Raw genomic sequence first — 72,089 nt, 5'->3', positions numbered from 1 at the left:
AAGGCGTAGCTGCCAACACTGACATCCCCATGGAGGGTACTGACCCTGGTGCAGGTGGGTGAGACAGAACAGAATCCCTCCCTGGAACACTCACCAGCGACGGCACGTAGGTCTCATCCGAATCAACACCTGAGTACAGCTCGGGGGAGGTGCAGCCAGAGACACCCCTTGAGAGCACGACCTGCAGCACTTGTGGGTTCTCCCCCACCACCACACCACGTCCCTCACTGGTAGTTGGTCGGCCCTGGGACAACTCCTGGGTCTGCACCATCTCCACAACCCCAGCAGTATCAGGTGCGTCTTCCCCTGCAAAGACATGAAAACAAAGTAATGGAAACAGGCATTAGCACCATGGCACACATTGAGGGCTGAGAAGCAAGAGAACCAGTACTTGATTGACATGTCCCACATGACTAAAACCCTCCCATGCATGCACCCTCACTGCGTATGAAGTGCAGGCAAACGGCACACACTGATGACACCAAGATGGAAGATGAACACATTTTCTGCATGCTGCCTGGCAGTGGCATCACACATTGGCCTGTGATTGGCAGGTGAAACACACATGCCATCACACAGATGGCATGTACCATTGCTATTGAGTGAAGATGGAGAGGAGGGCAGCACCTATTCATTCAGTCCAGTTCCCGCATGTAATAGCTTTTCTGATTCTAACAGGTCAGATTTTTCACCTGGAGCTGCCAGTCTGTAATGGTCAAATTGCACAGGGACATGTGTGTACAAATGATATCCAGGTAACAAAGTCACTCCCCTTTACCATACCCATGTCAGACATGTGACTAGTGGACAGCGACATGCCTAGTGAAAGTGGTGGAATGCAAACAAACTGACTGAATGAACAGTGAAAAATAAGCAAATCTGTTGTGTCAAGGTGACACTTCAAGGGCAACTGGCGTGCAGTTGTGCTAGATGTCTACTGTTGGCAGAAGGGATACTGCTAGTCAAAAGCAGCTGCGCAGGAAGTATTGCATGAAGCACATGGCTGACCCATACGACTGAGGCGCACACACTCTCACCTGGCACCCAAACAGAAGCCCTCACACACACACCATGCACATGTATGACACACACATGCATGTGCACTCACCGGACAATGCCTCGTAATCAGCCAGATCTCCCACGCCTTGGATCTGTTCCTCCGTGACGTAGGTCCCAGCGACTGACTCATGTGGAGTGAGTTCCATGTCTACTACTGGAGACCCACCTCCAGTCACTAGAGTTGCGGCATGACTTGAGGCCAGCTTACTCTTTGCCCTTCGCTTTAGGTCATTCCAGCGCTTATAGCAATCATTGGCTGTGCGCCTCACGATTCCAAGGGCACTTACGATGTCCGCAACAGTCTGCCAGTGTGCCTGGCGTTGTGCAGGTGTGGTCTTGGATCCTGCAACAATGACCATCTCGTTGTCATGTCCGGACACATACTCGACAAGTGCATTCAGTTCGTCATCCGTGAAGCTGGGCTTCCTGGACGGGCCGGACTGTGTAGCCGTGTCTGGGGCATCAGCCTGTGCCGGACGAGCACTCTTCCTCTTCCGCTTAGAAGGTGGTGGTGATCCTGAGTGTCCTGCGCCGCTCTGGACACTAGGGGCAGGAGCCCTGGTGGACTCTGTATCAGGAGTGTGGGATTGCACACTCAGCATGGGAGTTGGTGCAGGCATTGGCTCTAGTGTGATGGTGTCAGGGGGAATGTCAGCAGCATGGACTAGGACCGACACTGTCCTGGCTGGGTGTGTGAGGGCTGGGGTGGATGGAGCCGCAGCTGCCCCTGCAGCCACTCCGCCCTGCCTCCTTGGTGCAGCAGATGACCTTGCTGCCCCAGATCCACGTGGCATGATGGCATCAACGTGCACCAGCGCACGTGTCGTAGCCCTGCTGACCTGGAAGTCAGCCATGGAGTCAGCCAGGTCTGGTGCCACAATGGGCTGGTCCAACAAGGGCTGAGCATGGATGGTGTCAGCCACTTCAGCCTCAACGGGAGGGGGGGAGGGGGGTGAGGGGGGGGGGATGATGGGTGCCCTTGACTGGTCCTCCACACATGGGGGGACAGGCTCACCCTGCAAGTTACGACCACGTCCCCTACCGGATCCACCACGGCCACCACTTGTGGCTCTTCCACCTTTGCCACCCTTACGGAATCCTCGCCTCCCAGCCATGGCACTGATATTAATGTGCGTATGGGAGTGGCTGTAGACAATTGTCCTGGGCAATTGGGGGTCAAAGGGGTTGGGTACCAGATGGTAATTGTACCCTAGTGCTCTAGCACGGCTGATTGTAACCCCTGGGGAAAGATGACGGGTCACGCAACGCACAGGAGGCCCAAAAAAGGGAGATGACGTGCACGCAACCCCTCCTAGACCACGTGTGCAGAAAGAAAAACCTGCACTACGCTGTGGCACCCAGTAACACAAGAATGAACGTATGCGTGTCACACGCAGCCTAGAATGACCTCTGAAGGGGTAGGCTACACACGGGGCAAGCACAGAAGTTGGATACGTGCGTGACTCACCGTCTGCCAGGTAAAAGAGCGTGAAGAATGAGCGCGTTTGGCTGGCTAAACCCCCGCCAAAAGAAGATGTGTACGCTGTCTGAGAAGACAGGACAACAGTAGAAGGGGACACTGTTTGAGGGAACAGGCCCAGGTAAACCAGTAAAAGAGAAAAAAGAGAAAAAGCTGTCAGAGGTAACAGGGAATACGAACTGGAAACGCCGTGAAGTAAATCGCGTGTGAAACGACAAGAAGTACAGATTTCACCCACTCGCTCTCCACGAAAAGCACGTACAAGGAAATGGTGTTCTACATGTACCTTATATACAGGCCCACACGTACAGCGTCACTTACGCGGCGTGTACGTTCACCAATCACACGCTTTGTCACTCCTGCGTGTAGATCCATTTTCACCAATCACATGCTTTGTCACTTCTGCGTGTAGATCCATTTTCACCATTCACATGCTTTGTCACTTCTGCGTGTAGATCCATTTTCACCAATCACACGCTTTGTCACTTCTACGTGTACATCCATTTTCACCAATCACACGCTTTGACACTGGGACGTGTCACGCAACAATTTCCTGCACGTGCAGGTGACTATAGGCGCGCATATGCTGTTGACGGGTTTACGCGCTAAGGGCCTTTGCTGACGTGTGGGATTTCACTACCTATCAGGCTGTCCACGCGTTCACACACGAGAGACCACGCTCCTGGCCAGGAGGCGAAATTACTGCCCCCCAGAGCCCTGAGCACGCTCCCACCTGCCATCTGCTGCTGCCTGACTGCCTGCTGGCCACGTGCCCCACAGTGCTGGTGGGTGGGGGTGTTGGGAGACATGGGTGGGGGCCTGGTGGAGGGTGCCCCTGCACTGGTGGGGGTGGTGGGAGACATGGGTGGGGGCTTGGTGGAGAGTGCCCCTGGTGGCGGGGGGTGGGGGTGGTGGGAGACATGGGTGCGGGCCTGGTGGAGGCTGCCCCTGGTGGCGGGAGGGTGGGGGTGGTGGGAGACATGAGTGGGGGCCTGGTGGAGGCTGCCCCTGCACTGCTGGGGGGGTGGGGGTGCAGGGGGACATGAGCAGGTGTGCAGGGTAGTCCCCTGTTTTGTAGGCTGCCTGCAGGGGCCGTGGAGGGTGTACAGGGAACACCTGTGAGGACCCACCCAGCCTAATCGCGTGTGATGATTCCCACGCACCCCTGTAATACACGTACCCTGGCTAATCGCGTGTTAAACTTCCCGCGTACCCCTGTAATACACGTACCCTGGCTAATCGCGTGTATGACTTCACGTGTACCCCTGTAATACACTTACCCTGGCTAATCGCGTGTTAAACTTCCCGCGTACCCCTGTAATACACGTACCCTGGCTAATCGCGTGTTAAACTTCCCGCGTACCCCTGTAATACACGTACCCTGGCTAATCGCGTGTATGACTTCACGTGTACCCCTGTAATACACTTACCCTGGCTAATCGCGTGTTAAACTTCCCGCGTACCCCTGTAATACACGTACCCTGGCCAATCGCGTGTTAAACTTCCCGCGTACCCCTGTAATACACGTACCCTGGCTAATCGCGTGTATGACTTCACGTGTACCCCTGTAATACACTTACCCTGGCTAATCGCGTGTTAAACTTCCCGCGTACCCCTGTAATACACGTACCCTGGCCAATCGCGTGTTAAACTTCCCGCGTACCCCTGTAATATACGTACCCTGGCTAATCGCGTGTATGACTTCACGTGTACCCCTGATATGCACGTTACCCGCTTTGCGTTCCTTGTTTGGCTGCCCTGTAAACTGGTCCAGGGTTAGCGCAGCCCTTTGCGATGATTTAGCGATTTTGCTGGCTTTTCCTTGCGCGAGGGCGTTCTTGGGGGCGTTACTGGCGCTGCTGCAGGGTCGCTGCGATACTCTGCGCCACGGCTGGTTTGGGAGCATGAAATCCATGAATACGCTGTGCGCGGAAATCGGTTTTAGCGCACGTGCCTGGCGCAGTCAATCGCACGCGGACACTCTGCGCCAGCCGCTTGCGACACTTTTCTGCGAAATTCTATGAATTACCCTGATAGTCAATTATCGATCTAGAGTGGTTTCTTCGCCAAGTTGGTTGGGCGGGAATGTCTCCTGTTGTTTGCCCGTTCAGCATGTGGAGATTCCACGCCTTCATTTCCGACAGCCAGCGCCTAGCGGCTAGTAGGGCATTTATTTCTTTCTTGTCATAGGCAGTTTGGTTTTTGTCAATCATGCAATTTATGTTGAGATCTCCACATATAATGATGTGCGTTTCTTTATCATTTCTTTTGATGTTACAAATGAGTTCTGAGATAGTTTCTAGGAATCGATCAAGATCTATAGCTAAGTGTTGCCAATATATGTTTACCAACATAAGTAGATTTACTTTCTTCGTTGGGCTCGCAGGCAATTGAATTTTGCATACCTGTAGGTACGCAGACACATTGGTTGCAGACAGTATGCAAACTCCGCTTTCAATTTTTGCAAAAATTGCCATTCCTGACATGGGGCGTCCTTTGGTTCCTTTAATGGCCGTGTTGAAGGAGATCTCAAAACCGTCTGCGATGAGATGTTGCATTAGCTGTGTCTCCTGAAGACACAGTAGATCTATATCTTTCAGGTCGTTTGGGATTTCTTCAAACAAATGCGTATGCCCGCGTGTGTTCCATGACGCTATGCATAAGTTGCCATACGCATTTGACTTTTGGCATTAACTGTTTTTTGGATTGTTTATGGTTTTGGCGACCCAAGGCCAGTCAAGATCTTCATATCGTAAAATGGGTTTCCTCCCGCTTGTGGAGTTGAGAGGCCCCATCATTGTTGTAATTGATTCGTCCGGTGTCTTTAGGGTAGCATCATCAGGTAGTCTCCTTAAGATGACAGGTTTAATCTCTGTACAGCGTTCTTCTGCTCGTAATGCGGGAATGCTGCTTGATGTGGTTTTGCCTCCTGATGGCAGTTGTTTATCCGACAGATGTTCTGACTCTTTGGGAGTCTGAATCTCGTTTATGTCGAACCCCATCGAATTCATTGTGGCACCGGTGTTCAGAAGTGAGTCACGAATGATTTTAGACGCTATGTGTAGAATCACACAGTCGTAATTTTTTTCATCTTCAAATTCCACAATTTCAATGTCGTCGGAGGTAACGGTTCGCAGTTGCGGAATGTGATGTAATAATCTCATCACATTTTTCCTGTTTAGGAGAAGACCATCTTGTTCTCGCACTTGATTACCATGAGCTTTCCCACCAGCGACATTGAGTCTTGCGATGGACTGTGTGTTTTCAGTCGCGAATGAGCCCATATCATGGAGGCTCTTTTTGAGTGGTGATGGGTCTTTCAACAGTCGTTGAACAAAGAGATTGTTGTTTTTCCGGATTTCAGTTCCGGGTTTACTCCTGGTAGATAGGCAGATTTCAGATATATCAGCATCCATTGAGGCCATTTTAGCCTCCAGGGCTATAAGGTTTTGCTTGTATTTTAGGAAGTCCATGTTATGAGAGGTGCGAGGCATGTCAAGCGGTTCACATTTCTTTAGGGCTATAATTGAGGCTCTTCTTGCTTCTAGCGTGATGCACTCTGAGGCTCTATATTCTGCACAAATTGGACTGCTTCCATCTTGTCTCAGCACGTCCATCGTGACACATCTCGGTTGGTTTATTGATTTCTTCACAGCTATGCAGCAGGATTTTGAGGCTGATTTGCTTATAGGGTGATCAGGCTGATGGTGTTTTGTGGATGGCAATTTCTCTTTACTCGGTATTGAACTGAGGTCAATGTTTATGGCAACACCTAGTGGTGCACAGTCTTTGTTCCGTACCACCTCGGACACAACGTACTCGTCTTCTGGATCATCCTCGCAGTCCTTGTACATTGAGAGGTCAAGGAGATCCTCTGAGGAACTCTGAGTTTCAGTGGATAGGGATCCGACTGGGTCCTTTGTGATTCCCAAACCTTCGGTTTGTTGTGCTTTGGTTACTTCCTGACTGTTCAGTTTGTCAGTTATTGAGGGAGTCTTCGCATTGCCAGAGATGGGCTTTACTGGGACTCCGACATTTTGCTTGGCAGGTATAGTTGTACAGAATCCTTTTATATTCCTTAGAAAGGAACGCACACTTGATCTTGTTTGGGTTTTTCTTTTCTTCATGTTTTTCGGTTTTTTACCCGTTGTGGGCTCTCTCGCTTTGGTAGTTGCGTTGGAGTCTAATGATTTTGAAAAGATGGAGAACGTTTCTTTTGAGATGACAGCCACATTGTTCATTGGTGCACTTCCGGAGCCGCTCTTATCCTTCTCATTTGGTGGATTCACTGAACTTTGATTCTGGGCGGCCGTACTAAGAACCTCTTGGGAAGCAGGTGTGACAGAACTGGTGCCAGAGCATATGGAGTGCTCAGGTATAGGGCGGTTGGCAGACCCATGATGCTGGTCGTGCAGTTGGGATGTGTTCGTTTCCATGTCACCTTCCAGGTTTCGAGAAGCACAGTCTGATGAGGCAATTCTCTCATTCAACTGATCTTCACCACTTTTACTTTTAGCTTTGTCTTCGTTTAGTCGCTTTAGTTAGTTTTTGTTTGCATTTCATGGGTGCATTTTTTTCGCGACCCTCGTCACTCCTTGTCTCTTTCAGGTTACTCTGTCCGACATTCCCTGTGTCTGGAGATGTATAACAAGTGTCTAGGTTGGGTGCGTTTACAACCTGTATCACCTCCTCAGTCACTACACAGGAGTCTTTGTTCTCTTTTGGAGCTAGCCACATACAGGAGGTGTGAGACTTCTGTAGTTTTAGTAATCCAATAGCTTCACGAGCTACTTCTGCGAATAGTCATTTGTCAGTCACACTGTTCTTAGTGTGCTCCGTTATTATCCTTACATTTGCTTCAGTTCTTAAATGTTCATCTAACTTCACTTGTTTCATTAAATTTAGTTCTTGTTCCACGTTTATCATTTTCGAATTTAGCATAGCCAAGAGCGTGGATTGGTCCTTGATGTTCTCATTCAGTTGTTCATATAGTTTCACATATGGCAGCATCGATATGGTATGTGCGGCCATTATCAGAGTGTTTAACTCTCTTGTGATTTCCCTCGATAGGCGCTCCGCCAAATACTGTGTTGAAGCACTAGCCTTTTCTTGAGTGCTTGCCTTTCATTTATCAGCTTTGTGTTTCCCCCTCTGTAGTTTGCATTTCTTTGAACGCAAACCAACTGGGCGGGAACCAGCTAGGGCTAAAGAAGGGGTACCGTCATGTGTGGCTATGATCTGGAGAGCTGAGTCGCTCTCATCCGCATGCCTTTTTTTTTTATACTGACAGCTGATCGCTGTCATCATCATTCAGGGAGTCAGTTCTTTTGCTTTTCATCAGTGGGTTCGTCCACAGGATACTCTTTTGATTTTTCCCTCGTGTTGTGGTGGAGAGGGAGAAAACATTCTCCTTCACGGGATTGGATGCACATCTCTCCTGTTCATTTAGTTTTAAGGACTCATGAACTTCAGACAATAGAGGTTCAGCTGTGTTCTCAGAGCTCTGTTGACTTCCCAATCTAGTGTTAATTTCAATAAGGTCTTTCAGGACCTTATCCACAACGGCGATCGAGCTCGGCCGGTTAGGACTTGTCCCAGGGCTAGAGACTTGGTCCAAAAGGCTAGCCGAGCTGGGCCGGTCCGTTCTGTTTACGGTGCCGGATTCAGACTCTACTTGCAAGTTCCTTAATAAGTTTGCACTGTTGAGACCGGTTCCACATTGTGAATACAACAGTGCTTTGGTTCCATTACAGTCATGCGCGATTGTGTCATTTTCGTTGGCGTCCGCAGGACTCGCCGTGGGACTGAGCCAGGCAGGGGGCCAAGCTTGCGCTCCCAGGGTGTAGTCATGTAAGGTCACACGCCCCTCCACTGGGTCCATGTTGTGGCCCCCTGCTAGACCCCTTTTGTTATTTACCACTGCTAGACCTGCCAGGGCTTGTAGTGTCTTAACACATGGGGGCTCGCCTACGCCCTCTCGACTGTGGACTGTGGATGTTTGTTGCACATTGTTGTAAAATCGTCTGCCAGCTTCAACATCAATCTCACCTTCTGAAAAGACGTCTGGTACTGTGTACCTATAGTGATCACCCACCGGGATCAGACCATTAGCTGCATGCCTTTGCAATAGTGATGGTGCATTCATTACAATTTTTGGAGAATTTGTTGTGCAGCAGTCAAAGAAAGATTCAGAGCTTATTGATGATATGGAAGGAGTGGAGGCGCTTACCCTTTTGCGGTGTTTGCCGTTGCTTGCCATAGGGGGCGCCCGTGGCTCAGTGGTCCCTCCTCCACCGGCTGCCAGGAAGCGCCTCTGTTGTCTTGTAAGCGGGTGAGCCACGTCGCCTCCTCCTTGAAGGACCGCAACTTCTTCCATGATCAACCCAGAAGGGCCGGGCTCCAGCGTGGTCATAAGGTTTTCCAATTCTGACTACAGTGGGGGTGTGCCCGTGCCAGTCAACAAAGTCCTGGGCAGTGCTCCCCGTGCACCCCATGCACCCCTGGCAACACTGCCAACACTCTGCTTCACTTCGCGTCGCTCCGCGACCGGAACAGTGTATTTAAAGTTGAAAAAGGACTTCCTGGAAAAACGAAGCAGATGGGTCACAAAAGCAGCGTCTCCCACACTGCCAACCCTCTGCTTCACTCCGCGTCGCTCCACGACCGGAGCAGTGTATTTAAAGTTGAAAAAGGACTTCCTTGAAAAACGAAGCAGATGGGTCACAAAAGCAGCGTCTCCCACACTGCCAACACTCTGCTTCACTCCGCACATGCCAGAAGCTTAACTTGGCATGTCGCAGGTGCCATTGCATGTCAGTACATGACATGCCTCTGTGGTGTCGAGGTGATATCCAAGTTAATAAAAAGACCATCAGATGTGTTAAAAAGTATATGACCATCGTTCTTTTAAATGATAAAGTAGATTGCCATCGTTTTTTCAATTATTTAAAAATGTATTGAAAAACCCTCACAAGGTATTCGAAGTATGCCGGGTCTCCTTTACCACTAAGCCTCTGCTTTCTTAAAACCAGCTTCTATTGCGCACTGGCATGTGGATCAATATTATTAATGTTTTCTTTTTTTAATGCAAATCTTAAAACAAACTACTCAATAGATTTCTCTTTTCGGTAAATGTGCTATTCGGAAACGTTACATGAAAGAAATATTTTACTGTATTTGCATGCTAAACTGAGAACTTCAGACCAGGCGTAAATCTTTGTTGAAAATTAAGTATTAAATAATGTCTCTAATAGGAGGACAGATGCCACTAAATATCTCATACTATATTTACTAGTTTGTCTTTCCTCGCATGACAGATAAGGCTTACAGGGCCATGAGGGGATCCATAAATCTTCAAAAGGCTGATTGTTGCTAATAAGGCAAACGTTCCTAGTGTGTTCCTTTTAAGCCCCTTTATATGTGGTTTTGCACAGTCGAAAAGGAAATGCCGGATTGGTATGCCACGTGAATTCAGATTTCAATGTTATACAAATTTTCATTCATAGTAATTATTTTGGTTTGTCATTTAATGCTATTTGAAATCCTATTCAATGAACTTACGCATAACCATGATTTAATGTAATAAATATTGCATGTCATTCACAGCGTAACGGATAAATCAATAAACATTAAGTTTGGATTTTCAAACCAACATGATTTCTTCTTGAACCGCAGTAAAAGCAACATCTGCACATTTTGCAAGAAGAAAATACAAAGTACTGAGAAAACATTGCAAATTAGCAGTCTCTTTACCAATGGTTCAGAAGGCGCATTAGTACTCGGCGAGGGTGCAATCAGAATGAAAGAGCCATTCCCCCCCGGCGGGGGGCGTGGCTGCCCCTTAGCCAATGAAGATGCTCGAAACAGGCCCATCCCAGCTCCGAACCTCCCCATGGCTGAGAGGCTAACTCCGCCCCCGCCGGGCACTGAGGTAAGACTTTTCTTCCCCGCCCCTCCCCTTCCCTTTCCTCCCTCCTCCCTGCCCACCCAACCCCACTTTCCTTCTATCCCTGGGTCCCCGACAGGGGACGATAGCAGCATCCTGCCATGTGGAGACTCAGAGCAGGGCCATCCCCGCTCTGAGCCTCCACACAGCCGGAGGCATCCATCGTCCCCCGTAGGGGACGCAGGTATGTTTTTTTTTCCCTTTTTTTTCCCCCTTCCCCTCCCTTCCGCCCTCCCAACCACACTTACCTTATATTTTTTTCAGGCATGGACACGCTGGAAACGCTTCTGTTTCCAGTGCGTCCGTTCCCGATGGCCGCCATGCAAAGGGAAAACGGACTCTGGTTTCCCTTTCCCAGCGTCCATTTTCTTTGCTGTCTTTTTTTTTCTTTTTTTTCGAAAAGCCGCAGCGTTTCGGGACAAAAAAACGCTTTTAGTGCCCCGGTCACACAGTTTTTGCGGGCCGCGGTACTAATAGCTATATGCCCCTCACAGCGGGGGCATTACCGACTCTGGTAATGTCGGTGATGCCCCCGCCGCTCAGGGCATATTGCTTAAGTATTGCAACACATTAAATGTTTCTAACATTTATTGTGGCTATCTTACATCATCAAACTTTTTTGTCTCGCTCCATATTTCTTTTTAAACTGCTTCTTTTTTAACTTTCCTCTGCTCCTTCCACTCTTCTAACCACCTGCAGAATAAGGGCTGTAGATTCCATACTTGGGCACAGTACGCTATTCTTGAGGCAGCCCTCAGCACTGTTAGACCAATACTTAGGTCATTGTTGTAGTACCAAAACAGTATAAATAACATGACATACTGAGAACTGTATCAAAATGTGTTCTTTATTATTGCTGTTTGCTGATTTTTATAACACAATATGCTCTTCACTACCTCATGAACTTCACTTCTAACTGTAGGGGGGAGTTGTGAGGTGGCAACAGGTGCCAAGTGACCACTCCTGCTATGTGATGCTTAGCATGGAAAAGGAGTTTGGTGGATCCAATGCCCTAAACCACAACTCCCCTGCACTCTTAATAGATTCTTCAAGTATTGGTTTGACAGAAAATATCACAGCACTCACAATAGGCATACCATACACGCAATTGGATGTATTGTTGGGGGTAGGAAATGTGTCAAACTCGAATGGATTTTCGGGGATAGGATGTACTGCACTGAGAAATATTGGTGGGGGTATAAAATGTGTCAGCCTTAGCTGTATTGTCAGGGTACTTATATGGACATTCAGGGATAGGAAATGTGTTGCTATGTAATTTGGGGATAGGAAAAGTGTTGCACTTAACTGCATTTTGGGGGTTGGAAATGTGTTCTTCTTAACTAACCGTACTAAAACTCAATATTCTGCACAAACACCCCAAACTCTGAACTAAACACAACCCTACCTCTGCCTCATCACAGACCGCACAAACTCCAATACACCCAACACGAAACCAAACACAAGTCACACAAAGCCCCCATGCAAATTCATACCTCAACACCACATGACGGCTACAAATCAAAAATGCACCAACGTTCAGTGACAGTTTTTTCAGAGCTAAAGCTGCCAACAGCAAATCAAAGCTCTCTTGTTCTCCCTCTCACTCCCACTAACAGATCCCCCACCAACCCACCTCCCATCGCAAATCCACCAGAGCACCAAGAGACCACACAAGTGGCAGCAGTGTGTGGCACAAAACCACATAACATTACATACAATAATGGGCCACCCAACCCCCACCAAGAGTGTTTTAGGACAGTCATAACTCTAGGCAAGATAGCACTAGACCTGCATTGAAAGACAGGTTTTCCAAGTGTTACCCACACAGGTGGAAGTGCGGTAAACGGACAAACAACTACCACTACAGGGTATTGGGCCGCAATGGCAAGTAGTGTGCACATGCAATACTTGATTTTACTCTTCCACATAAGCAACTGATCAATACTGTGTATGACTGCAGAGTGTGCATCTATGCTCAAGCAATTGCACTCCCAGGGCTTGGGAAACTGAATACTAAGTTTGGGTGTGTCCTTGATCAGGTCTTGGGACATGTTTTATGCACAAGGAAGCATTGAGCTTCACAAGTGGCAGGAATCGCTCAAACCATTACCAGAGAAACAATCAAGTTGGCAGCTCTAAAAAGCTAAACACCTAAATGAGGTTAGGCGTGGGTGGTCCTCTAGGTTAGTTTAAAGTTTGGCTGTTTGGAGGTGAAGAAGGAGTTTAGAAGATAGTTATATGCAAAATCAGAAGAATGGCAGAGTTAAGGTAAAGGATGGAGAATGCACCATTAAGGCAGAGGAGAAAGAATACATGCAGGAGTGAGTTGTAGTAGACATTAAGGGATTAGAGGAGGATAGAGTGATGAAGGGATGGCAGGTGAAGACATTCAGAAGGAGGTTTCGAGGAGACATTAATGAAAGGAGAAGGAAAGAGTTGTTAAGGGAGAAACAAAAGAGTACATTCAGTAGCGGTTTATAGCCAACATAAGAAACAAGAGGAGGATGTTTTAGCAGATACCAAGAGAAGGGACCAGGAGCAGTATATTTTGTTGGAGGTTAGATGTTGCATAGGACAGGCAGATCAGTGTGTAAAGAGGAAGGCAATTGAAGGCAATGCTAGACGAGAGTTTGAGCAGGGTATTAAGGAGGACGTCTGAATAGGATGTAAAGATGAGACGGAGGATACAACCTCAGGGAAATAAGAGAATATTAAACACAAAGTAAGACTGATGAGAACAGAGCTGCAGGTACGGGCAAGTGGGAAATCATTGAAGAGGCAGAGAAGACATAGATAGCAGCAAATACAGGAGATGTCCCATTAGGCTGAAGAATGTTGTGCCTTAGTGATTAGGTAGGTTAGCATACGATTTGGTATTTAAGAACCAGGATCCAAAGACATTGAGTGAGAGAAGGCAAGCAGACCCCTGCTCCGGTACTCGGTCTTCTTGTTGAAGCTCTGGGGCTTAGCTTGATAGCATCCAGTTCTAGCTCTTACCATTTTATGCTTAATGTTATCATGCACTTGGGCCCTGTGACCCAGGCATAGGGTCTTTCTAGGAGTCCATGACAAAAAGCTGTGTAACTGATACTATTGAGCAAAGAAATAAATGCTGCAGCACTTATACACCCAGGCAGTTAGTGAATGAGACGTGTTGATAAACCCTGACATTCTAAGTTATTTCAACCCAAAGAAGAACCATCTTGTCTTACAGAGTTTTGCCTCAAGGGACCAACCTTATGAGGCCCTGTGTTATCTCCTCAGAGGCAGTTTCCTGGAATGGAAAGCTGTTAAGTGGTTGAAAGGATTTTTTGTATTGCGCCCCAACATTATAGCTGCCATTAATACACCTTTGTTTAACCTATCGCTTTCAAGTCATGACAACAATATATCTGATCCTACCATAAACCTCTTGCTCATCTGGCCACAAGATACTAACATATTAGATATCACAATTATCTGCAAGATTGGAATCAACTACCCTGCAATCCATGATATTTACATTAGAGTTACAGTAGATTTATACATGTATGTTATGTAAATAAGTGTTCTTAAATATTATCCACCTGCCAATATTGTTGTCTTCACTGTGCGTGACCCTAAGGAAGGTGGGCTTGGGTGTTAGTTGGATGTTGGGAAAGGCAGATGCATGTTTTTTTTGTGCCAGTATAAAAACTATGTATAATGTACAGAAGGCATGATATCACAAGTATGACACTGATTCAATGGATACAATTTGTAAAACCTCTATTCAAAATGTTGTGGTCGGAGAAACTCCCAATGACCCCTACAACTAAAATGGGAGTAGTCTTGGCCATCAAACGATAAACAAAACAGTCCTAGTGGCATCAGTCAAATCAAAATGGCGCATGCTAACACAACCTAATGCCTGCCCTATCTCTTATACAAAAGGTGTAAAAGAAGAAATGTATGCAAAAGGAAAAATCAGTGTTCAAAAGAATAAAAGTAGTTGAACCAGATCTCCTCCTCACGTTGCACCTCATGGAGTAAGGCTATACCTGTAGGCAGGATGACACAATCTGGCTCAGTTTCTAACACTCAAAGCAGTTCCAAACCGTGAATTGAGGCCTGCCTGGTCTTCCACGTTAAAGTCTTTTTGTTGACTTTCCAAAATAGTATTTCCAATGCAGAGTTCACAAAGGTCCCCCTCTGCCGGGCTCAGACCTCACAGCATGCAGTTCACAAAGGTCCCCCTCTGCTGGGCGCAGACCTCTCACGTCAAAGTTCATGAAGGTCCCCCTCTGCCGAGCTCAGAGCTCTCACATCACAGTTCAACATAAACTTGCAAGGGGAGTTTTCTTTCCCAAGTTTATTGTACTTTGGGTCTTCCTCAATTGGCTAGAACCCCTTTCGAAGACCACTTCTACTCAAAGTTTACAGTTACTTTCACTTAATTTAAATTTGCTGCGTCTGCTTTATAACTTCAAACAATGTACCTTTCACAGAGTCTTTCAAATGGGCTACTTCCTTTTGCCAGACCACTCTGTTACTTGGCATTGCTGATCTCACAGCTGTTTTCTACTTCAAAATTCATTCACAGGTGTTCCTTTCTTTGTGTCTCATCCACACATGTGCAGCCTTCACTTGGGATATAATGTTGCTACTTCATTCGCTTTGACACACACCAGTTCCTCAGGTCGCTTGTGAACTCACCAGCTGTGTGCGCTTTCATTTCACGAGTCAAGGTTAGTACCACAGGCTTGGCCTTGCCTCCCCAACTCTGCCGTTCACCCGGGAGGGTGGCTGGCATCCTTGGACCACAATGCAATCATCACTTATGGGATATTGCCTTCTCCACGTGTCTTGTGGTCTGTCTGAGGCCCCGATCGCCAATAGAGAACCCCTGGGGTTTTTGGCCCGCTGCTCTCGTCCCTTGGTCCATTGCTCTGCTCCAGTAGATGTCCTCTCATCCAGAAGTTCTGCTTGTGTTCCCCCTTGCCCAAAGGTTATCTTTAGGTATTGCCTTTTATATGTGTGAGGAGAGCTAACTATTATCAGGTATACACACTTAGTATAAAGTGCCTGACCCGTTTAACGGGACATGTCCAGTGCAATGTGAGAGAGTTAGTTTGGTTGCTCTCAGTCATCCTCTTCCTCAGCCCAGTGTTTGTGAAAAACAGGGGCAGATGGACTTCAGAAAATCCTATACAATAGGATGGGGTAGATGAACAAAAAATGGCGTAATACCACGCCTTACCATCGGCTGCCTCAACCCCACTCTCTGCAGACGCCTCACTGAGGTGATCCTCCTGCACTGGTCCAACCCCAGGGTCTGGATCCAAAGTCGATGGCCATGCCCTGGCCATCTGAGAGAGTGAGATTGGGTGAGACATTCACTGGTTTCTCACAATACTTTGTCATGGGTATGGACGGGCATTGGTTACCTGTAAGTGCAGCCCCAGGTTTGCAACAAATTGATTGAGAGTGAGGTTGTTGCTACAAAAGGAGTACAGTAGCAGTCTGTTGAATGCATTGCACCTGGTGGGTTGTCTTAATAAGGTGAAAAAAGTGTAAGAATCTTTCCAAAATTGAACTCTATAACATTTACATTCTCAGGATTGTAAATACACAAACAAAACCTTCAGGAAACAAAGAAAACATCAAAACATCATAACCACTATGCATCATAACCCTCCCCCACACTCACAAGCCTATCCATCCCTCCACTCTCTCTCTGGACTTGGAAGGCAACCTAAGTGACCAAATGACAATTAGTTCGAAAATGTCACAGCAAGTTAATCTGTTTACCATACTTATCAAAAAGGGAATCCATCCTGCCTCTATATTTTCCCTAGAACCATCAAGCAAGTGGGTTGGAAATTCCATAGCATGTATGTCTCAGACCTTTAAAAGCCACTCTTATTTGGTTGGTGCTCTTGACCTTTTACCATTGCTATGAGACACAGGCTCTAGCTGCCACCTGTATTGTACATGACATGTGTGTAAACTCCTAACTCCCATCATTTGCATCCTTAACTAATAATAGGGAGTGCTCTCTAACCACCTCCTCCAGCTCCCTTGTCCAGGACAACACATCTTACCAACACTTCTGAATGTCCTCACACACCCCACCACATTTGCCAATAATCAGCATGGGCGAAACCAAAATTCCAGCACCTGTGGTTAACCCCAGGGTACATTTTGGCCAGCTTGTTCAGCGAATAATCCCACCTGTGAAGGACCTTAACCACCAGTCATCTATATTGGAGAGATATTGTTAATTTGAGACACCCCTTGATAGATGGAGTTCAATAGCCGGTATGTCTCTGTCAGAATCCATTTCCCAATGTGTACTTTCCCATACCATATACAGTGGTTTTTCCAAAAGGAATTCTATATACAAGATTGCAATCAACCCTTTCAAGCTTGTCCTCTAGATCAAATTACATTTGAAAGGAGTCAGTTCCCGCTGGAGATTGACCACACCTTTGATAGGTAAACGCATCCTTAAGCTGCAACCAGTGAAACACTTACAATTTTGAGGCATTCCTGAAGCCTCTTTAAAGGTAGGAACTGTCCCTTTCTCACATCTGCTCAGCCTTATCCAGGCCTGCCTCAAACCTCTCATGGAAGCCTCCCATCTCATTAATAATGCCCCTTAAAGGGGTGGGGGGCAGATACAGCTCAGCAGGGAAGGTCACGTCCTGAGCCATCTCATGTTAGGTACCTCCTTCCCCATCGTCCACAGTACCACCAACACTGGGTGATCCCAAACTCACCTTTGTATCTTCTGCTTCGGTACCCATAACCATTTGCCCAATTTGCCCGGTGTCATCAACATATTCTCAATGTGCACCCACTGTTTAAGTGGGTTGGGGGGTCAAGATGGTCAGCCACTACCCTCAACTGGAACGCTTTGATTCAGGCGAAGTTTAATGTTAGATAGCTGTGGCTGCAAATCAGTGGGGTATCTCATGTATTTTAGTCTGAAGAGGTAGTCAGCATTCTAAGAGAATTGTGGTTTGTGCATCAGAGGGAATTTCTGTTGACGTATTTTTATTCAACAGAACACCTATACAAAATAGGCAGTATGTAGCTAGCTGTGCAATCTCCATACTAACAGGAAGAAATTGATTTCCTTCCAACAATAATACATCTTTGTGTGATACGCTGGATGTGTTGTTTATTTTTTTGTCGTGGGGTGATCAGATGCATCACTGTGGGTGGTTGCTGTTTTCTTTCATATCTTTCAAGTATGTTTGATCAAGATCCATGTCTTGACCTGTTTCCTGAACAATCAGTGGTATTTTCTGGAGGAGATGTTTTGGTGGGTTGCTGTAGGATTTTGTGGCCAGAAATTAGAGGGAGGATCCCCACTTATACTTTCTTATTGAGGCTCTGTACTAGGACTAGTGCAACATGGCTTGACCTTAGTGTTTGAGAAGGAGTGCAATGCTGTAACTGCCGTCTGAAGGAGAGTGGGCCCTGTCCATGGTAGGAACAATGTGCAATGCGCATGATTCCGAAATGTATCCTTGTTTTGACATGCAGCCAGTGGAGATCATTTAGGGTTGGTGTGAGATGCTTCCAAGACAAACAAACTTACCCTGAGCTATTCTTCCTACCCCTTACCATAGTGGATGGAAGTGGGAATAGAACCATCACTTCAGGTCAAGAGATTGCAGTGATGCTGTAAGTAGTGGGATTGCAGTGCATCACTTCAGGTTATGTAAGTTTGAGTTTTATCCTGTTTTCTGTCATCCATGCATAAATGTGTTTGCAAGGCATATTTTAATTTCTAGAGTGTTTTTACATGGATTTTTTTCCAGTTTGTAGATTCATTGTGTGTCATCTACATTGTTGTCGCAGGTAATGCCATTGATGACGTCAAACATCCAAAACTGGTCAAGTAATCCAAAACTGGATGGCGATTAGCAGTCTCTGCCTCAACGATGAGAAAACAGAGATACTCATCGTAGGCTCCCCAGCCAAAATCAATGCCCTCCACTCTGACTACTCAGCAATCAACATCGATGCAACCCCCATTCCAGTCCTAAAGCAGGTTAAAACATTAGGTGTCTACTTAGATGCTAACCTAACAATGTCCAACATGTTAATGCAATATCATCAGCCACCTCCTACACAGCCAAACTGATTGCATTAAGTTGTCAATTCCTCACACCACAGAACTGCAACACCCTAGTCCGGGCCCTCCTTGTGTCGAAGTTAGACTGTAATGCTCTACTGCTAGGCACCTCAAACAAAAATCTGGCCAAATTGCAATTTCTGCAAAATAAAGCCCTGCAAGCAGCCCTTGGGCTAAAAAAATCAGACCACATCTCCTTTACCAGGAGGGAAGCCCACTGGCTACCCATAAAAGCCAGAATCATATTTAAATCACTCTGTGTCACCCAAAAATGTCTTGCTAAGAAGGCACCTACATATCAAAACAACACTGTATCTTTTAATAAGACAGCAAGATTACTCAGATCAAACAAACATGCACATCTCTCTGTCCCACGTTACAAATGTTCTAGAGCTGGGGGAAGCAGTTTTCCAGTAATGCCCCCAAAAATGTGGAACACACTCCCATTACTCACCAGAAATTAGCCATGTTTTAAGAAGTCCCTAAAAACCTGCCTATTCAACACATTTTAGGCCGCTGCACCTGTCCCTTATCTGACCGGTATGTACTGTGAACCTGTTGTTGCCATCTTAAAAGTATTGATTCTAAATGTATCCACTGTTGCCATTTATAAATGCATTGATTTTAACTATATCTATTTATGCTAAGATGTCTGTATCTTCGCTGTGACACCCACTGGTTTGGGCATATAATAAATGCAATAAATAAAATAAATAGATCAAAATAAGTAGGGGTGTCATGTAGATATCGTATAGAAGGGGTAATAATGTGAACCCCTAGAGTACTCTGCAGGATAGCTGTGTATATAGGATTTGCAGGTGCTGTGGGGACTTAGAAGGAATCAGACTAAGGGGTGCCATATTAAAGTTGTTTTATTTAAATAAAAAGAAAATGCCTATCAAATCCTTTTCTATGAGGGAGTTCCCTGCCTAACAAACAAAGAAGTAAGGGTGCTCGTCAAAGTCCAAAAGAAATAGGGCTTAATTTTGAGTTGGGTAGTATTCAGGCGGTAAATCAGACGGAATACTGCCCAACAGAATTATCATTACCGCCAATTGGTCTGGCGGATTCACTGCCAGATTACAAGTGGTGGTGGTGATGTCCCCGTGAATTTGGAGTTCATGGGATTCCATTTGGGATGTTGGCAGAATTCTGCTGATTTTGCCGATATTTTCTGAGAAAAGTAGGAGGATTTACCTCCATCATGATGCTGGAGGTAAATCCCCCACTGCAGGGCCAAACTCATAGTATGGTGGAGTGAAAAAAGTAGCAGTAATTCTGTTACCAACACTTTTTTTCTGCACCACTTTTCTCCCCCAATACAAGGCCCTATAGTCCTTAATCCAGATCCTATTAGCTAAGTAGTCCATACTACCTATAAAAAAAAAATAACAAAAAAAGACTCCTGGCGGCCTAATCACTTGGATCTTTTTCTCAGGCTGTGTTCAAATGTTCATCAACTGTCAACCACTTAATTCCATAATGTTCCCTCATTCCAGGAAGAAAGGTTTTCTTAATACAATGCCCCCATTTTGACTTTGTGCTTGAGAATGTTCTGATTTGATACTTAATGACTGGAACCCTCCATATTCTCTCTTTCTCGAGTTCGGTTTCTCAGGGCTCTCGAAAGTACTCTATTCCTCTTATACGCTTGCTTTACCTTGGTTTAGATAGGGTGTCTGCCCATTTGAGTTTATCATGTTACTGGAGCCTTTGTGGCTTTCACAGCCTCACCAGTTAATGTCTCTCGGTTTCGCAGGGCTCTCCAAAGCCCTCTTGCTCACTGATACATTTTCTTTAGTTCAGTTCTAGTAGGGCATCTCCCCACACAGGTTTATCAGGCTATCGTAACCTTGGTGGCCACTTCACCCTTGAGTATCACTGTTCACCCCTCTCAATGGCGCTAACTACTCAGGAGCATTCACTTCCCCTCTGGTGCACAGCTCTGCGGTTTATGCCCTTCTCATGCAGAGCTCAGAGATCTCGTCTATCTGCTGTAGTTTGGTCTCAGTGTCAGTTAACAGGCCCCAGGTCTACAACAGCTTCTGTGTGTTCACACCGCCAGGTGGTCACTTTACCGTCTCTGTCTCTTTTTTGATCTTGGCTTTTTATTCGGTCAGGACCTCAGTCTTCTGGCATCTTGCCAGCGATTTGTTTGCTCTCAATGTTACCGCTGGCTCTGCGGTCTACTGTTGCTCTGCTCTTGCAGGAAGTTTTCCCGTCAGAGGCTTGCCTCTGCGTAGGTCTCACTCTTTTGCATTCAAACTTCCTCATGGTTTTATGTACGTCATCACAAACAAAAGGAATGTGTCATTCTTCTTTGATTGTGGCATTCATCTGGAATCCAGAATTACCTGAAGCCAACGAGACTGAAGAAATGTCTCTATTTGGTCGATCTAAAACAGGGTTAACAATAGTGTTTCTGATTCCCATGGAGGCATATAATGTGTTCTGGACAGGGAGTTCCTTACAGCATTGTGAGTCCTTGTCCCCGAGAGGGTATTCACTGCTAGCGATGTCCCACTTGCCCCGACCCCTAGAGAGGGTCTTGCTGAGTGAGCCCACCTCTCTAGCCTGAGCAGGAGGAGCTCCCTGCTTGTAAAAGTATGTTTTGCATGAATACCGCCTGATAGTAAACGATTGGCCTAAGCACATATGCACTATAAGTTGCATTGAATGAACCTGAAGCAGACTGACGACTATGCCATTTTGAGTTATCTGCCATTCTGATCGCCTCTAGATTTCTGCCCCATGTTTAGAATTGTGTTTTTGGCTCTAGCAGAGCAAAATGGACTTTGTACTGTTTCCATGATGTCAACGTAGATAAGAATGGTGAAGCTGCTAAAGTGGATTGTTTGTCCTACACTGAGAAACCTTGGAGTTAAACAAAAGCCATACTAATCAGTAATTTAGATACCATCTGTTCCAATAGTGCCTTCTCCGTTCAAACAGCAAAGTAGAATGATGAATAGTTGAACGTGCTCTTCCTGCAGAAATCTTTATTTTCGCTCCTTAAAACTAAGCTGACTTTAAACTCAAGAACAAATGATAGACAAATATAAGCGAGCAAAATAAGGAATGTTACCTTTGTGTCTTATATTTGGAAAACATGTGAAATGTTTAAAGGAAAACAACAAATCTATTCAAACATAGTTAAGTATGACTTAGTTACGTGGATAGGCCATGAACCCTAGGTAAATGTATTACATGAAGAGGGGCTGGACGATGTGTCCGGGATTGTGGATAACTTGTATAAATACTTATGTTTTTGTAATGTCCAACTCTCTCTCATCTCACGGTGTCTGCTTGCACACATTGCGGGGTTTTGAGAGACAGACATCTGCCTGTTAATAAATGTACTTTATACTTTGACCTCGTGAGTGGCGTATTTCTATTATGTGGTATTAAGCCTCAATATTCTTTAATCTTTCAGATGGTGCCCGAATAGGGACCCTCAAGATTTATGACACATTGCTAGATGAAGACGAGGCTACCGGACCAGGATCAGAGAGTGACAGGGGCCCCTGCAAAGTGAGACGCGATTACTCGGCAGTACTGCACGCCCGATCCCTGGCTGTTGAGCAGCATTTAGTAGGACATCACGACGAGGGTCCCCGTATCGAAGCCTGTTTGTCAAAAAACAACAGCCACATTGATTTGATGTCCGATCGGACCCTTTGATTGATTGAAATCAGGTGAGTCGTACCCCGATTCCTAAAAAATCCTGATATTTGTTGCAAGTGTTGTCTCTGCAGAAACAAACATAGCCAGGTAAGATCACAATTTAACTATGCCTGGGAAATTGTCATCCTGTTTCAGGGTATTATTCTGCAGGGAAAGGCAATCATTGGCACCACCCGAAGGGTCAACAGATTATTTAATGTATTGTAAGATTGGCCTGTGAGCCATCGTATTTAATGAAATTTGACACAGACAGACCAGACATGTTTCCGAACTTCAGTGCCAGTTTATGTTAGTTTTGAAATTGCCTGCCTGAGCATTTAGAATCTGTATTGTTGAGAAAAAAGGCTAGACCTGCAGCATTTGATACAGTTAAAGATTGGAGAAACGAAGCTATGCAGCAACTCAAAAGTAGAGAAAAGCATGCACGTAGACACATGACGAATGCTGAGAAAGCATTATTGCATGATCAGCAGAAACAGTCAGAATCCATTAGAGGTATGGATAGGGCTTTCCAACTAGATGTGCAAAAAACCCTCTCAGGATTTTCATACATCAGACAAGTTAATTAATATATTATTGAATGGACGTAGAACTGTTTCAACTGCACCACCTCCTTATGTGCCTCCCCGTTGTTGTTCCTCCTACTCCCGTTGTTGTTCCTCTTCTTCCCGTTGTTGTTGCTCCTCCTGCACCTCCACCCATGTCAACAGTTGCTGTCCCCATTTTTCCGTCTGAACCGCCAGTGGTATTGCCTGCGCTACGTATTGTAAAAGATTTGTATGAACTCTCTTTGCCAGGTGGTTATGCTCCACCTGTAGTGGTTGAATGGGAGCGCGCTTATCCAAGAATAGTGACTCGTGGCATTGTGCCTAAAGACAGAAAGAGAGAATTGTATACATGGGCTAAATAGTACATAAAAGAGGGTGATTAATCGGCTGTTTTAGTTGTGATTTCTGATCAAGGGGGTATTCATGAACAGAATATTTTGATACAACGGATGGGAACGTATTTAGTTGATGTATGGAGTGATTTGACGGACATGAATGTCTCACAGGGGTTGAGGGATTTAAATGTTCTTTCCCCTGCTCAAGGGACACTGCAGCAAAACTATATGAGCATGTAGAGAAGGTATTTGAGTTTAAAAGGGAGCTAGATCGGTTACAGAAAGGTGAGATGGATGATAATGGACGGCAGGCTTTATATGTGCAGAAGCGCTTTCTTCCTCCATTGAAACCAATGAGTCAAGAAATGTGCATTGGCACAAGAGACACTCTTAGATGGATTTTGGATGTTTCAATTTCTCCCATTGAAGTCCATGACACATTTAGTCAGTATGCTCCGGCAATGCAAAGGAAAGTGTTATTCGTGATGGTTGAGTATTTACAAGATGAATTTATGAAGAGAAAGGAATGTTGTCCAGCAGATTTGATGGTTATTTATAAGAGAGCATTTTTGCCCTATACTGCATTGAATTCTTTGTCACTTGATTTAGCCTTTTTGCTTAATAGACGTTCAGATTTGCCTTCTTTATAATTGCCGATGAGGGAGGTTCCTCCAACATTTGTTCCGAAAGTAGAAATTCCAGCTAACGCTGCAGCAGGAACACCTGTCACTACTAACTACTATTGAAGCACAATATGTCTCACAGTTTGTTCATGTCCGGTTTTCTAGACAGGAAGTGAATACCATCATGTAATCAATTCCAGATATTAGGAAGAATCCAACAGGATTTAATAAAGAAATTGAATGTGTCTTGCATTTGTCATTTTTCACACTCAGTGATATAGATTTGTTGTTTCCAGTGATCCTTCTTGCTGATTTGTGGAAGCAGATTAGAACTGTAGATGATCAGACAGGGATGGGTGATACATGGGATGCCTTAGTACGAGTAGATGGGGAAAGGAATGCCAGTGATAAACCACCACAGGTGATACTGATGTTGCCAAATAGAATAGTGACTAAATTAAAAAATCTGGTTCCTGAAAAAAGAATCATATGGGATAAGCTTACGGCTTGCATGCAAGGGAAGTCAGAAGGTGCAAAGGAGTTTTTTTTACAGATTTGAGCAAGTATTTTCAGATTTTAGTGGTCAATATTCAAGTACAGAGCCAGGAAAGAGGCTATTTGTTCATAAGTTTGTGCGTGGATTGTTGCCTGAAATCCAATCACAGATCATGACTTCTGAGAGTGCGTGGCAAGTGAAATCACAATCTGAAGTGTTACACATGGCTCAGTATTATGAAAATAGGGTTAATACAGAGAAGGAGAAGGAGAAGGTGGAAAAGAAGAAAGGAGACCTGAAGACTAAAGTGTTATTGCAGTAGCAGATAGCTAGAGGAGCCATAGGTGGGAATATACAGTTGAGAGGCCAAATTACACCACAGGGTGGCGCACAACTGGGTCCCGTACACATAAACCAGTATGCATATTGTAGACGGGAGGGTCATTGGCGAGCACAATGCCCGATCCTTCAGTAGAGATCAAATAGCAAGTATGGCGCCATGAGTAGACAATCCAGAGGCCGTCCTGGGATAGGGTGTCCTAGTAGAAATCAGTTTGCACAGAACCAACAGACACCATCACAAGATAGTCAGCAACAGAGAGTTAATAGTGGGAATATTTTTGATAATCCTTTGAATGTCTACTTTTTTGAAGATTTCTCCTCTGATGATATACTGTTCTGTTAATAGAGCCCAAAGAAGGGTTTGGAACTGGTACCTCTTCCCGCCGATCAGAAAGGGCCCTACATTGAAACGAAGGTGGGGAAAAGGGAGCATCTCTTCTTGATAGATACAGGAGCACAGAAGTGTTCTATTGATCATTCACGGGTTCCAGATATTCCACTGTCAGGGCAGACCAACATTTCTGTAGGGTTCTCTGGTATGCCAGTAGTTAGTCCGGTCTCTCGGTTGGTACCAATTTCACTGGGACCATTCACTGATTCTTGTCCATTTCTATTGATGACAAATTGTGGCGAAAATTTGTTGGGATTTTAAAGAATTTGAATGGTGTGATTTTCTGTTCTCCAGATGGAGTGTACTTAACGATTTTGCCCCAACAAACATCTGTCCCACAATTTTTGTCTATGCATTTACCAACTAAATTGATTACATTTCCGACATGTTTATGGGCAGTTAATGATAATGATGTTGGAATTTTACAAATTGAGCCAGTTAAAATTGGGTTGAAAGCAGGTGTTCAATTGGTGCGTATCCTGCGTATACAATTTCGGTCGAAGGTGAACAGGCTTTGAAAAGTATTATTTCTGATTTCTTACACCGAGGTGTAATTGAAGAAATTGCAGGGAGTGCGTGTAATAGTCTGATTTTTGCGATTCCTTTTCGTTTTATTGTTGATTTGCGCGCCATTAATATGGTTGTTGCTCCACAGTTTCCGATTGTACCTGATGTCACCACAATTCTAACTATGATTTCAGCCACGGCTACACATTTTAGTGTTGTGAATTTGAAAAAAACTTTCTTTAGTATTTCTGTGCATGTTGAAAGCAGATATTTGTTTGCATTCACCCTAGGGGGATGCTCGTTCACATTCACGTGTGTGCCACAAGGGTACACTGAGAGTCCAAGTATCTATAGTAGAGCACTGAAGTAGCAGCTTGATATGCTTGAGTTACCTTCCACTTGCACGTTGTTGCAATTTGTTGATGATCTACTTCTAGCTGCTGATTCTGAAGATGCTTGCAAAGAGGGCACTGTGTTGCTGCTTATTCATTTAGTAGAGCACGGCATAAGGCTTCATTGAAGAAGTTTCAGTATTGTTGACAGGAGGTTGCCTATTTGGGCTATCTCCTGTCGAAGGAGGGAAGAAGACTGACACCTGAATGGATACAAAGCATTTCTGATATGTCTGTTCCAAATACACAGAAGGAGGTCAGAGCAGTAATAGGCATTGCCTCATATTATAGACAGTGGATCCCAAATTTTTCTTTGTTGATAAAACATATGTTGGCATTGACAAAAAAGGACATTTCTTTGCCTTTACCGTGGAACATGGATTGCCAGAACACTTTTGATTTGCTTAAGGCTGCACTGTGTTCAGCACCAGTTTTGGGCACATCAAATTACGAGAAAGGCTTTGTTTTGTATGTGCATGAACATGATGGATGTGCTTTGGCTGTTTTGACACAAGAACATGGGGGCAAGAATAGGCCGTGCGGCTATTTTCCCTCCACGTTAGACCCTGTTGAAGGCGCTTTGCCGAGATGTTTGAGAGTTGTAGCTGCTGCTGCTGTGTCCGTGAAACAAAGTAAGGGTATGGTTTTAGGTCACGCTTTAACCAAGATGGTACCCCACTCCATAGACCTTCTATTAAACAGAAAGCAGACACAACATCTCACATCAGCTCGAGTAACAAGGTACAAGCTGATTCTATTTTTTCCGCATATTCAAATTAAGAGATGTTGTTCATTGAATCCAGCTGAACTATTGCCTTCTCCATAAGAGAAGGATTTATTTTATTTTATTTTATTTATTAAATTTGTTATACACTCAGACCCTGAGGTATCACGGCATAGTTACAGACAGTGGCAAATACACTCTTTGTGTGGAACATAGTAATACAATGCAATAGTACAGTTACAATTATAAACAGATATGTACAGTAGTAGGGGGGTGGGTCTGCTCAGGTTCTATGTTCATTGGATTGCAGTGACGAAATATCACATGATTGCCTAGTTATTACAGAACAAGAAACAAAGGGCAAAATTTATTTAATTGATACACCTTTAAAGAATCCACAAGGCAAGCTATTCTGTGATGCTCCTTTTTTAAACTATTTGCTGGTACATCCACCGCTGCTTATGTAATCACCACATTAAGCACTGTTGTGGAGAGTAAACCAATTTTGCATAATTCTGCACAAGCTGCAGAGATTATTGTACTAAACAGAGATTGTGAAATTTCTGAAGGGCTTAGTGTAAACTTATATACAGATAACCAATACGCATTTGGGGTGGTTCAGAATTTTGGCCGACTATGGGCTGAGAGAGGATTCTTGACCTCACATGGAACAGAAATTCAACATGGCACTCTGATAGTCCGGTTGCTATCAGCACTTGTGCTTCTTACACAACTAGCAATAATGAAGTGTGCTGCACACCAGAAAGTGAAGGACAATGTAGGAAAAGGAAATGCTTTTGCTGACAGAATAGCCAAACAGACTGCTATTGATTTGCACTCAAGAATGTGCATAATCGATTCAGCAAGATGGGTTGAAGCTACTCCAGAAGAAATCAAACAGTGGGCTGAGGCTCCAGCGGGTCTATATGTTGAGGGTTGTTGGGTGGATGAAGAGAAACAAAGATGGATGCTACCCAATGCATATGTCACTGCTATGGTCATCATGGCTCATGGCCCAACACACATATGTGCTAAAAAGATTTGTCAACAATTATATCCCCTCTGGTATAACACTAATATCCAGAAAACTGCTGAATGTTTAGTCCAGAGTTGCATGATATGTTTATGACATAACATTAGGATGGGAACACCGACACAGAAGGGCAGTTCTTGTCCCCCCTCCATGCCTTTTGAGGTGATCCATTTTGATTTCATTTAGATGGAACATTGCCAAAACTATAAATATGTCTAAGTTGTGATTCCTGCCTTTAGCAAATGGGTTAAGGCTTTCCCACTAAAAGATGCCACTGCAATGTCAATGGCAAAGACCATGCTTAGGGAATATTTCCCTAGGTTTGGCTTGCTGAGAGTAATTTGACCCGATAATGGCCCACATTGTATCACTGCTGTCATCCTGCAAGTATGTGTGGTATTACAGATCGATAAACGGTTCCACTCAGCCAGACATGCTCAGAGTGCCGGCCTTGTGGAACGTTATAACGGAATCCTGAAGAATAAAATCGCTAAAGTGTGGAATCTGAAATGGCTGGACACTTTGCCAATAGCCTTACTATCGATGCGGACAACCGCACAGTCAAAGACAGGGCTCTCCCCCTATGAGATTGTCATGGGGAGACCAGCCAACGTATGGAATGCACCAAGGCCCAAACAGTTGAAAGATATTGAGTATCCGCTTTTGTCTGATTATTGTGACCAGTTGACTCAAAACTTGTGTTTGATTCGCCAACAGGTACGAGCAGCCCTCCTTGTAAAATATGAAGGTCTATGTCACCGACTCCGACCTGGTCAGTGGGACTTGGTGAAAAAATTTGAGTGGAGCACTTGCCTTGCACCTCGTTGGAAGGGACCCCATCAGATCCTTTTGGCTACGCAAACTGCAGTACGAGTTACCGGAAAGAAACACTGGATCCACACGACACATGTGACGAGGATTCCTTTTCCTCTGCCCTATGATGAAGGGGAGGAGAAGGAAATTGATGATCCTGATGTTCATAACAAGCCTGTTTTGAGTGACAGCGAGGGTGCCACGAAAATTCTTCCTGAGCCTGTGAGGCCTGGGGCAAATGTTGTTTCTTCTTCAAAAGTTTTTCCTGAGCCCATGGGGCCTGCGGAGATTACTTCTTCTTCTTCAATTTCTTCTTCACCGTTGATCAATCTTGTTTCTGCTTCTTCATCTTCTTCAGGAAACGACAACACTTTTTTCCCTGATCATTCTGTACCTGGAGTTTTAAGGTACAATCTGTGACCACGGAACAAGATTTAGATTTAGGGCCTGCTGACATTACAATAATGTAAATAGAATAGGAAAGTGCAGCTAGGATTCTATACCCACAAGAAACCCACAAGAAACCAATGTTGAGCCAGTCCTTTGTCATTCCTCTGCTGCATACGATAAGAGGCAGGGACAGGCAAACTTAACTTCAATCATGATAGGCCATGTGGTCAAGTGCCACCCACGGATGAACTAAAAAAAGCCTAACAGTGAGGTTTCTTAACGGACGCTGAGAAACTATGCCTATTTTAGGGGCCACTGGTACAAATAAGGATACTGATAGTTTTGCTGATGATGAATCCATCCATCGAGGGCCTTGGTCCCCGAGGACCAAATGAGTATTGAAGTACACATTCCAGTGGGAAACTGGGATATTGGCACATGGTTCTGGGACTTGTTATGATCCTGGGGCTGGAAAACCTTAGCAGTCCTAATGGTGATCGTTGGCAGTGTACTGTTTTACTGTTGTTGCATACAGTGTCTCCCTGTCATCTGTTCCATGATAGGGGAAAGTTGTGCACAAGCAGTTGGTAAACTAAAACCTAGGACACATAGGCCGGGAAAAATTACTAATGCCTTGGTAATGTAGGACATTGCCATAAAGGAATTAATGGCGATCAATCTTTTTGAAGATGGCGATTCAGGATGCTCTGATGATGATACATGGTTTTCGGATGATGCTAATAATGTTTGAGTAATGCTCTTGGCTTAGGCCAAAAGGAGGATTTGTAAAAGTATATTTTGCATGAATACCGCCTGATAGTAAACGATTGGCCTAAGCACATTCGCATCGCACTATAAATTGCATTGAATAAACCTGAAACAGGCTGACTACGCCGCCATTGAAGGGGATCACCTGGAAAAAGGCTGTCACTCAGGGCAATGCCAAGGGTTCACAGTAAATCATAGATTGTAAGCAGTCAACGAGAATTTCAGCCAGACTAAAGTAAATTCAGTGCATAGAGAAACGACTGCTAAAGATTTTGGGAGTATCAAGTCTGGAAGCAATTCATAATGCAAAGCATCATTTAAAAATATAAAGAGGAGACATCATATCAAAATGAGGTATGTTTAAGTCAAAAATTATATCAGAATGGAGTGCATTGGGTCAACTACGAATTCTAGGGGCAGTAATGGTAAATGCCAGAGGTGTCAAGCCATAAGATCTTTAATCAAGTAGTTTCAACAGATTTTTGCATCTAGTCGAAAACGTCTTCTTCTGGATGAACCACTCTAATGAATTTAATGCCACGGAGTGCCAACTCGGTAATGGCTGATGTCAAACATTTGCGGCATGTTCGGAGGTGAATGTTGTTCTCAAGTTTTGCGCCAATTGATATTGAAATGAAAAAACTTTTTTCAATTCTGTAAAACATCAAACAAAAACAAAAAAGACAAGAAAAACAACAATGTGTTAAAAAATGCTCCAGGAGATCAGAACTGAAAGCACGTTCAGAACGAAGTTCAATGAATATATAGTGGAAGGGAGAACAATAAATACCATGCTCTCAACCCAAGTGTGGAGCCTCGTCATGCGATCACTTCACAAAATGAGTGTAACACACAGCAAACAGACATGGATTATTTAGTCTGTGGAGACAAAACAAGAACAAGAAGCCAATTGGGGTGAAGAACCACTAATTCAAAAGAAATGTGAGATAATCGGCCGGGTGCCCAAACAGCGCTAGACAAAAGTGACCTCCCATAAGGATTCAGAATAGGAAGCTCACCTGTTTATATAGGATGAGTCACATTTTTTTGTTTCAGGGAAACTGCATGGTACATAATAAGCTTCATAGAAGGGAAAGAAAATCCTGTTCAATTCATAGAACATGATCGTTCACAGCGTGAATCGCCATGTGTGGAAGCTGCAAAGGAACATAATAGAAACCTCAAATAGATGGTCAAACCATGCGAGTTGTTAGTAATTCGAATAAATTGTGAACCATTGTATTAATCTAAGAGACCTGTTGCAATTCAGACAATTCCAAAACATAGATTGGGCCATATATAGACTAAAGTAAAAAGAATACAGCCTACTGGCAGCCCAAATGCTAGAACTTGCCAAAGCCCTTGAAACGGACGAGTAGAACATCAGCGTGTCCACGCTGAATGTTTAAAACCGTTTGTGAACATAGTGCTCCAAAAAGCCTATGACGCGTACGCGGCGCCGCTACTGACGAGACACCTGACATATAAATGCCTAACATGGTGCAATAATAGCAGAGCTGACACAAAAAGTATAAGGCAAAGTGTGTAATCTCAACTTACTCATTTGCTGTAACCGCAGGACTGGACAGCCAAACATCAGTATGTGGACCGGAGAGTGGAATAAACGGCCCGCGGTAGTGAAAAAAACATAAATGTAGCCAACGTGCAAACATGAACCTCTTGCATGTGACCACTCAAGTCAAATAGAAGGACCTCAAAGGGAGTGGGATTAAATCACCATGCAAACCAAGCACATCTGGCCGTGCAAAACGAGCACCAGTACACCAGCAAAGGTGGCACGACCTGGAACCGTTGCTGCTGCCTTTAAATAAACCATCATTTGAAAGAAACAACATGGCAAGCATCTATGCGAGTGACCAAGTGCATCGCCGTACACTGTCTCCTTAATAATAATGGTAGGGGAGGGCCATGAGTAGCTTCAAATGGTTCCTGGGAAATAAATGGCTCGCAAAGGGAAGGCACCTAACCAAAATGCTTACAGCAAGAAAGTTACTTGAGAATTCATGGCAGACCATTTCATATAGAAATTAAAATAATTTGTATGAAATGTGTTCAAATACATGTGATATCCCAAGAGCAATTGTGCAGGAGGAATAACATAACCTGCTAAAACATTTTTTAGTAATGAAGAATGGTTCGAGAAAGTGTACATGAATGTGACTCAATGGTCAAGTCAATGGCATGACAACCATTCCTCATGGAGATTAAGTCCCGTTTGATAGCTCTGGGTGTTATACATTCACCATTGTTCATGCTGGGATAACCTCTTGGCAATGGAATAAGAGTCTGTGCCCTTAACCAGTTCAAGCACCCACCATCTGAATTCATCACAATTGTGATTCTTTTCGATAAACATGAATAACTCATTTTCTGAATCTTTTAAAAACAAAAAGATATAGAAAATGTCACCCATTGCAATACATGTATCATTAATTTCATATTGAAACAAGAATACAGTGCTTAACAATATATATGTAATATTTAAATATACAGGAACATTTACTATGTTGATTATATAGGCCTAGAAGATAGCTGGTGCCAACAAAGAGCTTGAACATACATCATCCACTGAAATATATATATGGGGGATTGGTATGGTGAGGGCTCCTAAACCAACATTAGTAGAACTAGAGGACATTGTTATAATTTTGAAGATAGACTCAATTGGTCAAGAAGGCTACCAAAATGTATGACACAGGTAAATATAAGATGGTCAAGAACTCAATTTGCACCTGGGAAAGGCTGCTCAGCCAATCCGTTGGCTGGAACAGAGAGCGAGAATACACATTCCCTGCCCGAGGCCCTTGCCCAGTTGATGCTATTTTATAAACATTTGTGTTAATGTGGGGAGGTGCATCGCCAGCAAACCCTCCCTCAAAAATCCCCATTGCCCTTTCCCACCCCATCCCTCCATCCCCACTTACCTGCCGGACTGGAGCTCTGTGCTCTGGTCCCAGCACTTCTCCCGTCTCCCAGCTACCGCCATACACATGGAAAAGGAACGTAATCCCTTTCCCATATGGCGGCGGCCATTTTTCTTTTTTTTTTTGCAAGCGGCGCGAATCTCCCAAGGAAAAATATTGAAAGCCATTTGCACCACAGAATCCCAGGGTGCAAATGGCTTTCATGCCCGCTTAAGGAGGGTGGATATGGCCAATAGTAGCCCACAGCCTGAACTGAGGCCCTTGCTTTTCTCAGGCCTACCATAACTTGGGCTGGCGGGCCATTACTAGCCATGCCTGCACTCCTGAGCGGACATGAATGTTATAGTCATTCACACTGCTTGACAAATAACAATGGAGAATAGAATTTAATACAATGAAAATCCCAAACCATATTCCAGAATTGAGAAACTGTACTAAAGTTACAGTACCCTGGATAGCACTGGGCTTCACAAACATAGTTTAATTCCTCCTTTGGTGCAAATGCACATTTTGGACTCCTGAATAAACTTTGGTAGATACAATGGTGAAATTGCAACTGAATTTCTATTCTGCTGACCACACTCCAGTCAATGATACCCTCAGATAACCTGTCAATATGCAGTATAATAGTATTATTATAATATATAGTATAATATATAGTATAGTAGTAGTATAAAATACATTAAAGGCAGACATGAAAATAATTTCTTCATTACTAGTTCTGTTACATTATGAGGAGTCTAAGGCAACACAAGTGTTTATTAAATGCATGGACATATTATGCCCAGTGGTGGGGATTGTGGATTGATTTAGGAAACCAAGAGAGCAAGGGATACTGGCAATGATTGCTGTAAGGAAGCATGGTATCACAAGTATTACACTGACGCAAGAGATACAATTTCAAAGCCTATATTCAATTTTTGTGTTTGGAAAAACTCCTGCTTTTCCCTATAGCTATGATGGGAGTAGTTTCTACTATCAAATAATAAAGAAATGTCTGTCCTAGTCAGTCTTGGTCAAATTAAAATGGCCTATACTTAGAACACCTGATGCCTGCCCTATCTCTTGTACAAAGGTGTTTAAACGGGAATCTGTATGCAAAGGAAAATCAGTGTTATTATATAAAGGATCAAGTTGGATGAGTGAGTTCTCCTCCCCACAGTTGTACAGTATGGAGTAAGGAGATCCCTGTAGACAGGATGACACATTCTGGCTCAGGTTCTCAAAACAAAAGAAGTTCAGAACGTGTATTGAGGCCTGCCTGGATTTCTATGTTAAAGTCACTTATTCTAGCGTTCCAAAAGTTTTTTCGCAGTTCAACAAAAACTTCACGTAGGTCTCCCTCCGTCAGTCTCAGACCCCTCAAAGCTTTAACAGTTCACATTGGTCTCCCTCAGCCGCACTCGCACCTCTCAATCACAGCACTTGCAGGGGTTCCCTTCCTCAAACTTAATTCACATTTGTTAGGGGTTCCCTTCCCCTAACTTGTCACACTTCCGGTCTCCCTCAGTAGGGCTCGGACCTTTAACTAATGTAGCAGAATATGCAAGGCTTTTACTGTAGACCTCTGCAGGACCACTTCAACTTTCTCTTCAGCTCACACTCTTATGTTGATTTGCCCCAGTGTCTCTTGGTCTCGGTAGATCAACACCATAAGCACTAAAAGACAAAGAAATATTTCTCTTTATTTATTTATTTATTTATAAATTTGTATAGCGCACAAACAGCCCTTGGGCATCGAGGCACTGTTACTTGTGAGGAACTTAGTTACAGGGGAAATGAAAGTACAGGTTAGACATATGCATTTATACATTCTAGATAGACAGGGTAAATATCCTGCCGGCATAGGCCACAGAATTGCAAGTATGTGGCATATGGCAGTGATTAGGTGAAGAGCAGCATTTTTACCGCTTTGTACAATGCCATGTGTGAGTTTTCTGCTCATAGGGGTGGTGTCAGGGCATTCCATTGTAGGGCTGCTAGGTAGGGAAAGCTGGCACCTCCTGCTCAGACTGTCTTAATTTTAGGCACTGTAAGCAGGTTTGTGTAAGGCTTTCTGGTCGGTCTTGTGGATGCAGTCAGATGTATCTTTTGGGAGAGTCAAGGGGGGGCAGTTTGGTAGATACATTTGTGGGTCAGGGAAAGGACTTTGAAGAGTACTCGCACTTTGATTGGAAGCCAGTGCTCCTGTTCCCTGGCAGCAGTGATATGTTCCCTTTTGGGAATGCCTATAGCTGCCCAAAGTGCGCTATTCTGGATGACTTGCAGCTTTTCCATGTTCTTAGCTGATGTACCCAGGAAGAGGGTGTTACAGTAGTCTAGTATTGACCCTGTTATAGCACTTGCTATGGTAATGCAGTTATCCTTGGAGAGGAAAGGTCTGGCTGCATACAGGAGCTTTGCGTGGTAGGCCGCGGCAGAGGCAATGGCATTAACCTGCCTAGTCATGGATAAGTTAGAGTCCAGGTAAACTCCCAGTGTTTTCACTGAGTCAGCGACTGGGATTCTGATGGAGTCAATGGTGAAGTGGCTAAATTGAGAATCGTGATTCATAAGTGTATCAGTAGGTCCTATCAAGAGATGCTCAGTCTTCTCAGAGTACAAACACAGTCCATTCGCTGCCATATATGTCTGAATGTTGATGCAGATGTTGTTGAGGGTTCTGGAGTCAGTGTCGCAGTCACCTGTTAGTGTGAGGAGGATCTGAGTATCTTCCGTATAATTGGTGTAGGAGATAACTAATGAGTCCAGAATGTGGAAGAGGGGTTGTGTAAAAATATTGTAGAGGGTGGGCGAGATGCATGACCCTTGTGGCACGCTGCATACTATGATAGTGGGTGAGGATAGGCTAGGTCAGAGAAAACTGCCATGGTCCTTCCTTATAGGAAAGAGGTGATCCAAGCAGTGGCATTAGATGAGAACATGTCCGTTGAGGTCAGGTGGTGGCAAAGCACATTGTGATGAACAAGATAAAATGCTGCAGAGATCTAAGGAGTAGGAGAAGAGCAGGTGTACCTGAGACTCTTGCATCATCCATCTGATTTTTAAAGTCAAGTAAGGCTTTTTCAGTACTGTGCCCCGGATGGAATCCCGATTGACGCAGCCCAAGGAGTCTGTTATCCTCGATGAATTGTTGCACCTGTAGGTAGGCTGTTTTGTCTTGTATTTTCAGCAGAAATGGGACGGTAGTTATAGGCCTGTAGTTTTTAGGTACTGTGGGGTCGAGAGTGTTGTTTTTTTTGCAGAGTGTGGACCCAAGCTTCTTTGAGGTGGGAGGGAACCTTCCTGGTGGCAAAGGATGCATTAACAAAGGCTGTCAGAAAAGGGGCGAGGGTGATGCCACAGTCATTGATGATCGCGGCAGGGCAGATGTCTCCTTTACAGTTGGAGTGTTTTATGGATTTCAAGATATTGATCATGTCATGTTCTTCAATTGCTTTGAAAGAAAATGAGGTGGTAATAGCCGTGGATTGCTCAGTGTTGGGGAGGGGGGCGCCCATCAGGGTTTGTTGGGTCATTTAGATTTTTGGTTGGAGGGTGTTCAGTTTGCTAAGCATGGCTGTTTGTATTCCATCGCATTGCGTCTTGTCTTTGGGGATTTCTGGGGGTGGGGGGTGGGTGTCTCTAGGTCCTTGACGATAGAGAAGATCTCTTTGGTGTTTGATTTAGCTTCAGAGATCCTAGTTTCGAATGAGTTAGCTTTGGCACGTATGATTGCTTTTTTGGACTCTTTAGAGCGGTTTTGGAAATCCAGTTTAGCAGCGTCCGAGTGGGTGGTTTCGCAGAAGGTTAAGGCTGCACGTTTCTTTGATTGGAGTTCGAGGATGTCAGTGGTGAACCAGGCATTGGTGTGACTAGTGGATTTAGCTTTTCGGGGCTTGAGTGGTTCAATGGTGTCTACTGCTGATTTGATAGCATTGTCATAGGACTGTGCAAGAGTCTCTGGGTTGGCAGAGAAAGAGGGCCTGAAGGCTGGTACTAGTAACTAGGGTAGTATCCTTTCCTTTGTGAACTGGTGAGAGCTTCTGGAGAGTGCTCGTGGAAAAAGTGGAGTGGGCCAGTGACTATTCCTTGCAGTAGAGATATTGAATTGGATGACATGGTGTTCAGACCATGGGGTGGGTGTGTTGCCAGTGATAGTGAGAGGACAATTGTGTTGGGCTATCCAGTCCAAAGTGTGGCCTTGAGTGTGGGTGGGCCCAGTGATGGAGTTGCTGAACCCTAGGGTCTCGAGCAAAGTATTGAGTGACTTGGCTGCTGGATCTTTGGCATCATTGAGGCCGGGATTATGGTCTCCTAGCATGATAGCTTTTGTTGATTTTTTCAAATTGTCTCAGAGGAGGTGAGTGAGGGCTGTCTTCAAGTCACGTAAGGGTATTTGGGGGCGCTAGACAAGGTTCAGGGAGATGTTACAGTGGTGGGAGAGGTTATGTTTAACAAGGAGGTTGTCACTGCTGTTATTCATGTCTTTGTCAGTCTTCCTGATGGAAAGGCAGTCTTTAGCTATCAGAGCTATGCCCCCTCCTTTGGTGGGGTGGTCCTGTCTGGTGATGGAGTAACCTCAAGGTAGGGCAAGGGATAGTGCGGGTCGTGAGGCTTCATGTAACCATGTTTCTGTTATCATAAGGAGGTCCAAATTGTGTGTGGTGATGAGATCATGAATATCTAAGGCATGGGAGTTGATGGATCGGGCATTGATAAGAGCGCAGCTCAGGTGGGAATTCTGAGCCAGGCTAGTTGGGTTGGTAGGAGTCGCTGTGGGAGGTGGCATGGAGGGGGTGGTTTTAGGGCTGTTTCTGGCAGCTGCATGGTGAGACACAGTGGTAACATATACATTAATGGTATTGGTCATGGCAATCACATGGGGGCCACAACAGTAGCGTTAACATTGCTGGCATAGGGCAGGGCATTCCCTTGGGGAGGCACAGTAGTAGTGTCATCATTCGGGGGCAGAACAGTAATATCTTCATTGTTGGTATTAGTCGTGGTATTCATATAGGGAGACATAACAGTAACTTCATCATTACTAGCATTAGCCATGGCACTTACATGGGGGGGGGGTAGAACAGAAATATCATCAATGCTGACATTAGGTATGGCATTAGTAAGGGGTGGTGCAATAATAAAATTGCCATTGGTGGCGTTGGGGATATTGGTACAGGATGTTGTCTGGTGATATACATTGGTAACATTGGCATTAATTAAGGTGTTTGCACAACATGGCGCATAGTCTGCCATGCTGGGAGGGACGTTGTGCAGGGCATTGTTTATTGAAGGCCTTTTAGAGGTGGGAGTAGCAGATGGTAGAATTTGTTGTGGAGGGTGTCTTCCTGTAGTATCGTTTGTGTGGGATAGGGCGTTCTTGTTGGGTCGATAGTAATGATTGCTGTGAGGAAGGTTGAAGGGCTTGGTGTTTGTTCTTTGGTCCGAATGGAAGTTGAAGAAGAGTTTGTGCCCAGACTCATGCCAGGTTGGCTTTGTGCATGTTTTGCAGACCTTGGGGAATGCCGCACAGTGTGTGGGGGGCAGGCTGTAGCCGAGGTGCTGGTTTCTGCACGCCAGTGGGGTTACGCAAGCAGGGTGAGGCATGGTGGTTGTGCGTGCTTGGAGGCGGGCCTGCCTGCTAGTGGGGGTAGGGAGGATAGGTGGTACAGAGGAGGAATTCTTGGGTGAAATAGGAGGGGGAGCGATGAGTGAGGCACAAGGCAGGGTCCGGCGCTCACCTTGTGATCTCTGGAGGAACAGCAGCTTATCAGCATCAGGTCGCTGGCGTGGCAGCGTGGAGCAGTGGAAGCAGCAGAAAGCTGCAGAGAGTTGAGTCAGCCTTTTCCTCAGGACCTTTCTGCACGGCTTTGCCTGCCTCCACTCTCCCTCTCGCTTTAAGGCAGGAGGGGAGGATTGGGCCCACAGCAGTGAGTTTTCCTGGGTCTACTATGTTGCTTTGGGTTCCTATGGCAACTGCATCGGCCATCTTTGGCTCTGTTGAAGCTGCATGGCTTGCGGCATGCGAAAAGCATATGCTGCAACACTCTGGTGTCTCTGCTCTTGTCAGATCAGCTGTTTGGCACATAAGCTGATCTAGTAGTTCCAGCAGAACTGCAGAGAGCAGATTCAGCCTTTTCCTCAGGCCTTCTCCGCACGTCTTTGCCTGCCGGCGATCTCCCTCTCACTCTAAGGAAGGAGGGGAGGCGCTGGCAGGGTAGGACAACCAAGCCAGGCTCAGGCTCATGGCGGTGAGGCGTCCTGGGTCTACCATGTTGCTTGGGGTCCCTGAGACAACAGCATCGGCCATCTTGGGATCTGTTGAGGCCGTGTAGAGTGCAGCATGCGAAAAGCATACACTTGGGACACTCTGGTATCTCTGCTCTCGTCGGATCAGCTGTTTGGGACATAAGCTGATCTAGTAGTTCCAGCAGAGCTGCAGAGAGCGGATTCAGCCTTTTCCTCAGGCCTTCTCCACATGGCTTTGCCTGCCGGCACTCTCCCTCTCCCTCTAAGGAAAGAGAGGAGGCGCTGGAGGGTAGGACAACCAAACAAGGCCCGGGCCCATGGCGGTGAGGCTTCCTGGGTCTACCATGTTGCTTGGGGTTCCTATGACAACCGCATCGGCCATCTTGGGATCTGTTGAGGCCGTGTAGAGTGCAGCATGCGAAAAGCATACTCTTGGGACACACCGGTATCTCTGCTCTCGTTGCATCAGCGGTTTGAGACATAAACTGATCTTGTAGGTGCAGCAGAGCTGCAGTTAGCAGAGTCTACCTTTTCCTCAGGCCTTCTCTGCAAGGCTTCAATCATTCACCTTTTCATTTTCCCTTTTGTCAGGGTTAATCTTACCCATTACGCATTTCAGAGTTTGTTCACTTTGCCGCTGTATAACAAAACATTTCTCATTTCGCTGAGACTTTCGAGTGGGCTACTTCCTTTCACCGGACTACTCCACTACTTTGAATAACTGGCTTCACAGTTATCAGCCACTTGATAATTCATCACTAGTTAGCTTTCTTTTGTGTCTCATCAGCACACGTGTAGCTTTCATTTCTGAGATATACTGTTTAAACTTCAATTTTTACTTACACACATCAGCCTTTCATGTTGTTCGCTAACTGAAAGGTTGTGTGCATTCCTTGCTTGTCTTATACAGCTTTAATTCACAAGTAAAGGATAATACAACAGGCTTGACCTCGCCTCCCCAACACTGTCATTCACCCAGGAGGGTTGCTGGCATCCTTGAAACACAATGCAGACCTCTTGTCTGGGATTTGGCCAACTCTGCATATCTTTCACAACTTGTCAGAGGTAAGGACCTCCTGCAGGGATCGCCTAGGTTTCTCTACCCTTTGCTCTCATCTCTCAGTAGGTCCTTCTGGTCCAGTAGCGTCGTGTCCCAGAATTTCTGCTCCTTCTTGTGTTCCACCTTGCTTGAATTGTGTTTCTATGTTCCACCTTTTATCCGTATGGGGAGAGCTAATAAGTATCAGATGTATGTGATTAAAGTCAAGTGCCTGACTTTGCTGCCACTTTCTCTCCCCCCCTCCACCTTTGGCTGTCTCTCATCCTGATACAGCCCTGTCTCTGCTCTACTCTTCAATTTCTGATGCGCTTGATGTTCTTGCCCCTGTCATGAGGATCCGTTTGAAGTCCAAAGCCAAGTGCAATTCCTGGTATGACTCTGACCTATCTACACTTAAATGTAAGTGTAGGGCAGCTGAGAGGAAATGGAGGACTTCCTGTTCATCCTCTGACAAACTGGCCTGTCGCCTGCTACAAAGGCAATACCGACTCTCTGTCCTCACCAAGAAGAGAGTCCACATTCAAGCTTGTGTCTCTGCAGCATCTAACAACTCAGCCAAACTCTTTAAAATCTGCAAGGAGCTGGCCAACCCTGCTGCAGTCTCTACCCCCCCTGTTGCCTCCCAGGCTCTTTGCAATGCCCTTGCCTCACACTTCATTTAAAAAACCCAGGACATCCTGTCCACCCTCTCTACCCACACTCCTCCTCTTGCCTCTCCATCTGTGCTTGCTGACCCTCCTTTAGCCACCCTCCCACCATCCTTCTCGTCCTTTCCTCTTTTCACCCCTGACGAGGTTGCTAGACAAGCCCGATCTATGAAAGCCTCTTCAAAACAGGTTCATCCCTGTTCCTCTAAAACCACCAAGGACCACATTGACACCCTCGCTCCGGACCTTGCTGATTTTTGCAACCACTCCTTTGCCTCTGGATCCTTCCCCTCCCCTCTGAAGCATCCTTTGTGCATCCTCTTCTCAAGAAACCCACAGCTGATCCTTCTTGTCCAGCTAACTATCGCCCAATTATCATTACTCCCTTTCTTGGCAAACTCCTGGAAAAGTTGGCCATCTCTCAGCTTAACCTTCATTCCAATTCTATTGGCTGTCTCCATGACCACCAGTCTGGCTTCAGAGCTGCCAGAAGCACAGAAACTGCTCTGCTAAACATCCGTGAAGATCTGCTCACCAACCTTGACTCTAACATTTCCTCTGTCCTCATCCTCCTCAATCTCTCTTCTGCCTTCGACACGGTCAACCATACCATCCTGCTCTACCGTCTCCGTGAAAACTTGGGTATCACTGATCAGGCTCTGGACTGGCTGACCTCTTTCCTCTCAGATCGACCCTCCCAGGTTCAACTTGGGTCCTTCCTTTCATCTATCTTCCTCTCTATCTGTGGTATTCCCCAGGGGTCTAACCTCTCGCCCTGGCTTTTCAACCAATACCTGGCAACTCTCGCCCACTGCATTGCCATTTTCTGCTCAAATATCCAGTGCTACGCTGACGACACTCAACTAATTTTCAGGCTACCCTCTGCCACCTCCTCTTCCTCTCTCATCTCTGATTGCCTTACTGCCATTGAAGATTGGTGTGCCGCCAATGATCTTTGTCTGAATGCCAGCAAGACGGAGATCCTCCTCATCGGCACACCTTCACCATCCTTTCCCCTCACTCTCCGGCCGGCCTCCCTTGGCCCTCCTCCTACCCCCACCTGCGAGGCTAAGAACCTCGGGGTCATCTTTGACTCCACCCTTTCCTTCTCCGCCCACATCTCTGAGGTCTCTAAAAAGTCAAATTTCCGACTGCACCTCCTCAGAGGTACTCTGTCTTTCCTCTCCTTCCCCCAGAAGCTCATGGTATCTCAAGCTCTGGTTCTCTCTAGCTTGGACTATTGTAACAGCCTCTTTCTAAATCGACCTGCCTCTACTCTACGCCCTCTGCAACTAATCCAGAACAGGACTGCAAGACTTGTCCTTGGCCTCAAGCCCTGGGATCGTATCACTCCAGCTCTGAAATCTCTTCACTGGCTCCCAGTGGATGCAAGGATTAAATTCAAAACCCTCTGCATTGTCCACAAGGCTTTCTGGGGCCTGAGTCCAAAATACCTTCAGCTTTCCCTCCGCAAATACCTCCCCTTTGAGCTCTTTGCTCCTCTACCTCCAACTTACTCAGGGTCAGTCGTTTTTCTAAGAAACTAGCTGGGGGTAGATCTCTGTCTTCGGCTGGGGCATCCCTCTGGAACAGCCTCCCTACCACTCTAAAACTTGAGGAGAACCATCTCCGGTTCCGGAAGCACCTCAAGACCTTCCTCTTTTCTTCTGCCTTCGCTCCACCTCTCCCCTGCTGATCTGTTCTCTCTTGGCACCGTGCACCTGGCCACCCTCTGTCTTTTGGGCCCAGGTACCTGCTCATCCGGTCACCCTCCCGCACTGCCTCTGGGCCACACCTTGCACTGGGGTCTGTATCTGTACCCATACAGCCCCCCCTTTTTCTTCCTGCACTTATCGGGCCGACCCTGTCTGCTGCCTTAAACCTAGCACTTGCAAATTGCTGGCTGCATTACCACTGTTTGTTGCCTTTATTATTTATTTATTGTTATTTATCTGTTTCTCCTCTGCTTCTCACTTTCCACCTCGCGCCCCTTACATGCACTTTTCCCCTCCCCCCTCTCCCATGCACTTGCGTGTTCTCAATGTCACTGGGCCTAGTAAGATCGCTGTTTTGTTCTCCCCTGTTCCCCTCCCTTCCCTTGTCGCGCTCTGAAACACTTGTATACGAGCGCGATAGAAATAAAATATCAATCAATCAATTAGCGGGACATGTCCAATGTAATGCTGGGGTGTGATTCTGTCTTTCCCCAGAGCACACTGTCCATGTGAACGTGTTTGTGTAGGGAAGAGGGGTAGTTGAAGTCTCAAGATATCCTATCTGGTAGGATGGGGCCTGGGTACAGGAAAGGCGAAAATACTGCGTCTCACCATCGGTTGTTTGAACCCCACTCTGCGAAGATCCCTCACTGAGGTGATCCTCCTGCACAGGTCCACCCCTAGGAACTGGATATAAAAGTGATGGGCTTGTCCTGGCTTGTCCCTGGGGACTAGCTAGTGAGACACCCTTTGTTTTCCCACATTGCCCAGTGTGGAGTTCTTTCAGATTTAACAGTGGTCATCTGTAATGATTAATGGGCGCATAGGAGCGAATGACTTTGATATCTGTACCATTTACCTGGCTAATAATAGCATTCATTATTACAGTGCATGGAAGCCAGAGCTATACAGCATGAATCACTACATACAAATGTGATATTCTTCTTAACAGTAGTAGTAGTTATAGTAGTCACAACAGTAGCTTTAGAATTAGTAGTAGTCTTGATATTATATTGTGTACCAATCTACCAAACCATTAGTAAGGAACCAATCCAAAAATGTATGCCCAAGTACAACCTGATATTTGCCATAAATACAAAGATTTGTGGGTTATGCCACTTATTTTGGGTGCCCATGCTTATTTTTATGCAAGTCTGGACTGCCTAAGCGTGCTCTTAATCAACTATAACTGTTAGCTCATATATTGTATGCTAGCATATCCAGCCTTTTGCATGTTGTTGCAGTCCCTATACTTGCATTGTTTTGAACAAACACAAACATAGGGTGATCATGCTATTCTTTGATTCACTACGTAGGGAGATAATCTAAACTCCATGCCCTGTTTAAAAACAGATTGGCCCAATTTCAGGTTTTCCTACTTGTGCTATATTTATATTTTCATTTAATTGTTTTTTTTTATTTCGCACCTAATACCAAAACTGAGTTTGGTTTCTAAGCATGGATCTGGAATTCGAACCTCTGTTGTTCTATGTGGTCTTGCTTCCAAGACCAGCACGTTCCCTATGTGCTATACTCTTTCCAGAATTGCTTTGGGTTGTGGAGTTTCTCATGCTTTAAGCAAGAGGAATGCAGTGTATGCACATATCTTTATCCTGATTTGTCGGGTAACCCTGTGCAATATCTGAGGCTCCTGCCTGCAAAATGGTGGCCCCTAGTCATTCAACACCCTGGATAGTGCATGCGAGTGTAGAAGCAATCTGCAGCACTATGCTTGGTTCCCAGAGGGACATGTGACTGTCTGTAGATTTGTTTTCAACATATGTATTTATTGCAGACATCTCGCCTTCCCATAGGAACCTGCTCACCATCTGAGGGTCCTGCCAGCAAACCAAAGCTCCCTGAGTCTACAACACCAAGGACTCTTCCTGTAAGTGTAGATATCTTTTGAAGCATTGTGCTTGCTTCCAGAGGAACATGTGACAGGATGTTTGTTTTCAATATTGTTTTTTCTTAGCCACTACCTGCTATGCCAGTGGACTATGTGACCATTTGAGGCCCCTGCCAGGAATAATAAGCTCCCTGGGCCTACAACACACAGGACATACAGGACTCTGTCTGCAAGTATAGAAGCCATCTGGAGCACTGAGCCTGGCCTTCAGAGGGGCATATGACTGCCTGGAGGTTGGTTTTCAAATTGTTGTTTTTTTCTTGTCCAGATCTTGCTTTGTCAGAGGACCCTGTGCACCATCCGAGGGTCCTACCTTCAACACGAAGCTCCCTGGGCCTTCACCACATCTGATTCTGTTTGCCAGGTTGGAAACCATCTACAATACTGTGCATGGTTCCCAGGCAGATATGTGCCACACTGCCTCCCTTATGCAGTCTCCCATGGGAATCCAGTGTGGCACCTGCATTCAAGTGCCAAAAGCAGCAAAGTATAGCTTCCTGCTTGGTTCTGGTGGGGCCGGAAAGGGCATAGGCCAAGAACCCCTGCTCTTTGTAGCCAGTACTTTGTGGAGCTCAGCCTTTGCCTATTTTCTGCTTCCAAGCAAAGGGATCCTTCCAAACATTAACTAGACATTCACTGCAGATCATCTGTTACTTCACAGGACCAAGGAACATTGTCATTCAGTTACCTATATCCCAATTCAGCCCTACTTAGCAGTTACACCTGCTTTTTCTCAGCCAACCATCCAACCTTCCCTTTCTGCTCATCTACCTACTCTCTCTCTCTCTCTCTCTCTCTCTCTCTCTCTCTCTCTCTCTCTCTCTCACTCTCTCTCTCTTCATCTGTCCACCTTCTTCATTGTATTCACTTGACTATTTCTTCTACTATTCATCATGCATCTTAACTTCACTCCATTTCTCTTTCTGCTCACTTTTCTCCTTCCTTTTTCTCATAGTATTCAGCCTCAACATGGTCTAATTTCTACATCACTCTTCACCTTCACCATCTCCCCCCTTCTGTCTGCACCCATACCAATCAAGTAAGATGCTCCCAGGTTCTCAAACCTCATCTCTCCCCGTCACCTGCCGCACAACACCTATCACTCGTACACTTGGTGTCTGGAGTGCACAATCCATCTGCAACAAGTCTCCCTGCATCACTGACCACTTTGACCCTTTATTCCCCTCAACGTTCACTTCTTTTTTATCACAGAACCCTGTCTCTCCCCTCATGACTCTGCCACACTTACATAACACTGCCCGTTTACCCCTGTCTGACATCGACTCTTCCTCTTTTGAAGATGCCATTATTCAACTCCTCCCTCCTACGCTGCTCACTGTTCTGGATCTCTATCAACCTCTGGTCCTCTCAACTCCTTCTTATCTGATTGGATTTATCTAGTTGAGTCACTTACTACCGACATCACCATTGTCTTGATGAGCGACTTTACCTCCCCAAGCCTTCTGCAGCCACCTGCCTTGATCTTAACTCCCTCCTATCTGACCAATCCATCTACTCAATTCATGGCCAGCCTATCCACTCTGGTGGGACTTGTTGACCTTGTCATTCCCTCTAATTCATTCTCCTGCTCTTACTTCTCCATTGAGATTTCTCCCCCTGGTTACTCCATTATTTCCTTTAATATTCCTCCCCTCCACCTTCTACACCTCATCTCTCCTCTTTAATGACCTACATAAAAGTCAGGTAGGAATTTCTTTCCCCTTACTGTGATGATGTGAGGACCTCTTTCCTGTCGGTTTCTCCTATTCATGCCTGTTCCACTGATTATGATTTCTCTGACTTTCACTAACTACTTATGACTCCATTTAACCAACACTATCCTGCTCACACATTTACACCTCCACATGCCTGTCCTCAGGCTTGGATCACCTGTGAAATTCATACCTTAAAAATGAACATGTGCCATGACCTACAAAACTTGTGCAAATTACAAACACCTACCCTTCTCCTAGCCTACACAAATGCATGTGCCTCCCTAACCTCTGCACTAGACTCTGCCAAACACTCCTACCTCACCAACCTCAGCTCCTCCATTTGCAATCCCTCAAAACCTTAATCTACCCTCCGACATGTACCCACAGCTCTTAAGCCAATATCCATCACCTCCTCCCTTTCTGCTAATGATGGATATCAGTTATCTTAAGTACCGCCTTCCCAGAAGCTTGCGTATTGGCAAAACATCCATGCCCTCAATTGCTGAAGAATGCATGAAGAAGATTGTTATGGACAATAGAAATGGTGTCCTCACCAATGTTGAATCACCATTGGGTCATGAACCATGGGATGCCCTTAGGAATAAGGTGTTAGCCTGGCTACATCAAAAGACTGGACCCGGTACTGTGAGAATGTCTGAATTTAAGATCATGCAGAGGATTATGATAGCTCAATAGTGTTCTCAGAGTGGCAAGTACTGTATATTGGTGGGCTGTGTTAAAAGTAATCTACCATCATTTCTGTCCATCTGTAATGACTTGTCAAGAGTTCCATCTGATTTGAAGACAGTTGTTGATTTTGCTGATTAGCAGCATTGTGAATTATGGAACATGGATTCTGCTTTTTTTATTTGTATTGTTTGTTGGTTTTGTATCTGTGTTGCGCTCTGCGGTCTATGGATGCGTAGCGTATTATAAAAAATCAATAATAATAATAATAATAATTTGATCACTGCGGTTCCTCTAAAATCTCTAAATTTTGTGGCGGTCTCACAGCTCTATTCTGCAACCCTTCTTCTTTCCACCACCTGCTCCCCCTACCACTTCTACTCTTGACTACTTCTCCATTACCTCTCCTATTCAACTAGCAGGTTCCTTTCCAGTGCCACACCTGCTTGCACTCCTTTTGACCCTTTTGCTCCCCAAATGATCAAGCACTTTTTCTCAATCACTTCTTGGGCATCTCTCTCTGTTGGATGCTTCCCGTCCTCCTTCAAATCTGCAACTGTCTTAACCCTATTGAAGAGACCCTCTGCTGAACCAAACAACCCAGGAACTATTGCCCAGTTTCCCCCCCCCCATAATTCAAAAGATCTTCAGCATGTGGTCTTCAACGGATCACTAAGTACCTTGAAGACAATGGCCTTGGAGATCTACATCAACCTGGCTTTGATAGTAAACCCTCCAATGAGACTGCACTCATGCATGTCTCAAACCTTCGCTCTAATGCTTAATTCTACAAAATCTCTTCTATACTCATCTCTTTCGACCGGTCTACTACTTTTGCACTCACAACCACTCCTCGTTCATCCTCACTCTCTTGGACCTCGGGTTTAGCAAATGTGCACTTCTCTGGATCACCTTCTACTTGGAAGATTGATCCTTTAAAATCTCTTGGAAATTGTAAATCTCTGACCCCAGCCCTCTCCATTTTGGATCAGTCCTTGGACCTCTGCTCTTTACCATATATACCTCTGCCTATCACCTTTCTCCTTGCAATGTGTCACTGATTGGCTCTCTGCTGACTCATGCTGAACTCTGGAACATGGAAGTCATCTTGTCCCTGCTTCCAATGCCATCCTTACATGGCCCTCGCTCTCTCCTATCTCCTTCCAGTCTGACCTTTCTACTCTCTCACCTAAGGGTCACAATATTGGGGGCTATTTTGATAGTGACTTATGACTGCAACAGTGTATCACTACCACTGACTCTGGCTCTTAGTAACCTCCTCAAAATGTGGTACATTTGCCAATTTCTTACTAACCACTCTACAAAAAGGCTTCTCTCTGCTCTCATACTTTGCAAACCTGACTATTGCTCAAGTCTACTTGTCAGTCTTCCTATTTACTTCTTCCTACCTCTAGACAAAGTCCTCAACATTGCTACTTGCACTTTCTACAACATACCAAGATCGCCCCACTTCTACCTACCAACAACATGCTGGTTGACTCTCCATGCACCCACCCTCTCTTTTCAAGCTCCTTCTCGTAGTCTACAAAGCTATCAATTGTCTTGCTCATCCATACCTTTCTGATTTTATCCCAGTATACTCAACATCTTGTTCCCTCCAATCACCCTCTGCACTCAACTTCACCATCACATAATCTTCCTATGCCTCCTCTCGCTTCTGTTAATCCCTCCCTAATCGCCCTACTAAACTGGAACCCACAAGCCGATACATAAAGTCACCCCAACTGTGGATATCTTCAAAGGTCAGCTTAAACGTCATGTACTTGCTTAACAGGAAGCTCTCGCTGCCCTATGCCCCATCCTCCATCCCGATGCTGCCACTGCCTCCAGTTAGACTTAAACATGTAATTTTTCGATATTTAAATAGTATTTTTCTTTATTTTGAAGTACCTGAACCCTTAGGTTAATGTTACCTTTGTAAATCACCTGTTTCCTTATGAGTATATTTTTCTGTTGGTTTTTGCTTTGTCCCTGGTATAGGTTCCACTTTTTTGCACCCTCATAAACTGGCCCACACTTGTTCCCATCTTTGTGTTTTGTATTGACACCCTTCGTGGGAATGCCGCCAATATCTGCAAATGTCTTATTCAGAGTAATTTCTGTTTGAAATTGACATCCCTGCTCTTCAACTACATGCAAATATTAATGTGAGATTGGATTTATTGTAATGAGTTGAATAGTTATGATTTAAAGTATTTCATTACACAAATTGGGAAATCATGGGATTTTACACTAATAAACTATTATAAAACAAACGCATGTGGACAGGAATTGCAGTTGGGGATAAAAACAATGATGGCTGCAGGATGGAACACTGAGATGAGGGACGAGGTGAGCTCTCTGCTGGAGGCAGTATGGGTTGAGGACATCATACGCAGCATGGTGGATTTCATTTCTAGAATGGGTGCTATGATATGCTAGGCTATGTTGTGCTGTGTTATTTTGACTGGAAACAAAAACACCATCTAGTAAAGCATATCGACATTGACAACAGGGGCGTTTCATTACAAGTAAAGATGTTATGTAAGCGTATTATTAAATGTACCTTAATTAAAGAGTGGTAACAGCAATCCCACAACAACACAAATCTATCTGGAATGGCAACAAACTGCCTTTTGGCATCCACAATTGGAATGGCTTCCAACAACAGAAAAAAGAGAATACATTTAAACAGTTTGGCTACATTTGATAAACACAGGCACTATTCCTCCAAAAAGATTACTCCTTATTCTTCTCTTTCCTCCCCATGATTCTTCTAAGTGAGCTAAATCCAGTTTTCATTGAAAGATCGATCAAACAGCTGAAATCCATCCATTCAGATGTCAGTCCCATCGCAAAATTAATCCTGTCACTGCACCCTGCTCTTTTTGATACATTGTGCCCACTAAATAAACATTGTTTCAGGTTGGGTCTGTGCCACACTCACTGAAAGGTAGGATCATTTACCCTCTCCTAGAAAGAGCCTTTCCAACACAGCTATATCCCTGCTATTTGGGAATATCGTAGCAGAATGGGAGCAGGCATTTTAGTAAATGACAGACAAAAGAGTTTTCACCAGCCAGTAATGCTACTATCAATGTATGATGTGTAGGAATATCCCACTCATACAAGTTAACCATGTGTTAAGAAAGACTAGAGGCTATACCTGCCATAGAATTCACCAATCTAATGTAAAGAGATCTGTCCTTAAGAAAATGAAACAGAACAGCGCTAGTTTAAAAAGAACATGTGGGCTACTGCCTGCGCACAGCATCTCAACAATGTCCTGGGAAAGGAACATGTGAGATTCTAGCAGCCCATCTATAACAAGAGCGTAAGTCCAACACTTTATGGCATGTTACAAAAATAAACTTCCCAGTCAACCAAAAGGATCCATTAATCACTTGTTAAATGGAAAATGGAAAAACAGTCCAAGCTGGAACAAAAGGGCACCATAGTATATAGGGAAATGAAAACTCAAATGGGGCAATGCATTGTGTCTATTTTCCTTATAATCAGCTTCATAGAAAGAAACATACATGACATATCAAACATGTGGACCATTGGGAAGGACTTTGATGAGAAAGAAAAGTTATAATGTTGTTCCGTTTCAGGTGACAATGGCAACTTGGAAAAAAGGTGATTTAAAATGCTACATTTTATAATCAAGCACCAGGTTTTGGCCTAGAAATCTTTTTTGTATTCCTTCCACCAACCCACAGCAAAAAAACAACAGGACTGAGGACGGGGGGACTTGCTTCTAGTGAAGGAAATGAGACTCTGACACATGGGGGCTGGACTGTAAAACCGCTGTACTTTCTTTTGTTCTGTGAACCTGCTTTTCAAGCAACAAAAACACATGCTTCCTATTTACAGCTCTGATCTGTCTCTGAGCCTAGGCTAAAACCTTTAAATATGGTCTGTAAGGTAGTCTACATCCGTCCCTCCTCCATGTAATTAGATCCTGAAAATAGCCCTGCTACTTCCGGGAAGAAATTCCTGCCATATGTCAAAACTGAAATTCTGGCTTAAGTGATAGGAAGTGGGTGTAATCACACAAGAAGTCATGACTGAGTTGTAAAAAAGCCCTATCAGACCAGAACATGAAAGAGGTTACCGAAACCTGCTGCCCCAGCCATAAATGGCCAGGTCTCTGGTTTTCACGATGTATGTATAGTCATTTGGCTGTGTTAGAACATCAACTGGGGATGTCTTGTATTATTTTGTGAATAGGGAAGATAAATGAACCATTTAAAAGTTACCATATTTTGGTTTTAACTTTGTACGGAAGATCCAAGAGAGTTAATTTGTTTTATTTATATTAAGTATGTATACTAGTGAAATGTGGACATCTCTGCACAAAATCCTATTGTTTGTGCTGGTGATCATGTTATCATGAGTTGGAAATGGAATGCTTGTATAAAGGTATTAGTTATTAAAAAAAAAACTCTGTTGGAGGCAGTACATGTTGAGGACATCATATGCAGTGTGGTGGCTTTCATTTCTAGAAGGTAGCTACAATATTTTAAGTTATGTTGTGCGGTGTTATTTTGACTGGAAACAAAAACACCATCTGGTAAAGCATGTCGACATTGACAACAGGGGCATTTCATTATAAGTAAAGATGTTATGTAAGCGTATTATAAAATATATCTTAATTAAAGAGTGGAAAACCAATCCCACAACAACAAAAATCCATCTTGCATGACAACAAATGGCATTTTGGCATTCACAATTTGAATGGCTTCCAACAACAGAAAAAAGAGAACACATTTAAAAGTTTGGCTACATCTGATAAGCACACACACTATTCCTCCAAAAAGGTTACTCCCTATTCTTCTCCTTCCTCCCCATGATTCTTCTAACTGAGCTATATCCAGTTTTCATAGAAAGATTGATCAAACAGCTGAAATCCATCAATTCAGATGTCCGCCTCATCCCAAAGTTAATCCTGTCACTGCACCCTGCTATTTTTGATACATTGTACCCACTAAATCAAACGTTGTTTCAGGTTGGGTCTGTGCCACACTCACTTAAAGGTAGGCCATTTACCCTCTCCTAGAAAGATCCTTTCCAACACCGCTATATCCCTACTATTTGGGAATATCGTAGTAGAGTGGGAGCAGACAAGCAAATACATTTCAGTAAATAACAGACAAAGAGTGTTCACCAGCCAGTAATCCTACTATCAATGTATGATGTGTAAGAATATCCCACTCATACAAGTTAACCATGTGTTAGGATGGACTAGAGGCTATACCTGCCATAGAATTCACCAATCTAATGTAAAGAGATCTGTCCTTAAGAAAATGAAACAGAGAAAAGCGCTAGTTTAAAAAGAACATGTGGGCTACAGCCTCCGCACAGCATCTCAACAATGTCCTGGGCAAGGAACATGTGAGATTCTAGCAGCCCATCTATAACACGAGCATAAGTCCAACACTACATGGCATGGTACAAAAAGAAATTTCCCAATTAACCGAAAGTATCCATTAATCACTTGTTAAATGGAAAAACAGTCCAATCTGGAACAATAGGGCACCATAGTTTATAGGAAAATGAAAACTCAAATGGGCAGTGCATTGTGTCTATTTTCCTTATAATCAACTTCATAGAAAGAAACATACAGTACATATCAAACATGTGGACCTTTGGAAAGGACTTGGATGAGAAAGAAAAAGTTATAATGTTGTTCTGTTTCAGGTGACAATTGTAACATGGAAGAAATGTGATTTAAAATGCTACATTTTATAATCAAGCACTAGGTTTTGGCCTAGAAATCTTATTGTATTCCTTCCTCCAACCCACAGCAACAAACCAATGGGACTGAGGGGGGACTTGCTTCTAGAGAATGAAGTGAGACTTTGACCCGTGGAGGCTGGACTGTAAACTGCAGTACTTTCTTTTGTTCTGTGAACCTGCTTTTCAAGAAACAAAAACACATGCTTCCTATTTACAGCTCTGATCTGTCTCTGAGCCTAGGCTAAAATCTTTAAATATGGTCTGTAAGGTGGTCTACATCCGTCCCTCCTCCATGTAATTAGATCCTGAAAATAGCCCTGCTGCTTCCAGGAAGAAATTCCTGACATATGGCAAAACTGAAATTCTGGCTTAAGTGATAGGTAGTGGCTATAATCACTCAAGAAGGCATGACTGAGTTGTAAAAAAGCCCTATCAGATCAGAACATCAAAGAGGTTACCAAAACCTGTTGCCCCAGCCATAAATGGCCAGGTCACTGATTTTCACAATGTATTTATGGCATTTGGCTGTGTTAGGTCATCAGCTGAGGATGTCTTGTATTATATTGTGAATAGGGAAGATAAATTAACCATTTAAAAGTTACCATATTTTGGTTCTAACTTTGTACGGAAAGTCCACGAGAGTTAATTTGTTTTATATATGTTAAGTATGTATATTAGTCAAATGTGGAAATCCCTGCACTAAATCCTAGTGTTTGTGCTGGTGATCCTGTTATCATGAGATGGAAATGGAATGTTTGTATACAAGTATTAGTTATAAAAAGACAAAAACCTATAACACACCCACCACATGTCGTGTCGAGATTAACATTGCATCATTTGATTCATCTAGGTGAGAGCAATCGGATACACTAATTGATAACATGATTACATGTGTGGAATATGGTGTTTTAGAAAGTTGCAATTGTTTAATGCAGAAATGCTCAAGATGATATCAGATTAAAGGGGAGGGAAACTGGGTTTAAGTTTCTTCCATCACACTGCTTAACTCATTAATATGCCCAAAATAACACAGGGGCTGGTTTAGTGTGATGTCACTTTTGGTAAACTGTCCAGTTACATATTATAAGCAATCACAGGTGATCATACCACCGACCATGGCCTGGGACCTTTCTAATGTGGCCAGGAAAAGGCAGACACTTCCTGAGCCTGACCTTGGTGGTACATTTCTTCAGGAGGATCACATAGGAACGGATTCCAGTCAGGAGAATTAGAAGAATCATCTAAACCACTTCCCTAGTGGCCCCACAGTCTTAGTGGCATATTGTAAAACCAAAATATGTGATGAAATGAAAAAATAGAATGTTGGGGACTTCAAGTACCATACTGCCATAAGTACTGGGATGAGGAAGTGAGGAAAAGGAGCTCAGAGGTTTAGAACTGCAAAACACAGTCTAGTGTTTCTAACAATATACACCTGAGCAGGAATGTAGACTATTTAAACCCCCTTAAGGTGCAGATGCGAGGGAGTAGCATTGGTAGCAGCAGAAGACGTTATAGGTGGCTGAGTATGCAGCAGGGGCAGAATGGAGACCTCCACTGTGCCTTTGGTGGTTAATGGTTCTGAGAGATTCATGAGAAGCAGATGCCCATATATGTTCCAACTGCAGAAGTAGTGCAGTGGGGAGTGCTGTGGTCGCAGATTTCCCTATGGGAGAGAGGAGCTTTCTGAACATTGCCCCTCATTACGACCTCGGCAGTAGCCATGCCGCTATTGGCGGCATGGCTGCCGCTGAAATCGAGTCCCCGGGTCCACAGAATGAGGAATTACCGGGCCATTCCGAGTTCGGAAGGCCCGGTAATTCCTCTCTCCAAGGACCCGGACCCGGTCCTTCCCCATTCCCATTTCAGCCCCCATAGGGCTGAATGGGAATGGGAGAGGGAGCAAACAATGGGCCATTACGAGCTGGCCCGTTGTTTTCTCCCTCTTCCCCTTGCGGGACCCTCTAAGCACGCCTGGTTTGACCATGCGTTACTTCCTGGGTCCCACGAGGGGACCTCGTAATGAGGCGGTACGGGGTAAACGGCGCCGGCACCTTTTACGGCGCCATTAACCCCGTACCGCCAGGGTCGTAATGAGGCCCATGGTGTCTGTCTTTATTGGCTGATGAACACTGAGAGCAGGGTGAGCTCCTGTCGGGGAACATGTGAGGCATAGAGCTGCAACCAGAGCTGCCAGATGCTCCGAGTATGGCGAGGAAAAAAGAAGTCGCGGAAGCAGCAGGAAAGGCAGATGCGCAGTGAGAGACCACTAAGTTGGCCTTGACCTCTGGGCACTCTGTCATAAATGGCTACCTGTAAATTGACCTTTTGAATAGTTAAAACACATGCTAAGAGAAAATGAATAAAGTTAGTTTATAATTATCACTATTCAAGCAGCGAAACAGTAATATTTAAAGAAGGCTGCAATTACTATTACCCAAGGAAGAAGGGGGTAGTGTTAAACCCCCAGAGTGAGCACCATTGGCAAAGTAAAGAGAATGCAATATCAAAACGAAACCGTGACAGGTATTGCCTAAGGAAAGAGGAGGCAATAAGTGAATCGAAAAACAATAAGCATTGCATAAACCAAGAAAAAGTCATTGGAAGAAAAAAAGGTATGTGTTTTCTATGATAAAGAATCTTGAATCAATGGTTAACTAATGTGATACTAGAATTCTAGAGTTGGCTGGAAAGTGAACCTCCTTGGGAAGAGTGTCAAGGGGTAGAGGAACATAACCTTCATTGTATTAGGCCAATTAATCATTGGAATGAACAGCATCAATGTGTGTTGTTTCTGTATGAAAGAAGTTGTGCATTTTACTGTAAATGAAAGTCAAAGAATTTACTAACGTTTTGAAGTGATCCACACCACAGAGTACTTGTACTGGTGAATGAGATTCATCCTGGTAGGAGAGTACACCAGGAAAGGGATTTTTAGTGGTAGCCCTGGCAGGTTAGTGAACCAGGAAGAAGACATTGTTGTACTGCAGTGTGGGGAAAGATTGTGATGGAAAGAAAGTGGTAACGTGTCTAATGTGTTTGATGGACTGTTGTAAAACCATCTTAATGAAAAACATTGTTATTTGTATAAAGAAGAAATGTGTAGCAGGTGTCTTTCTCAAGAGAAGATAGATCTTATTGAAATATTAATTGGAAGAATGATGAACTTTGTTGGATTATAATACAATCCCCAAAACAAGTGAAACCCTCCAAAGTGAAGGAATGTTGTGCTGGAAACAGAACTTAGATATTAGGGGAAACATTTGTGTGTTATTTTCTGAAGTAGAATCTGACTATTGGAATGAAATGTATTCATTGGAACTTTCATTTAGAAACTCAGCTTTGATGGTGGGGAAGGGGATCTGACCCTGGGTAGAAGGATACTTGGTTCTAATTATGATTTTGTTGAAATAGAACCGCCATATGAATACCTGAATTGCTTTTGGTATATGTATAGATGAGAGAGCTAGATATGCTTTTGTATTAGTGTGTTAGACTTTAGTCTTAGTTTCATGGGTAGGGAAACTCATGATGGGTAGGGAAAGCCAGGAATTTATCTTACCCTTTTTAATTTAATAAAATGGCTTCTTGTGAAAAACCTTTATGAAGTTGTCCGCCTTGCATTTCTGACCCCTCCTAATCGGTGTCAGAAGTGTGATCGGCATAAATTGAACCAAATTGCGAACCCCTACATTTGAGAATCTTAGCAAAAATGTCTCTGTTCCTACCAGAGCTAATGCATATTCTATAGGATTTGATATTTATAATAGCAGAAGGGAATTAATCCAACCAGAGATAGAGCTTTGATATCTACAGATTTAATACTTAGTCCTCCAACTGGCCCTTATATCAGACTCACCTCTAAGTCATACCTAGCCTGTCGCTATGGCTTAGACATATTGGCAGGACTAATTGATCTTGATTATAGGGGAAATATCAAAATAGTGATACAAAATGAAGGGAAGAAAGCATATCTTGTCAAAGAAGGAGACAGAGTAACTCAAGGAATATTGGAGAAGTCTCTATTCCCAAAACCTCAAGAAATTAAGAACAGTGAACAAACAGAGAGGGGATCCCAGGGTTTTGGAAAAGCAGATATTGAAACTCCTGTGGAACCCATACTGGATCCCAATTTGAATGATGAATAAGAGATTAACCCTGACCTCACCTTTGCTCAAAGAAATGAATTTTTATTAGCAGAACCCTCCATTCAGGTAATACCAGAGAATGAAGGCAGACAAAGGACTGGACCATTTTCTTCTAAAATCTCGGTTGTTATATAGAGGAGATGTGGGATCAACAGGTATACCTAGGTCACAAATTGTAGCATGAACAAGTCACAAAAATATCATCCTAGAGATAGCTCATTCTCGTTTGACAGGAGGTCATTTCTCAACTGCAAAAACTCAAAAGCAAAATGTGAATAGACTCTATTGGCCTGGAATTTATGCTGTCATAACCAGTACACACATTCCTCCTCCTGTTCCTTTACAACTCTTGCCTATTATAGATATTCCCTTTTCACATTTAGTACTGGATATCATACCCCCTTTGGAAACTTCAAAATTAGGGAACAAATAGATAATGGTAATTTTAGACTATACAACATGGTATTCCGAGGCTTTTCCTTTAAGAAATAATACCTCACAACAGATCTTGAAACATATACTCCCTTTCTTTTCAAGAATTGGATTTCTCAAAGAAGTTTTGACGGATCAAGGATCCACTTTTATGAGTAAAATAATGTCTGAAGTCAAGGACATTCTTCAGATTAAAACTTCACACACATCCATCTATCATCCCCAAACAGATGGATTAGTAGAGAGATTAAATCAAACATTAAAAAATATCTTTAAAAAAATGGTAGAAGCAGATGGGAAGAATTGGGACATTATGATAACTTGGGGCTTGTTCACCATTAGAAAGACTCCTTAATCTTCCATGAGAGTTTGTCCAATTGAACTATTTTATGGAAGAGAACCAAGACATGTCTCACATATGTTGTGTGAAACATGGGAAGAGAGAGAGAGGGCGGTCATACCATTATTCCCAAACTGCTCAAAGGCTGCAAGAACATATGGCTGCTTTATGAAATATAGTCCAAACTAATATGGCACAAACTCAAGAACATCAAAAGGAATACTATAACAAAAAGGCAGTAATGAGGTATTTTTAAATGGGACAAAAAAGGTATTGGTTTTACTTACATCTTCTGAAAATAGGATGTTCTCTCAGTGGCATGGCTAGCATGAAGTCTTAGAACAGATGAGACCTCTTAACTATCTCAACCAGATAGGAAAATCAAAACCCATATTTATCACATCAATATACTTAAAGAATGGAAAGAGGGCGCTTTTAAAAACACTTCAGTGATATGAACCCGCTTGTTGACTGAAGAGGATAATACCAATAAGTTAATTCCCCCAGACCTACCCCAAAATCAAAAATAAGACTTTATAGATCTTTTACAACAGTTCCCAGATCTGTTTAGAGCTGTACCGGGTAGAGTAAAAGGGGTATACCCTTATATCCATACCCCTCCATGAAAGGTTGTCCATCAGAAACCGTACAGAATCTCTGAAAGCAGAAAACAGATTATTCAGGAAGAATTAGTAGAGGCGAACATAAAAGCAGACATTATTGAACCCTTTCAAAGCCTGTGGCCTTCCCCTATTGTACCGGTTGCCAAGCCAGATAACTCATGGAGGTTTTGTATTGACTCCAGAAAGGTGAATGAAGTATCACAGTTTGATAGCTATTCCATGCCTAGGATAGATGATCCTATTGATAAACTGGGAAATGTGGTATATCTTTCAACGTTATTGATTTAACAAAGGGATATTGGCAAGTACCAGTTAATCCCATAGACAAACCCAAAACAGCCTTTTCTACATCAATAGGCCTATTCAATTTAAGGTTCTACCCTTAGGGTTGCACAAGGCCCCACCTGCATTTCAAAGATTAATAGACCAAGTTATTAGGCCATATGCTTCATTCTGTGGCACTTATATTGATGACATTATCATTCATAGTAAGACCTGGCCAGAGCATATGTCACATTAATATAACGTGACTCAGGCTCTAAGAGAAATTGACGTACAGCCAACCTGAAGAAATGCCATTTTGCTAGATCTACTGTAAAAAATGTAGGTTTCCTTGTGGGACGTGAATTAGTTCAGCCCTAGACTGAAAATGCTTGAGCTGGTGAGAAACCCCACCCCCCAAGTCTAAAAAGGAACTACTGGCCTTTTTGGGGCTAGTGGGTTATTACAGAAGATTCATCCCTAACTTTGCTTCCATCACTTCCCTTCTCACAGACAAACTTAAAAATGCAGAACCCCAAAAACTTAAACCGCGTCATGAAGATCAAACATGTTTCATTAAGTTAAAATGTATCTTGTGTAGTGAACATGTCTTGAAGGTGGCAGAATTCAATAGACCATTCATTCTACAAGCAGATGCTTCACATACTGGTCTTGGGATTGTGCTATCACACATTCATGATGGTATTAAACACCCTGTTCTTTATATTATAGGGCATTGAGTCCTCATGAAAAGTATGATGCCACTTTAGAACTTGAAGCCCTTGCCATCAAATCTGCTATACCCTTTTTGGAAAACTATTCGACATGTACAAAGTTTCATCTGGCTACTTATCATACTCCCCTTATAGTGGTTGAGTCTAAGAAAAGATACCAATGCCCGAATTATGCGCAGGTTTTTAAATTTACAGCCCAATTATTTTTCAGTTGAAGGAAAAGAACAAGCTAGTGTTGATTTCCTTTCGCGATTCCCAATTGAGGCTGTGAAAACCAGTGACATTGGGGAAGGGTATGTGATGAATCACAGATGATCATCCCACTGACCCTGGCTTGAGACCCTTCTCATGTGGCCAGCAAAGGCAGACACTTCCTGAGCCTGACCCTGGGGGTGCTGTTCTGCGGGAGGATCACATGGGAGGGGATTCAGGTCAGCAGAATTGGGAGAATCCTCTAAACAACTTCACTAGTGACCTGTAGAGGAGACCCCAAGCACGACCCTGACTCAAATCGTTCATTTTGAAGTACCAGGAACTTTCACGCCGAAATATGTGATGTATGATGAGCAAATAAACCAGCAGAGAGCCGCAATGGGGCTCTGTCCAGTACCTATCAAAAGAACAGCACCTGTTGAAGTACCAATGCCTAAGAAAACCTGGACAGTAAGTATCCATTGAGAAAGCTATATCAAAAAATAAAACAAAAAGAAGAATGTCAGAGCGCAGTCACGGAAGAGGCTAAAAAGAAACTGAAGGAAGACGAATGGTGACATCACAAGAACCCAAACTGACTCACATATAGAAGATATGACGACCTGCGAGTGATGAAAAGAGACAAAACTCCATGCATAAGGAACATCATGAACCTAAAGTGAGACAACAATGTTAAATGTAAGAAGCTTATTCCATGTGCGGCTTGCTATGCTTAGTAGTAAGATAGATTGCGGCAAGCGCCACCTATACATATCTACCTCAAAAATGAGCAGTTTGTATAAGTATACTTCCACTATGCACAAGAGCAGAATCAACCAAAGGTTACTAAAAGTCTCAGGAGAGGAGCCCCTCAGCACGTGAATTGAAAACTAAAGACAGAGAGAAACTCAGACACATGCAAATCCTGCCAATATATTAACAGTAGATACAATTAATGAAGCAAATAACAGAATATACTGTGCAGAGAGGTCATGATAAGCTGCAGATGGCAGGTGGTGGGCAAAGCTAAATCAAATACATGAATTTCATGGAGAATGAGACTATTTCACGGTGTCTGAATGACGTGACCAGCCAAGCGAGAAGAGATGAAGCTTTCACAGCTATGCGTGGCCTTGTGCCGTGCACAGATATCTGAACTTTTCCAGACAGTGATGCAGTCTCGAGGCCAACCACAAATAAATAATTGACATATGACCACTGAGGTGATGATTGATTGTAGCAATAATTGGAGGAAGGCTGGGGGAGCAGAAGAGCACCCTGCACCTGGCCGGCTATTCTGCACACTGCTAAGCGAGTGGAAAAGTATGAGTGGGGTTGGTGCCAACCAAAGCACACCATCTCCAAGTAAATTGTGAAACTGCCAGATATTGTTGCTGTTTCTTATTTATACATTACTAGCAACAATTTGTTTTGTGTACCACACAGGTTAGACTTGTGCCTGCAATGGTGCTGAACATTATAGTACCTATACTGTTCTACATACAATTCAATGATGGAATCTAATTTGTGACCGATATGTTACACTCAGTTCAAATATATTGTTTGTGAGGACACTGTGCATAGCTGAGCTACATAATGCAACAACTAGATGAGAGTGGAAATACTGTAGTATAAAAAGTGTTCCATGTAAACATCTGCTCTAAGTGCTTGAGTAATGTGGGTTGGTATTAAGCAGCTCAGATAGCGCAAATAATATGAGCAATGAAGAGTTTCACTAGGTGGGAACTGAGTTAGTAAGGGTTTGTGATATATCTATGGTTGGCACAGTACATTTTTTGGATGATAAGCCTGAATGAAAAGTTGGTTAATCCTACATGCCACAGTAACCATTTCTTTCAGAACCTACCAATTCATGATACAACATGCACATAAACAAGGTGATTTGCAAGGGCATACGTATGTACAAATAAGGCAAACACATTTGATGGATTACTGCAGAAAAGCTGAAATGCAAACTATGAGACCTTAGCCACTTAGCGACTATGCATTTACCTTCTTCACATTGCTTCATAATTTCTCAGAAACCATTTACCTGGTGTATTTTGCCTGAAATGTCAAAAGACTTTAGTAATACCTGGCCTACTCTAGCCATAACTTCCGAGAACAATTCCCAAACAACTTCTCAGGAGAAAACATTTTCACTGCAAATTTACCATTTGAAAATAATGTTCCCAGTAAGCTGGCAGAATCCAGAAATATCCACATATAAGCAAAAGAACATTGGTGAACATCATAACCAATTTAGCATTCATCAGCTGCACTGCCTCATAAGACTTCTAAAATGTAAAGCAAATTTCAAACACTTCCACAACTATAACACTGTAAAAAGTCACTAATATACGGTCACATGAAACACCTTGATATACAACTACAAAGCACATGCACATCTGCAATATTTGTCAAGGGTCGAGTTATGCTTCTTGGTTGATGCTAGGGTATCTTTCGCACCGCATTGGTTAGATATCTTCCAATGTCAGTGAGAAACAACTTTTAATTGGAAATATATTTTTTATCACACATAACCATATCATAACATGTGCTACTACTTGAACACTCTCCTGAAAACACTGAAGTAAAACATGAAAACAACTACTTTCCAAATAATACTTATACACTTGACTAAATCAGAAAACTAAACATAATCACTTTATCTTATATAAACAATAATTCATATTAGATACTAATAATTTGTGCTCCAGTGCTCTGACTGAGCGTGTGCTAGGTAAATCATCCCTTGCACTAATGGATGAACCAGTAGGGTTGAATAGGGAGGTGATCCTGGACAGTAGAATTAGTGACGGGGAGCATGCTAGTACTCAGGCCTTGCAGGGTTTACAAAGTACCCGCAGGTAGGAGCACCTGACCAAGAGGGTGGAAAGTGGAGCTATGGGTGTGGCTCGGGGGTCTGAGTCCAATCTGGCCGCCCCTTTCAACACTGCTGGCCCATCTAAACACCCCATTTTGGCACTAAGACTTATGCTTCTGAACACCAGGTCACTAATTAAGCATGCCCCCGAAGTTGCTACTTGCATCGTAAAAAGTAATGGGGATGTTTGTGCACTCAACGAAACCTGGGGTTACGGTGCAGCAGGCCCATCATTGGGGCTTGCCATACCAGAAAGTCATAGTATGCTTCGTCATGATAGAACAGAAGGGAGAGGAGGGGGTCAAATTAATATTAAAATCAAATCTGCCTTTTTGGGAGATAAATAACCAAACTATTGCTGGTACTGAACTAAAACTTGGGACCAATGCAGAAACTACTATTAAAATGCTATTGCTCTAGAGATCACCCCCCTTAGGATCTTATTTCCCGTCACTATTGACTAATCTCCTATTACCCGTCCTTAAGCCCAATACCATATTTTTGGTTCTAGGTGATTTTAACTTTTGGCTGAGATGGATTCGTTAGCTATTGGGCTGGAAGACTCTTTGAGCCATCTTGGCTTCAAACAGAAGGTCAGAGGGCTGACTCATTGTAAGGGGCACACTCTGGACTGGGTTGCCAACCATAACATTCAAACAAATGATCATCAAGTCTTACAATGACCTTGGTCTGATCACTTTTTTGTCCATTTTACGATTAACAGTGAACTACTCATAAGAACTAATGGGAATTGTAATCAGTCAGTCCTAGTTAGAAATGTAAGGAAATGTACTCCTGAGACACGTAAACCATGTCTCTCTACCGGGATTCCAGACATTTTAAAATCTGAAACAGTTGAGGATATGTCCAGTCTCTTTTTACATTCCTTTCAGGATATTACCGAAACACAAGCACCTTTAAAAAAGAAACATTTCAACGATACACGGAAACACATTTTGTGGTTTACTCCTGAATTGAAAAAAACGTAAAACATCTAAAATCGGACACTTTTATGTCTGGAGGAATAGTGAGGATACAAACGTCTTGGAAGCATACAAACCTGCGGAAAAGAAATACAAATTACCAGTTATTGCTGCCAAGAAAACCATGCTTAATAAGAGGATAGTGAACTCTCAGTCCGAAGTTAAGGAACTCTTTAAAATTCTTAAGAACAGGAAACCCCTCATGTCACAGAATAATGGCATCCCGCAGAAGGATGCAGCATGGTGTACTTCTATTCAGGAGGCCATGTTGCGCAAATTGGACATAAATCAAGGAAGATATTGTTTTAAAAAAATCAATATCAGATATGCCAATAGGAGCATGTGAAGCAGAGAAGGCCTTTATGCACCAGTTCAATTTCTCCACAATATCAGCACCAGCATTAGCCAACATTTCTGAACATCTTAAAACCACAAGATGTAAGGGTGATTCATGCTCAGCCATGATAATAAAATCTTGTTCTTCCACTCTTATTGATGCCCTATGCAAATGTGTAAACACATTCTTTTCAGAAAACCACGTTATGTAAGCGTATTATAAAATATATCTTAATTAAAGAGTGGAAAACCAATCCCACAACAACAAAAATCCATCTTGCATGACAACAAATGGCATTTTGGCATTCACAATTTGAATGGCTTCCAACAACAGAAAAAAGAGAACACATTTAAAAGTTTGGCTACATCTGATAAGCACACACACTATTCCTCCAAAAAGGTTACTCCCTATTCTTCTCCTTCCTCCCCATGATTCTTCTAACTGAGCTATATCCAGTTTTCATAGAAAGATTGATCAAACAGCTGAAATCCATCAATTCAGATGTCCGCCTCATCCCAAAGTTAATCCTGTCACTGCACCCTGCTATTTTTGATACATTGTACCCACTAAATCAAACGTTGTTTCAGGTTGGGTCTGTGCCACACTCACTTAAAGGTAGGCCATTTACCCTCTCCTAGAAAGATCCTTTCCAACACCGCTATATCCCTACTATTTGGGAATATCGTAGTAGAGTGGGAGCAGACAAGCAAATACATTTCAGTAAATAACAGACAAAGAGTGTTCACCAGCCAGTAATCCTACTATCAATGTATGATGTGTAAGAATATCCCACTCATACAAGTTAACCATGTGTTAGGATGGACTAGAGGCTATACCTGCCATAGAATTCACCAATCTAATGTAAAGAGATCTGTCCTTAAGAAAATGAAACAGAGAAAAGCGCTAGTTTAAAAAGAACATGTGGGCTACAGCCTCCGCACAGCATCTCAACAATGTCCTGGGCAAGGAACATGTGAGATTCTAGCAGCCCATCTATAACACGAGCATAAGTCCAACACTACATGGCATGGTACAAAAAGAAATTTCCCAATTAACCGAAAGTATCCATTAATCACTTGTTAAATGGAAAAACAGTCCAATCTGGAACAATAGGGCACCATAGTTTATAGGAAAATGAAAACTCAAATGGGCAGTGCATTGTGTCTATTTTCCTTATAATCAACTTCATAGAAAGAAACATACAGTACATATCAAACATGTGGACCTTTGGAAAGGACTTGGATGAGAAAGAAAAAGTTATAATGTTGTTCTGTTTCAGGTGACAATTGTAACATGGAAGAAATGTGATTTAAAATGCTACATTTTATAATCAAGCACTAGGTTTTGGCCTAGAAATCTTATTGTATTCCTTCCTCCAACCCACAGCAACAAACCAATGGGACTGAGGGGGGACTTGCTTCTAGAGAATGAAGTGAGACTTTGACCCGTGGAGGCTGGACTGTAAACTGCAGTACTTTCTTTTGTTCTGTGAACCTGCTTTTCAAGAAACAAAAACACATGCTTCCTATTTACAGCTCTGATCTGTCTCTGAGCCTAGGCTAAAATCTTTAAATATGGTCTGTAAGGTGGTCTACATCCGTCCCTCCTCCATGTAATTAGATCCTGAAAATAGCCCTGCTGCTTCCAGGAAGAAATTCCTGACATATGGCAAAACTGAAATTCTGGCTTAAGTGATAGGTAGTGGCTATAATCACTCAAGAAGGCATGACTGAGTTGTAAAAAAGCCCTATCAGATCAGAACATCAAAGAGGTTACCAAAACCTGTTGCCCCAGCCATAAATGGCCAGGTCACTGATTTTCACAATGTATTTATGGCATTTGGCTGTGTTAGGTCATCAGCTGAGGATGTCTTGTATTATATTGTGAATAGGGAAGATAAATTAACCATTTAAAAGTTACCATATTTTGGTTCTAACTTTGTACGGAAAGTCCACGAGAGTTAATTTGTTTTATATATGTTAAGTATGTATATTAGTCAAATGTGGAAATCCCTGCACTAAATCCTAGTGTTTGTGCTGGTGATCCTGTTATCATGAGATGGAAATGGAATGTTTGTATACAAGTATTAGTTATAAAAAGACAAAAACCTATAACACACCCACCACATGTCGTGTCGAGATTAACATTGCATCATTTGATTCATCTAGGTGAGAGCAATCGGATACACTAATTGATAACATGATTACATGTGTGGAATATGGTGTTTTAGAAAGTTGCAATTGTTTAATGCAGAAATGCTCAAGATGATATCAGATTAAAGGGGAGGGAAACTGGGTTTAAGTTTCTTCCATCACACTGCTTAACTCATTAATATGCCCAAAATAACACAGGGGCTGGTTTAGTGTGATGTCACTTTTGGTAAACTGTCCAGTTACATATTATAAGCAATCACAGGTGATCATACCACCGACCATGGCCTGGGACCTTTCTAATGTGGCCAGGAAAAGGCAGACACTTCCTGAGCCTGACCTTGGTGGTACATTTCTTCAGGAGGATCACATAGGAACGGATTCCAGTCAGGAGAATTAGAAGAATCATCTAAACCACTTCCCTAGTGGCCCCACAGTCTTAGTGGCATATTGTAAAACCAAAATATGTGATGAAATGAAAAAATAGAATGTTGGGGACTTCAAGTACCATACTGCCATAAGTACTGGGATGAGGAAGTGAGGAAAAGGAGCTCAGAGGTTTAGAACTGCAAAACACAGTCTAGTGTTTCTAACAATATACACCTGAGCAGGAATGTAGACTATTTAAACCCCCTTAAGGTGCAGATGCGAGGGAGTAGCATTGGTAGCAGCAGAAGACGTTATAGGTGGCTGAGTATGCAGCAGGGGCAGAATGGAGACCTCCACTGTGCCTTTGGTGGTTAATGGTTCTGAGAGATTCATGAGAAGCAGATGCCCATATATGTTCCAACTGCAGAAGTAGTGCAGTGGGGAGTGCTGTGGTCGCAGATTTCCCTATGGGAGAGAGGAGCTTTCTGAACATTGCCCCTCATTACGACCTCGGCAGTAGCCATGCCGCTATTGGCGGCATGGCTGCCGCTGAAATCGAGTCCCCGGGTCCACAGAATGAGGAATTACCGGGCCATTCCGAGTTCGGAAGGCCCGGTAATTCCTCTCTCCAAGGACCCGGACCCGGTCCTTCCCCATTCCCATTTCAGCCCCCATAGGGCTGAATGGGAATGGGAGAGGGAGCAAACAATGGGCCATTACGAGCTGGCCCGTTGTTTTCTCCCTCTTCCCCTTGCGGGACCCTCTAAGCACGCCTGGTTTGACCATGCGTTACTTCCTGGGTCCCACGAGGGGACCTCGTAATGAGGCGGTACGGGGTAAACGGCGCCGGCACCTTTTACGGCGCCATTAACCCCGTACCGCCAGGGTCGTAATGAGGCCCATGGTGTCTGTCTTTATTGGCTGATGAACACTGAGAGCAGGGTGAGCTCCTGTCGGGGAACATGTGAGGCATAGAGCTGCAACCAGAGCTGCCAGATGCTCCGAGTATGGCGAGGAAAAAAGAAGTCGCGGAAGCAGCAGGAAAGGCAGATGCGCAGTGAGAGACCACTAAGTTGGCCTTGACCTCTGGGCACTCTGTCATAAATGGCTACCTGTAAATTGACCTTTTGAATAGTTAAAACACATGCTAAGAGAAAATGAATAAAGTTAGTTTATAATTATCACTACTCAAGCAGCGAAACAGTAATATTTAAAGAAGGCTGCAATTACTATTACCCAAGGAAGAAGGGGGTAGTGTTAAACCCCCAGAGTGAGCACCATTGGCAAAGTAAAGAGAATGCAATATCAAAACGAAACCGTGACAGGTATTGCCTAAGGAAAGAGGAGGCAATAAGTGAATCGAAAAACAATAAGCATTGCATAAACCAAGAAAAAGTCATTGGAAGAAAAAAAGGTATGTGTTTTCTATGATAAAGAATCTTGAATCAATGGTTAACTAATGTGATACTAGAATTCTAGAGTTGGCTGGAAAGTGAACCTCCTTGGGAAGAGTGTCAAGGGGTAGAGGAACATAACCTTCATTGTATTAGGCCAATTAATCATTGGAATGAACAGCATCAATGTGTGTTGTTTCTGTATGAAAGAAGTTGTGCATTTTACTGTAAATGAAAGTCAAAGAATTTACTAACGTTTTGAAGTGATCCACACCACAGAGTACTTGTACTGGTGAATGAGATTCATCCTGGTAGGAGAGTACACCAGGAAAGGGATTTTTAGTGGTAGCCCTGGCAGGTTAGTGAACCAGGAAGAAGACATTGTTGTACTGCAGTGTGGGGAAAGATTGTGATGGAAAGAAAGTGGTAACGTGTCTAATGTGTTTGATGGACTGTTGTAAAACCATCTTAATGAAAAACATTGTTATTTGTATAAAGAAGAAATGTGTAGCAGGTGTCTTTCTCAAGAGAAGATAGATCTTATTGAAATATTAATTGGAAGAATGATGAACTTTGTTGGATTATAATACAATCCCCAAAACAAGTGAAACCCTCCAAAGTGAAGGAATGTTGTGCTGGAAACAGAACTTAGATATTAGGGGAAACATTTGTGTGTTATTTTCTGAAGTAGAATCTGACTATTGGAATGAAATGTATTCATTGGAACTTTCATTTAGAAACTCAGCTTTGATGGTGGGGAAGGGGATCTGACCCTGGGTAGAAGGATACTTGGTTCTAATTATGATTTTGTTGAAATAGAACCGCCATATGAATACCTGAATTGCTTTTGGTATATGTATAGATGAGAGAGCTAGATATGCTTTTGTATTAGTGTGTTAGACTTTAGTCTTAGTTTCATGGGTAGGGAAACTCATGATGGGTAGGGAAAGCCAGGAATTTATCTTACCCTTTTTAATTTAATAAAATGGCTTCTTGTGAAAAACCTTTATGAAGTTGTCCGCCTTGCATTTCTGACCCCTCCTAATCGGTGTCAGAAGTGTGATCGGCATAAATTGAACCAAATTGCGAACCCCTACATTTGAGAATCTTAGCAAAAATGTCTCTGTTCCTACCAGAGCTAATGCATATTCTATAGGATTTGATATTTATAATAGCAGAAGGGAATTAATCCAACCAGAGATAGAGCTTTGATATCTACAGATTTAATACTTAGTCCTCCAACTGGCCCTTATATCAGACTCACCTCTAAGTCATACCTAGCCTGTCGCTATGGCTTAGACATATTGGCAGGACTAATTGATCTTGATTATAGGGGAAATATCAAAATAGTGATACAAAATGAAGGGAAGAAAGCATATCTTGTCAAAGAAGGAGACAGAGTAACTCAAGGAATATTGGAGAAGTCTCTATTCCCAAAACCTCAAGAAATTAAGAACAGTGAACAAACAGAGAGGGGATCCCAGGGTTTTGGAAAAGCAGATATTGAAACTCCTGTGGAACCCATACTGGATCCCAATTTGAATGATGAATAAGAGATTAACCCTGACCTCACCTTTGCTCAAAGAAATGAATTTTTATTAGCAGAACCCTCCATTCAGGTAATACCAGAGAATGAAGGCAGACAAAGGACTGGACCATTTTCTTCTAAAATCTCGGTTGTTATATAGAGGAGATGTGGGATCAACAGGTATACCTAGGTCACAAATTGTAGCATGAACAAGTCACAAAAATATCATCCTAGAGATAGCTCATTCTCGTTTGACAGGAGGTCATTTCTCAACTGCAAAAACTCAAAAGCAAAATGTGAATAGACTCTATTGGCCTGGAATTTATGCTGTCATAACCAGTACACACATTCCTCCTCCTGTTCCTTTACAACTCTTGCCTATTATAGATATTCCCTTTTCACATTTAGTACTGGATATCATACCCCCTTTGGAAACTTCAAAATTAGGGAACAAATAGATAATGGTAATTTTAGACTATACAACATGCTATTCCGAGGCTTTTCCTTTAAGAAATAATACCTCACAACAGATCTTGAAACATATACTCCCTTTCTTTTCAAGAATTGGATTTCTCAAAGAAGTTTTGACGGATCAAGGATCCACTTTTATGAGTAAAATAATGTCTGAAGTCAAGGACATTCTTCAGATTAAAACTTCACACACATCCATCTATCATCCCCAAACAGATGGATTAGTAGAGAGATTAAATCAAACATTAAAAAATATCTTTAAAAAAATGGTAGAAGCAGATGGGAAGAATTGGGACATTATGATAACTTGGGGCTTGTTCACCATTAGAAAGACTCCTTAATCTTCCATGAGAGTTTGTCCAATTGAACTATTTTATGGAAGAGAACCAAGACATGTCTCACATATGTTGTGTGAAACATGGGAAGAGAGAGAGAGGGCGGTCATACCATTATTCCCAAACTGCTCAAAGGCTGCAAGAACATATGGCTGCTTTATGAAATATAGTCCAAACTAATATGGCACAAACTCAAGAACATCAAAAGGAATACTATAACAAAAAGGCAGTAATGAGGTATTTTTAAATGGGACAAAAAAGGTATTGGTTTTACTTACATCTTCTGAAAATAGGATGTTCTCTCAGTGGCATGGCTAGCATGAAGTCTTAGAACAGATGAGACCTCTTAACTATCTCAACCAGATAGGAAAATCAAAACCCATATTTATCACATCAATATACTTAAAGAATGGAAAGAGGGCGCTTTTAAAAACACTTCAGTGATATGAACCCGCTTGTTGACTGAAGAGGATAATACCAATAAGTTAATTCCCCCAGACCTACCCCAAAATCAAAAATAAGACTTTATAGATCTTTTACAACAGTTCCCAGATCTGTTTAGAGCTGTACCGGGTAGAGTAAAAGGGGTATACCCTTATATCCATACCCCTCCATGAAAGGTTGTCCATCAGAAACCGTACAGAATCTCTGAAAGCAGAAAACAGATTATTCAGGAAGAATTAGTAGAGGCGAACATAAAAGCAGACATTATTGAACCCTTTCAAAGCCTGTGGCCTTCCCCTATTGTACCGGTTGCCAAGCCAGATAACTCATGGAGGTTTTGTATTGACTCCAGAAAGGTGAATGAAGTATCACAGTTTGATAGCTATTCCATGCCTAGGATAGATGATCCTATTGATAAACTGGGAAATGTGGTATATCTTTCAACGTTATTGATTTAACAAAGGGATATTGGCAAGTACCAGTTAATCCCATAGACAAACCCAAAACAGCCTTTTCTACATCAATAGGCCTATTCAATTTAAGGTTCTACCCTTAGGGTTGCACAAGGCCCCACCTGCATTTCAAAGATTAATAGACCAAGTTATTAGGCCATATGCTTCATTCTGTGGCACTTATATTGATGACATTATCATTCATAGTAAGACCTGGCCAGAGCATATGTCACATTAATATAACGTGACTCAGGCTCTAAGAGAAATTGACGTACAGCCAACCTGAAGAAATGCCATTTTGCTAGATCTACTGTAAAAAATGTAGGTTTCCTTGTGGGACGTGAATTAGTTCAGCCCTAGACTGAAAATGCTTGAGCTGGTGAGAAACCCCACCCCCCAAGTCTAAAAAGGAACTACTGGCCTTTTTGGGGCTAGTGGGTTATTACAGAAGATTCATCCCTAACTTTGCTTCCATCACTTCCCTTCTCACAGACAAACTTAAAAATGCAGAACCCCAAAAACTTAAACCGCGTCATGAAGATCAAACATGTTTCATTAAGTTAAAATGTATCTTGTGTAGTGAACATGTCTTGAAGGTGGCAGAATTCAATAGACCATTCATTCTACAAGCAGATGCTTCACATACTGGTCTTGGGATTGTGCTATCACACATTCATGATGGTATTAAACACCCTGTTCTTTATATTATAGGGCATTGAGTCCTCATGAAAAGTATGATGCCACTTTAGAACTTGAAGCCCTTGCCATCAAATCTGCTATACCCTTTTTGGAAAACTATTCGACATGTACAAAGTTTCATCTGGCTACTTATCATACTCCCCTTATAGTGGTTGAGTCTAAGAAAAGATACCAATGCCCGAATTATGCGCAGGTTTTTAAATTTACAGCCCAATTATTTTTCAGTTGAAGGAAAAGAACAAGCTAGTGTTGATTTCCTTTCGCGATTCCCAATTGAGGCTGTGAAAACCAGTGACATTGGGGAAGGGTATGTGATGAATCACAGATGATCATCCCACTGACCCTGGCTTGAGACCCTTCTCATGTGGCCAGCAAAGGCAGACACTTCCTGAGCCTGACCCTGGGGGTGCTGTTCTGCGGGAGGATCACATGGGAGGGGATTCAGGTCAGCAGAATTGGGAGAATCCTCTAAACAACTTCACTAGTGACCTGTAGAGGAGACCCCAAGCACGACCCTGACTCAAATCGTTCATTTTGAAGTACCAGGAACTTTCACGCCGAAATATGTGATGTATGATGAGCAAATAAACCAGCAGAGAGCCGCAATGGGGCTCTGTCCAGTACCTATCAAAAGAACAGCACCTGTTGAAGTACCAATGCCTAAGAAAACCTGGACAGTAAGTATCCATTGAGAAAGCTATATCAAAAAATAAAACAAAAAGAAGAATGTCAGAGCGCAGTCACGGAAGAGGCTAAAAAGAAACTGAAGGAAGACGAATGGTGACATCACAAGAACCCAAACTGACTCACATATAGAAGATATGACGACCTGCGAGTGATGAAAAGAGACAAAACTCCATGCATAAGGAACATCATGAACCTAAAGTGAGACAACAATGTTAAATGTAAGAAGCTTATTCCATGTGCGGCTTGCTATGCTTAGTAGTAAGATAGATTGCGGCAAGCGCCACCTATACATATCTACCTCAAAAATGAGCAGTTTGTATAAGTATACTTCCACT

Source organism: Ambystoma mexicanum, chromosome 12 (genome assembly GCF_040938575.1).
Source record: "Ambystoma mexicanum isolate Mex_15411 chromosome 12, UKY_AmexF1_1, whole genome shotgun sequence".
NCBI lineage: Eukaryota > Metazoa > Chordata > Amphibia > Caudata > Ambystomatidae > Ambystoma > Ambystoma mexicanum.
This window is presented reverse-complemented; position numbering follows the sequence as displayed.